At 43.7% G+C, this 72,089-nt stretch overlaps 3 protein-coding genes and 1 long non-coding RNA gene across 5 annotated transcripts; 2 read left to right on the top strand and 2 right to left on the bottom strand.

The window, feature by feature from the left end:
* Window positions 1-13,921: 13,921 nt before the first annotated feature.
* On the bottom strand, window positions 13,922-64,077 carry LOC136461569 (uncharacterized). 2 transcript variants are annotated; one of them, XM_066460853.1, is made up of 2 exons: window positions 63,643-64,077; window positions 13,922-14,416 (listed from the first exon to the last, which is right to left on the bottom strand). In XM_066460853.1, the coding sequence occupies exons 1-2, from the start codon at window positions 63,823-63,825 to the stop codon at window positions 14,072-14,074; spliced, it is 528 nt and encodes a 175-aa protein (XP_066316950.1). In that variant the 5' UTR covers window positions 63,826-64,077; the 3' UTR covers window positions 13,922-14,071. The 2 variants fall into 2 exon arrangements, with proteins under 2 accessions (XP_066316950.1, XP_066316951.1); XM_066460854.1 differs by lacking the exon at window positions 13,922-14,416 and adding an exon at window positions 61,818-62,280 and having other exon boundaries at window positions 63,643-64,069.
* Window positions 51,374-52,328, top strand: LOC136457501 (subtilisin-like protease SBT2.5). The gene is made up of 3 exons (XM_066457534.1): window positions 51,374-51,596; window positions 51,708-51,855; window positions 52,008-52,328. The coding sequence occupies exons 1-3, from the start codon at window positions 51,520-51,522 to the stop codon at window positions 52,068-52,070; spliced, it is 288 nt and encodes a 95-aa protein (XP_066313631.1). The 5' UTR covers window positions 51,374-51,519; the 3' UTR covers window positions 52,071-52,328.
* Window positions 61,089-61,705, top strand: LOC136457263 (uncharacterized). The gene has a single exon (XM_066457335.1). It carries the CDS (start codon window positions 61,089-61,091, stop codon window positions 61,554-61,556), a length of 468 nt encoding a protein of 155 aa, XP_066313432.1. The 3' UTR covers window positions 61,557-61,705.
* Window positions 64,078-65,823: 1,746 nt separating the features above from the next.
* On the bottom strand, window positions 65,824-68,975 carry LOC136457500 (uncharacterized). The gene is made up of 5 exons (XR_010759739.1): window positions 68,298-68,975; window positions 67,286-67,374; window positions 66,822-66,994; window positions 66,353-66,743; window positions 65,824-66,251 (listed from the first exon to the last, which is right to left on the bottom strand). It is a non-coding gene; the product is annotated as an uncharacterized lncRNA (long non-coding RNA).
* Between the last annotated feature and the right edge of the window lie 3,114 nt (window positions 68,976-72,089).

Below are 72,089 nucleotides of genomic sequence, written 5' to 3'. Positions count from 1 at the left end.
CTACTGCGGATACTATGTTTGCGAGTTCATCATGCCGTACGCAAAAAGAACTTCTGAAGAGACCCTCAAAGTACGTTATATAAATATATTCATATATTCACAATTTCTTTTATTGCTCATATATATAAGTAATCACGTGACCAACACACACACACACACACACACACATATATATATATATATATATATATATATATATATATATATATATATATATATATATAAATACTTTTTCTTTAACTTTTATTGAAGACTCTATGGTTGAAGGAAAAAGTCATACGACATGACCAACTGAAAGCAATTCAAGAGACTATAGCAGGATTTCTTCATGACCAGGTCTTAAACCCCGCCGACGAGTTCTACAATGACGTGAACGAAACATGAAAGCCAAACCAGATGGAGTGAATTTGTTATCCCAAAGATATGATAGAATATACAATACAAGCTTTATTTGTAATATATATACATAATATGTGTACATAAAATAACGTACAATATATGTATATGCATGTAATATATACGTTAGTTTCATACTTTAGTTTGTACAAAATGTTCGAACATTATAAGCATGTAGAATACGTATATTATTAGCAGCATAGAATGCGTATTCAAAAACCAAAACGAATCATCAATTGAAAATAGAAACAAAAAATAAAGAAAAAAAGAAAACATTTAGTCCCGGTTGGTAATACCAACCGGGACTAAAGGGCCGGCCCACGTGGCCAGGCTGGGAGGCCTCTTTAGTCCCGGTTGGTACCAACCAGAACTAAAGATAGACCTTTAGTCACGGGCGAGAAACCGGGACTAAAGGAGGGGCCCTTTAGTTCCGGATTCGTGCTCCTGGTTGGGAAACCGGAACTGAAGGGGTTTCTCAACCGGGAGTAAAGCCTGTTTTTGTACTAGTGACTCTAGACCTTGTAAACCTCCAATCACAAACAGTTGTTTACATATAGTCCTTAGCTTCAAGGGTAATTTACTTTATTTCTTCCCCATTTAATGAAAAACATGCTACGACACGGTCGCTAAAAGATATCAATGTTCGAAATTCATTAAAAAATGTATATAAAGTTTTATATAGGTTGACAACATATATAGGATACATTGGTATTAGTGGATTCAATGCAATATGAAAAGTATTCTTGATAATATATATAATATTTTTAAACATTTATTACTAGTCAAAATGCAAGTTTCATATTGATGGTATGTCGATTTATAATAGACTAAAACTTTAAATTTCTGACCAGATGAGATGAAGTAATAATAGGTTGTTTTCTCCTGGCCTCGCAACCCATTTGTGGCTAAGCAACTCAAGATTCAAGAGAAAACAGTGCGGCACTTAGCAGCCATGTTTTCGAAAAGGAATGAGAAATGAAACATGAACGTTGAACAATACTTTAAAAAAAATTATACTATGGGAACGTAAATTTACCAAAACGACATTCTAGTGAGGAACATTGTTATTATTATTCTACGTTTCCGGCTGCTAAGTGCTAACGTCTAGCATCCGTTGGGCCTTTCACGTCACTTCGTGAAGAAATTCAATTCCCTGTTCTATCATCCCTGCTGTACAGTACATCTTTATTAAGATTCTCCCTAAGGTTGCGTTCGGTTATTCCAGATTTGGCCCGGTAACTATTCTAGCCCGTCAAAAGTATATACAAATTACCGAACCAATTTCACATGAAATCGTTCCGGGCACTCAATCCACGACAAACGAACATGCCCTAAAGGGTCCGTTCGGTTGTCACAGAACCGCTCTCTGGAACTGTTCTTGGTCGGATTGTTTGCCATATTTACATAAGCTATCAGCAGCTGGAACGATTCCTGGACCAATCCTTGCCTAAACGAACGGCCCTAAGAAATTTGTAGCCCCTCTTGTTGGTATTGAATTTTCCCTCACTGCAAAGTGTCCGCTTTGCCTGTATGCGACCTTTTAAGATGCTACTTCCTACTAATAAATAACCAGCAACTCACTACTGGAAAACTGTACTTTGCCGAGTGCCTGAGACTTTGCCGAGTGCTTTTTATCGGGGCACTCGGCAAAGAAATATTTTGCCGAGTGCCACACTCGGCAAAATAAAGCACTCGACAAAGGTGGCTTTGCCGAGTGCCAGGCACTCGGCAAAGCCTGGCTCTCGGCAAATCTGGGCTTTGCCGAGTGCCGCGGCACTTGGCAAAAGGTGGCCGGCCCTTGACGACGGCCACCTGCCGTCAGATTTTGCCGAGTGCCTAACGATGACACTCGGAAAAAAAAATTTATTATTTTTAAAAACTTATTTTTGCTGAGTGTAAGCGTTGGGCATTCGGCAAAATTTTTTTTAATTTTTTAAAACTTATTTTGCCGAGTGCCAGCGTCAGGAACTCGGCAAAAAAAAATTATTTTTGAAAATCAACTTTGCCGAGTGCCCCCCATGGCACTCGGCAATTTTTTTTTATTTTGGGCCCAAATTTTTTTTTGTAGCCTTGTGACAGTATTTCAAACTCTATTTTAAAATTTGGGGCAATTTTGACTTTTTTTGATATATTTCATTAGTTTATTTCGTTTCGTCTAATTTTTTGAGATATTTCAAATTTGAACTTCAGGTACATGGAATAATGGACTTTGGTCATCCAAAAATTGATACTTATGATATTTAGGGTATGTTTAGGCCGTATCCAGGAAGTCACATGAAATCTCGAGCATCACGTTGACGTAACATGTCGAGGTACTTGCCGGAAATATGATTTTAAATTATATAAAATGCAAACGAAGTCCGAAAATCATGAAACTTGTCGAGGCGTCATGTTATCACATGTGGAGGCTGTGGTAAAAAATTGTAAAGGTTTTGAGCAAGTTGTGACGTCGGATGCCAAAAACCCAGACATCTCCACATGTGCTCAAGGCTTACATTCGGCAAAATATGTTTTTTTAAACACCGCCAGCCCAAAATCCCCCCCCCCACCCCCAGAACCCTATCCACCCGCTCTGCTCTGTCCCGACGCCCGCCGCCCATCCCCGACCGGCCAGCGCCGCCACCGTCGCTCCGCCGCGCCGGCTCGCTGACGCGCCCACGCCGGCGAGACCCCGCCACCGCGCCCCCCTGCCCCCAAGCACCCCCCCAGCCCAGCCGCGTGGCTCCCCAGCGCGCCCTCGCCCCCGAGCACCCCCCCAGCCCCGTCGCGCCATGCGGCTCCCCGGCGCGCCCACGCCGGTGAGCCCCCGCCACCGCGCACCCCCGCCTATGCATCGCCCGCCCCCGAGCATCCCCCAGCCTAGTCGTGCGGCTCCCCGACGCGCCCACACTAGTGAGCCCCCACCACCGCACGCCCCCACCCCCGAGCACCCCCCTAGCCCGGCCGCGCCGCCGCTGTCAGCATTGCACGCCGCCGTCCATGCGTGCTGCCACCCATCGGCGCGCGCGGCCATCCTCCCCTGCATGCGCCGGCCCCGTGCGCCCCTGTGCTCCCCTGCTCTTGCCGCTGGCTTGGAAGAAGGAGGAGGAAGCAGCAGTAAGAAGAAGAAGGGAGGAGAAGAAGGAAGAAGGAAGAAAAAAGAGGAGAAAGAAAGAGAAGGAAAAGGAAGAAGGAGAAGGAAAAAAGAGAAGAAAAGGAAGAAGGAGGAGGAGGAGAGGAAGGAGGAGGAGAAGGGGAGAGGGGGAGGAAGCCGAGGTGGAGGGGAGGAGGAGGTGCCTCGGCTGTCTTCTCCGCGTGCCTGTCCCGCCGACGCCCCTACCGTCACCGAACCACCTACGAGCGTGAGCAAGGTATATCCACCCTTTCTCTGTTTGTCGGCCTTCGTGCCGTTGTGATGTCGGCCTTCGTGCCGCTATTCTTATTGGCCTTCGTGCCGTTTGTGATTGTCGGCCTTCATGCCATTGTTTTTTGCAGGTTTTGGAAACCTCCCCGTGCTGGGGAGGTGCTGCCAAAATTTTGAACTTATAGTGTCGTGTTTCTTCTTTTGCAGAGCAGGACTTGTCGGAGGTGACCCGGAGGTCCCCGATCGTCTTCGTCGGCGTCGCGGGTCTGCCTGCACTGCGTCGACTCGCCACTGCCTCGCTAGCCTGACTTCACCGACACCCTAGGTATAAATCATCTCTTTTTCCACTTGTCTGTCGTCGTAGATCGGTGTAGCCTAGTTAGGCGTCTCCCGTCCGAAAGAGATATCTTTGGAGGTATGTAGATCTTTGCATATCTGTGAGCATTTCTGTTTCGGATTGTCCACGTTTTTTGGACAGCTCGCGGACACGTAGATGGGTTAGTTTCCATGGTCCGCTCCGGTCCGAGATGGTGTTTTGGCATCACCCCCTGTTGTTCTCCGGATACATACTCTCCCTTGCAGGACATGTATCGGGAGAACAGCAGGGAGGTGCTACCGAAATTCTGTCTCGGATAGGAGCGGAGCATGGAAACTAACCTCATCTATGGATCCGCGGGTGGGATTAGGACCTATCCTCACCTATTAGGGAGTAGGGACACCGCGTAGATGCAATTGATGGTGACTCATATGTGCTGATACGTCTGTTAAAGAATGGAGGACCATGAGTGGATGTACACGCTCCGGAGAGACGAGCACGATTATGACTTGCTGTTTATAGTCAAGGTCGAAGAATTCTTACAGCATGCATTTGGTGAGAGTGCTGGAGGCCATTCTCTAGTGGTTTGTCCGTGCAGCGGTTGTGACAACAGAAGAAGGAAAGATAGGTTAATCATGGGTAAACATATTGTGAAGTTTGGATTTACTCCGGGCTACCACCGGTGGATCCACCGTGGTGAAGCCGATCGTATCAGGGAGGAGGTGGTGAGACCATGGCTCGAGGCTTTCGATGATGATGTCGGGGTAGCAGACATGCTGGATGACACGCACCAAGCTCAGTTCGCTGAAGGACGTGACAAGGAGGAGATGGAGGCTACCACAGATGCCTTCTACCTGATGTTGGACTCGGCACAGAGACCCCTTCATGATCGTACTAATGTTTCTCAGCTGGATGCCATTGGTCGCGTAATGGGGTTGAAGGCTGAGTTAAACCTAAGTCGAGAAGGCTTCAACAAGATGGTGGCCATGTGGAGCGATATGCTACCGAAGACACACATTATGCCAAAGAACTTGTACGAGTCAGAGAAGCTCCTTCTTGCACTTAAGATGCCGTATGACAAGATACATGTGTGTCCGAAGGGGTGCATCCTATTTAGGAAAGAACGCGCGGATGCAAAGTACTGCCCGAAGTGTAAATCCTCCAGGTACGTGGAGGTAGACTCAGGCGATGGCCAGAAGAGGTAGCTTAAGATCCCCATGAGAGTCCTACGACACCTTCCGTTCCTATCAAGGCTCCAACGGCTATTCATGATCAAGGAATCCGCAAAACAGATGACATGGCACAAAAATGGCACACGATACAATCCTGAGAAGATGGTACATCCATCCGATGCTGATGCATGGAAGTACTTCAATTCGCGGCATCCTCTCAAAGCAGAGGAGGCTAATAATGTATGTGTCACGCTGGCAACAGATGGGTTCAATCCATATGGCATGATGGCTGCACCATACACATGTTGGCCCGTGTTCGTCATCCCCTTGAATCTCCCCCCCCCCCCGACGTCTCCTTTCAACGGCATACCATGTTCCTATCGTTGATAATCCCTGGACACCCGGGGAGTAATATGGGTGTCTTTATGGAGCCTGTGATAGATGAGTTGATCGATGCTTGGGTCAAAGGGGTGTGGACATACGACCGAGCTACGAAGACTAGCTTCAAAATCCACGTCTAGTACCACTACTCCCTGCACGACTTCCTGGCGTACGGGTTAATGTGCGCCTGGTGTGTTCAGGGGAAGTTCCCATGCCCAATATGCAAGGAAGCTGTGAGGTTCATATGGTTGAAGAAGGGTGGAAAGTATTCATCGTTCGACAAACATCATCAATTCCTCCCTCTTGACCATCCATTTAGAGAAGATGTCAAGAGCTTTATGAAAGGTGTCAAAGCGATGGACCCTAGACCGCACTTGAGGACTGGGCCAGAGGTTCATGCTCAGATAGATGCTCTTATGCCCAACGAAGATGGTGGTTTCGTGGGATATGGTGAGCAACATATGTGGACTCATAAGTCCGGCTTAACGAGGCTCCCCTATTTTGATGACCTCCTACTGCCCCATAACATTGATGTCATGCACACTAAAAAGAATATCGTCGAGGCACTTTGGGCAACGCTCATGGACACTAACAAGTCTAAGGACAACCCTAAGGCTAGAGTGGACCTGGCGACGTTGTGCGATAGGCCAAACCTAGAGATGTGACCTCCTGCAACAGGAAAGCAATGGAGAAGGCCAAGGGTCCCCTATGTCTTGAAAATCGATCAAAGGAGGGAAGTACTTCGATGGATCAAGAATTTAATGTACCCTGATGGGTATGCAGCGAATCTGAGTAGGGGAGTGAACTTAGAGACTCTGCAAGTCAACGGGATGAAGAGTCATGACTACCACATATGGATTGAGCGCATACTTCCATCAATGGTTCGAGGCTATGTCCCTGAGCATGTCTGGCTAGTGCTGGCAAAATTGAGCTACTTCTTTCGCCAGCTTTGTGCCAAGGAGCTATCTTCGACCGTCATTATAGAATTGGAAACTATGGCACCTGAGTTGGTCTGTGAGCTTGAGAAGATCTTTCCACCCAGCTTCTTCTTGCCGATGCAGCATCTGATTGTGCACCTCCCGACCGAGGCACAGTTGGGGGGGCCTGTGCAGGCCCATTGGTGCTATCCAATTGAGCGATGTCTAAAGACTCTTCGCAAGAAATATATAAATAAAGCTAGAATTGAGGCTTCCATTGCAGAGGCAAGCATTCGGGAAGAGGTTGCAAACTTCACGACATCCTACTACAAGTCGAACCTTCCTAGCAAGCATAATCCACCCCCTCGTTACAATGCTGGTGAAGTTGAATCAACCCTCAGCCTTTTCAAATGCCAACTAGGCAGCACAAGTGGATCGACCCCCAAGAGATTGGATCCAGAAGAGTGGCGTAGAATCACGCTATATGTGTTCACCAACCTTGTCGAGGTTGCGCCATTCATTAAGTAAGTTCTCAACGAACTTGTTTCAATACGATGTCACTATTCTGTATCGAACCCCATTGATTCTCTTTGGTACAGGAAATTTGTTTGTCAAGAGTGGCATCAATCAAGGGATCCTACCCCGCACGAACATGATACCCTTCTTTCAGAGGGTGCAGGAGCTGGGAGGCCTGATTTCATTTCTTGGTTCAAACAAAAGGTCGTCCGTTCATCGATATTCCTTAGTAGCTTGTACGTTCCAATAGTATAACGTTGTATCATGCTTGAGCTTGCAGGCGCAAACCAATGCATCCATGAGTGACGAGTTAAGACAGGTTGCAAACAGCTTCAAGTTAAGGGTGAAGTCATATACCGGTTATGACATGAACGGATATCGCTTCCACATGTCAAGACACGAGCAGACTCGGCCCGGTTGGAAAACCACCAACAGCCAAGTTTTTACGCCGGGCACTAATGGCATTGAATACTACGAAATAATTGAGGAGATCTATGAACTTGAATATGAGGGCCGGGTACCTCTTACTCCTGTCATATTCAAGTGCCACTGGTTTAATCCTACACGAACGAGACGGACCCCTCATCTTGGGCTAGTCGAGATTAGGCATGATTCCGTCTATAAAGGAAAAGATGTCTATATTGTGGCTCAACAGGCCGTGCAGGTGTATCATACGCCATACTCGTGCCAAGACAAAGACCATCTTAAGGGTTGGTCTATTGTGCACCAGGTATCTTCGCACGGTAAACTACCTGTTTCAAACGATGAAGATTACACCTTCGACACAAACACATATGATGGAGAGTTCTATCAAGCAGATGGGCTACAAGGGAGCTTTGAGATAGTCTTACCCGGTGTGATGACCGCCATGGAAGTAGACAATGAAACGGTTGATGACGAGGACCCTAGAGATGTAGTGCTAAATCTGAAGGACATTCAAATGCTTGAGCGATTCCATTTAGGCAAAGACAATGAAGAAGACACAGAACCTTCGAATAGTGTTGCCCATTTGGACAATTTTGACAGTGATGATGAGACCTATGACCCCAATCATGAAGATTATTCCTAAACCATGTAATACTATGTTTTTTATTAAATTTTGTTATGTTTATTCATTTTGAACTATTTGACATGTATGTACTAACGCTTGTTGTTCATTCTTTGTACATTGCAGGTGACAGAACAAAGATGGTGGGCAACCGTTCACCGAGGCAGGTGCTCTCGGTGTACCAGAGGCTACACCCTCCTGATGGAGGCGAGGGGACATCTTCACCCCCAGCGGCGCGAGCAGGCCCGGGTCGCCCCAGCACGGGGAGGGGGAGGGGCCAGGGTTGCCCTAGGAGGGACCTGCCTCCTCCCCTGGCTCTCGACTAGCTGGAGGATCTGTCTCCTACCCTGGAGGACCACATGGCGGCCATAGGCACGACCACAGACACTCCGTCAGGGGACGAGGGGACTCAGCAGACGGAGGACAGTTCTGCTTTCTCGGCTCCCTACCTGTGAGGTCCCACAAGCCTTCCTCCGGTTCCGCTTCCTGATCGACGCCCACTGGTTCGTCCTATGGGAAGAAGGTAAGTAACTATAGATGTTATCACTAGTACTTCATATGATACGTTGAAAATCAAAAGAGAAACTGATAATTTTTCGTAATCACTTATGCAGGGGCTGGCTAGTTCTGTCGGGTGCTCTTGACCCCCCACGCACCCCCACTACCATCCTGGGATGTCTATGTAGGAAACACTTCCCCAGCCTTGTGGACTTGAAAGAGGGGAGGTGGGAGCTGGCCTGGTCGTGGGACAAGTACAAGCTTGGCTCGGATGACGAGTAGGACAACAAGCAGGAGCGGGTTTTGGCGGACTTTTGGGTAAGTGTCTCACAACATAGCTCAATACATCTCCTCTATTGCTTAAGTCTTTTATTGAAATAATGAACGGATACATCGTGTTTGTATGCAGAGGTACTTCAAGGCCAAAGAAGGTAGAGAGACCCTGACGGATCAGACGGCACACAGAGCCTGTAAGAAGTACGTCGGCGACATGATTCACGAGGCGCGACTCTAGGCCCACGTCGACTACTACAGGTCCATCAAGAAAGAGCCCCTCAATAAAACCGGCGCAAAAAATGTGGCGCTGACCAAGGAGCAGTACCTTCAGGTAGGTGAATAATATTAATTTGTTTTGATATTTAGTAGGTCTAGAATTGATCTTCTTATATGTCAAACACTTGATGATGTGTAGGTGCCGGCCTCATGGTGCATGTCGCATAGGTCGGCATGGTCGAGGATTGTGGACAAGTACCTTGACCCGGCGTACATCGCAAAGCACGAGCAAGACAAGCAGAAGCGGGCACTAAGGACCACTCCAACTCACCACCAAAGCAGCCGCAACCTCCCCGCATTCAAGCGGGCACTTGTACGAGATGTCATTTATCTATTCTAACGCTCAATTTTGCCTGATTTCTAATCATCTTGCCGTCTTTCTCGCAGGAGGTGGCACACCCGGACGTGCCGGTGTCGGAGTTTGGGGCATGGGCTGTGTCCCACATGGGCCCGGTGAAATCCGGTGTCGTCTTCAACCCGGATGCCCCTGCCCAGGCTTACTCTGACCCGAGCGTCCACGCTAAGGTCAGAGACTACACGGAGGCGGTTAGGGCGCTCCGTGGCTCAGATCACAATCTGAGCACTGAGCCCCTTGGGACAGAGGTGATCGTGAGGCTGGGGCAAGGCAGGAAGCACGGGCGGTTGTGGATTGCAGACGGCACCGACTCCTCGAGCTCTGCACCCTCTCTCTCCGACGTGAGGGCACGGAGCACGGCCAGAAGCCTTCCCATACGTGCACGGCCTACTCCAACACTGTCGCGGGTCGATGAACTTTAAGTAATTCCAGTTTCACTCGTCGTACATTGAACGTTACACACATTGATCAGATTTGCAATACTGAAATATGTAATTGAAACATTGCAGGCCGAGCTGGCAAAGACAAGGGAGACGGAAGCGCACCTGACCGCAGAGCTGGAGGCCACGAAGAAGCAGATGACGGACATGTATCAGATCATGCAAACCATCGGACAAGCATCGGGTGTCCAAGTGCAGTTGTCAGCTCCAGCTCCGGTTCGACACTTCACTCATGTGAGTATGAAAGTTTAATGCGTTCATGCCATTGGGATTGTCGGCCTTCGTGCAGTTGTGATTTTTGACCTTCGTGCCATTGGGATTGTCGGCCTTCGTGCCGTTGTGATTGTCGGCCTTCGTGCCGTTGTTTCTTGCAGGTTGGAAACCTCCCCGTGCAGGGGAGGTGCTGCCGAAATTTTCAATTTTAAGTCTAACACATGCAATCTCTCCTCTTTTGTGCAGCCTCCGTCGGCGGGTTCAAACAATCCTGCTAGCATGTCAACGGCGGCTGATCACGTCAACCCTTCGTCGCAGTCCGGTCCTTCACCGCTGTCCAGGGGGGCCACACCTGCAGTTTCCGTCGCCGCAGTAGAGATGTTGAACTTGTAATAATAAACTTGTGATGTTGAACTTTGGTGCATTTGTGATGAATTTTCGATGAATTTATTAAATATGCGTGTGCTTGTGATATATAATGTGATATAGATATGATGATTGATGTGTGTGTGTATATATATATATATATTGTCTGTTACAATGGAATGTAAAAAAAATTACAATTCTCGGGGTCTTTGCCGAGTGCCATGGGCAAGGCACTCGGCAAAGTTTTTCCAAAAAAAAATCCAGAAATTCTTTGCCGAGTGCCCGGGCTGGGGCACTCGGCAAAGTATTTTAAAAAAAAAAAAAAAACTTTACCGAGTGCCTGGGCAGGGGCACTCGGCAAAGTATTTTTAAAAAAAAATAAAAAAAAACTTTGCCGAGTGCCTGGGCAGGGGCACTCGGCAAAGTATTTTTTTAAAAAAAAATCCAGAAATTCTTTGCCGAGTGCCTAAACAGGGACACTCGGCAAAGAAATTATTTAAAAAAAATAAAAAAAAAACTTTGCCAAGTGTCTGGGCTGGGGCACTCGGCAAAGTATTTTTTTTAAAAAAAATAAAAAAACTTTGCCGAGTGCCTGGACTTGGGCACTCGGCAAAGTAACCGTTAACGGCCGACGCGCAACGGCCGAAAATATTTTGTCGAGTGTCGCCCCAAGCACTCGGCAAAATTGTTTTTTATTTTGCCGAGTGCTCCGATAAAAAGCACTCGGCAAAGACCCTTTGACAAGAAAAATTTTGCCGAGTGAACTTTGCCGAATGCTACACTCGGCAAAGCCTTTGCTGAGTGCAAAGAGCTCTTTGCCGAGTGTAAAAACACTCGCCAAGCCGCGGCCTCCGGTAGTGACTTTCCTCAGAGCGAGGCGAAGTTTTGAATTATCCTATGTACAGACGACACGTTAACCACAACGAACAAGTGCTGTGTAGAGGAGTCGATGACACAAGACAAACTAATCCGAAACCAATGACAATTAGATACGTGGAACTAGCTGTTCTGGAGATACTATTAAAACAACGTCATTGACATTGCCATGTCCCCAAGCTCTGAAAGTCTGTAAGAATATGCCAAGCCCGGCCCATCTCCTACGTCTGCAACTGCAAGGACAAAGGCACGGTCGCACGGACAGTCCATTTGATCAAGCTTCAACCATTATTATTTTTATCATATTACTCCCACGGTCAAAAATAAGTGGCGTGTCTTAGAGTTACCTTAAGTCAACCATGTCAGACTTTTGCAGTGTGTTATTTTTGGTGTGTTGATTGTGGATTTGTGGGTGTTTGAATAATAATACAGACCGATCTGTCTCAAAATTTAGTTTTATAAAAAGTATACTTTTGCTATGTTTTATTATTATATAGACATTTCATACAAAAATACTAATCAAAGTGATATTTAAATACCATGTTCATGTCCAAAATATCACAGACTTGTGAACAGAGTGACTAAATTGTTGGTTAGAATTTTTTTTAAAAAAAATGTTGGTTAGCACTGAGTCGATCATAATGATAACAAATCATTTTTCACATACCCTGTTTTGAATAACCTACATATTGCAAGCCTAATTGTTAGCTAAAGATTACAAAGTCTGATTCTTGAAATGTGTGTGTGCCTTGTATAGTTAAAATGAATAATTACCAGAGAGACGACCACAAATGGTACCTACATATCAAGTAGTTCATAAATAATAAAATGTAACTACTTCACATCCATCTTACTATATGGCTAGGAAGCAGTGGTACCTATATATCAAGTAGTTGATAAATAATAAAATGCCACTACTTCATATCCATCATGTATATATCAAGTGGTTGATGAATAATAAAATGCCACTACTTCGCCTTCATCCTGTATGGCTAGGAAGCATGCTGACTCCAACACTCCTCCCTGTTTGTACATACAACTTGATGACACTAATCTATTCTCATGTTAATTTATTTGAGTTCACACTTCGTCATGTCTCGTATATACAATCACTTCACTAGATGAAGGTGTAAGAGCAATTTCCAATGTAGCATTCGAACCAAGGGAACAGGGTTCAATTTGTGTTTTGATTGTTCGGTGGCTTGCAGTATGTGTATGTTCATGGACTATTAAAGAAGTATAGCTGCAGCTGATAAGTTGGCTGATGTTGTTTTGTTGTGAGAGGAAAACATTGTATCATGGCTGATAAGTTCAAGCGAACAGGTACATATCACTTCTTTTTGGGTTTTTTCTCCTTGCAAGACCGTGTGGTCAGAAACGTGGGAAACAAATTTATCAGCAAAGAAATATATCAGCTGCAGCGTTAAGTCGAACCGAGTTTGGAATTAACAAACCGTCGATGCCTCCGGTGTTCTCGGTTCGATTTTGCTTTTCCTCGGCTCAATTTCGTCTAACACTGGATCTGCTCTAAGGGCAACCAACTCAACCGTAAAACCAACCAGTAATATAGATCGTATAGCAACCATTTGGTGCATCAAGCGATGGTGCTGTCAGCAACAGCCTAGCTTCACTTGCTCTTAGTCGTCTCCCCTCTCGTAACACGAAAACGACTAGGGAAGCTTCCTTAGCGACTAATCCAGCGTCAAATCCTCCATTAAATTAAATTTGATACTAATCTCATTCTCATGCTCGCCGGCTCCGTCCATTGCTCCCTCCCCCTCTCGTCGTCGTTGGCTCTAGTCGTCACTCCTAGCTGCTAGCTTAGCCACATGGCCCGCGCCCGCGCCGCCGTCGTGCTCGCCATCGCAGTCTGCTGCCTCCTCGTGGCCACCGCGCCGGCGCGCCGCCCCGTGGACCTTCCGGCAGCACGGGCGGCCGACGCCGTCGTCCTCGTCGACCGCGAGGCGGCCACCGAGCCCCTACCCAGGCCGGTGAGGAGGGCTGCCGCGGACAGTGCCGATGAGCAGGGCACCACCGCGCTTGCTGTGCCCGAGGAGGAGGGCGACGCCGCCCGCGTGGAGGCGACCAGTGGTGGCGCGTCAGCGTTAGAGATCCGGCCCAGCTCCGAGGAGACGACGACCGTGGAGGGGTGGGGCTGGGGCTGGCCGGCCGTGTCGGGGAAGTCGGAGGACGACGAGAGGCGGCTGTACGACTCCGATTCCGACTCGGACTCCGACGACGAGGACGAAGGCGGCATCTTCCGGTGGCTCTGGAGGCTGGCGGATCACCTCTTCTGAACTCCGAATTATGATCGATCCTCACCACACCTGCCGCCGGTAGACATATTCCGATGCTTCGATCCTTGTCTGGCGTAGATCATATATATGTAGCAGCAACACCTCTTTGTACAAAATTATATTGATGATGAAATAAATGATACACCTGTGTTGTTGTATCAATGGATCAAACATTCAAACTGCTATAGAACCTGGTAGTAACTGTCAGCAGCAGTAGAACGTTATACAGCATGCTTCCAAGAAGCAGAGCACGCCTGAAACATCTAATGACAAGCATGCTCGACAATGCAAAAGTGTGTTACATTCAAGTTGATAGGTTCTGCCTCTCATCCTATCCTACAACGTTATAAAAAGTCAAGAGATATTACAAAGACAACATTAGATTTCAAAGAAAACGCATCTGCCAATACAGATGAGACTGCAGAAACCTGGCCAAGCAGTTCTCCTTCTCCTCCTCCTCCTCGATTGCATACTCGTCATCGTCCGAGTCATCGTCGTTCCAGCGGTCATCATCGGAGTCATATTCGATATCGTAGTCATCCTTCGTATGAGCCTGCCTGAAACCGCTCAGCTCGTTCCTCCCGTCATCCTCATTGATGAACTCCAGTCCGTATACAGCGTCTCTGTGCTTCACAACCAGCCAGCGAAGCAGCCTGTCCTCCTTGTTCAGATAGTGGAGTTCTTGCGGGAACGAAGGTGGAACCATCATTGTCATTTGCATAAGCTGGCCCTGTAAGTGGGGAAGCGATCTTTAACACAACTACACAAGAGCAGGTTCTCAGGCTATACACAAGAGCAGGTCAAAAAAAATTATGTAGAGATATATCACTTTTTTGTCCTCCAGGCAATAGGTTCAAACAAAACTTGGCAATGGTTTAAGCTTCACAGTTAGCTTGGCAATGGTAACCGAAAACATCCATTATGCCCCTAACCCTATAAGCAGCTTTAGCCATTCTACTTCATCTGCTCTGCTGCTTGGCAAATCCTTGGAAGAGGAATTGATAAATCACGCCATGCAGGTAAAGCCATAGCAATGTCCAAAGTCCACCTTGAAGCAGCTAAATCATTTTTTGGCTCGTAAATCATATCATCACAAAGTACTTTCATTAATCATGATGAAGTATAAGCACTAATAAACTCTATTTAAATTAGCACCGATGATTCTTAGAAGCCTTTTGGTTACCTATTTGTTTTTTGTTTTTTTGGGGACAGTTATGCTCCTAGGCAACCCAGTTACAAATTGAGCATCCTTTGCCAAATCCAAACGCACTCGGGCCTTGCATTCTCTAAAGTTGTAACAGTGTAATTTTCATTTCTAATAACCAGTTCCAGCCTTACTATCATATATATTGTGTTTAACGAGAATGGCTCAATCATTGCAGTTAAGGTTACCAAGAGGACAACCGAGGACTGCATTATACAAATCTGACAGGGACCAAGAACAAATTCAGAATACTGACACCCAAGACCCAACAATGGCTTCTTATACTGAAACTCATCACAGATGCATACAAGCTACAAACTGGAGTTACAGCCACAGAATCTGGTGTCTAGAGGTTGATGCAGCACAGCACTTTTTCTCTAATTTTCACAAGACACTGTAAGGTAATCTCAACTACTGATCTCACAATAAATGCCTAAACTCCATGTTTTGAAACATGAAACTCTATGGTCTGTTTGCATGGCAGCGTAGAAAAGCTGCCTGCGCCAGGCATCACTCCTAGGTGTTCAATTTCAAGCGCCTGGGATTGGATGCGCCTGCCAGGCACGCGTTCCTAGGCCAGGGCTGCATCCAAGCACACCATAATAGCGCTATGGCACTGTTTGTATTAGCTTGCAGACTGGACCGCAGCGTGCAGGTTGCTAAAACAAAAACCTGCAAGCTGAAACAAACAGGTTCCAGATTGTAACAATCCGCATGCTAGATTGTTACAATCGAACAATGTGCTCCCCCAAGTATGCAGATTGTTAAAATCTGCAAGGTGCAATACAAAGCTAAAACAAACAAGGTTGTCAAAACTAAAATAATAGTGCTTACAAACAATCAGCTGATCTTGGAATGTTGATAGAAACCTACATACAGTATATGCTATAACCGATAAACAAAAATCTCGTCACAAATTGTGGAGCAATACTTAAAATTTGACAAAAAGTCGATCTAAATTAGAAAATGTTGTAGCAAAGCAATAGTCACCACAAAAAGCTCATAGCACAAAGTGGAAAGGGATACCACAACTGAAAGTGAAAAGTGTAAAGAAAATTAGTCTGCAGGACACTAGTTAAATGTGACTAGTATGCAGAATGCTGTTAAAAAAACTGTCAGCAGGGAACTAACTAGTTTCCTACATTAAAAATCCAAACCCCAAAAAAAAACAGCGTCCTACAGACAAAAATCCCAAAAGTACAACTAGTACTCTGGTCGGTTTTGGCAACCTAGCAGAAAGAGAAAATTACAAGGAAAGTGCAATATCATAAACATTTGTTAAAGAAATAGATAACTAAACTGTACCTAACTCAAAGCAATATACAATTTTGGTATATGGCACTGAAGGGTAGCACTAGAGGATTGAAATGAAACTCCTCTGCCGTTTAGTTGAACCATAGTTGAAATGATATATTGTCCTGTGGGACAATGCTTTTGGGTACTGTTATGAGCTTCATAAGACCTAATCTGGTGCCTGCAACACTAATTTTGTTAGCTTCCAGTTCAAGGCTTCAAGCAGGTCCAAGTTTAGGCCTTTAGTCTGAAAAAAGACCTACTGGCTGAGAAGTGTAGCTCTTAATGCAAAGTAAAAACATAAACACGCTTGGAACTGATGAATTGTTTGTCATGTTCAATATTGCACTTTGCGCTAACGAGAAAACTTCTATCCAGGCAAGTAAAAGATTGGAATGCCGTTGCATAATAACTTTCTTGTGATACCAAGATGTGAACAATTTATTCTAGAAACAAGACTACCAAGCATGACCAAAGGTAAAAACAAAGATCTTCCTCCACATGTAATATGGCTTCAAGAACACAATTTTATGTTTCATTCAGGTAGTCATAGTTCCATACAATGTGTACTAGAGGAAAAAAACTGTAGAGTCGCATAATGTCATCTGAGCCACTCCAATCAGTGCGATCATATGATTTCAGACTTGCAAACACTAGCTCCATGCAAACGAACAATCACAAGAGCACTATCATATATACTGTTAGATAATTAGGCATTTTCGTGGTCAATTTAATCCAGAAATATAACATCAGCAGGTTTGTGATGACATATATGTGCATATGTATATCACTAGCGAACGCTACAACATGCAGACATGACATACAGATCGATACAGTAAGAACGCAAAATGCGGTAATTACAAAGGTAAGAATGTACCCAGCGGAGGGTCCCATGTCGAGGGCATCAGAGGCTCCATTCGCACTAGTCGACATAGTGCGTTTCTCGAAGTCGTGGACCGCAGTCGATGCAGGAAGATGTACGCAGTGCAGTCCCACGAACGGTCACCAGGAAGAAGACGCCTTGCTGTTCCGCAAGCAATCACCGGGAAGAAGACGGGTTCTGAGAGCGATCACCAGGAAGAAGACGTACGTGGACGAGCAGTCACGGATCGCTCCCCAAAAACCTAATCGCCGCTCACCCCGTGCAAGGTTCTCAGGCGGACGAGGGTTCCGGAGGCACCTGCTCTCCCGCTACTCCGTGCGCGCAGAAGTACGGGACGGAGAAGCCAGATGGCTGCTGAGATGTGGTTTCTCTCGGGAGCGGTAGCGGGAGGGGGGAGGACTGACGGAGGACGTTCTGTTTTATGCCTATGACGGGGAGGAAGAGAGCCAGCGGAGGAATCCAAGAGACGGAGACACGAAGAGACAGGAAATGGAAACGGCGTAATCATCTCGCCTCCACCATAAAGGAGAGAAAACTCTCGTAATTATGTGGATTAAGTGGCAAAAGACTGGCCACGCCCGCTCGCCCGCTCGCCGCCTGCCTCGCCACGCCCTCGGCCTCGGCCCAGCCGGCGGCGCGTGCGCGTGTGGCACGCCTATGTTATTTTCTTAACTTCTCAATTAAGATGAATAATTTTCAACCATATAAGCTGAGTCAACGTTTAGTCAAAATTCCGTATGGTATTAAACCATACAACGCTTAATGTTACGTACCATAGAGTGTTATTTGATTTATTAAATATTATACGGGCCAAGCCCATAATATATCCAACAATCCCCAACAAACTATAGGGTTTGTAACAAAGTAGTCTCAGAACCACATTTCTTTTATATACCAGTGTTTCGATGGAGACTATTAAGTTGAACATCTATCTAGAGCAACAGTTTCACTCAATCACAACTGAACAATGGACTAAGCCTTGAATTGATAGTTTTGTGTGAGGTGAATGTCACTAAAGTCCTTAGCTGATACTTGGTTGCAAAAGACATCCCCTCTATTTGAAGCATATAAGTCATACTCCAGTGCCTTTCATGAGTATTTAGAGATCACCCAAATCTCAAAGACTATGACCAGCAGTCTGACTCAGATAGGTGTGTTCCTCAAAAGATATTCTATATGACAACATCTTTGTTTTAGCAAGCCACCTGGAACATATTAAGGTAAAAACCAACCTGTCTTACAGAAAGGAAAGATATACATCAGAAATGAGTCTTACTAAGGATCTTTCCTCATAATTTACTACTAGCTTGTTTCACCGTCCTACTTCACGGGATCTCCGATCACATAAACAGGTTACCACTATAGTAAATTTCATGTGGGTCTCAAACCCATCTCCCTCGATACACTTTCTATCACATTACGTGACAGACCCTTAGTGAACTGATCTGCCAGATTGTTAGATGTGTGAACATAGTCCAACACTATTACTCTGGAGTTTCTCAATTTTTTGACAGATTTTAGTCGTCTCTTAACATGCCTTGTGGACTTCATGTTGTCCTTAGATCTGTTAACCTTAGTAATCATAGTCTGGTTATCGCAGTTCATAGAAATAGTCGGTATGGGTTTTTCAACAACCGGTAAATCCATAACGAGATCACGAAGCCACTCGGCCTCAGAGCCAGCGGTGTCTAATGCTGTAAGTTCTGCTTCCATTGTAGACTTCGTTAAGATAGTCTGCTTGCAAGACTTCAAGAAAACAACACCTCCTCCAAGCGAAAACATATATCCACTTGTAGCATAAAGTTCATCAGTATCAGAGATCCAGTTGGCATCACAATAGCCTTCTAGCACTTTCGGATGTCCGGTATAATGAATACCATAGCTGATGATGCCATTTAGATAGCGCATCACTCTCTTAAGAGCACGCCAGTGATCATCTCCCGGGTTTGACACAAACTGGCTCAGCTTGCACACAACAAATGAGATGTCAGGCCCTGTTGCACTAGCAAGATACATGAGCGAACCAATAATCTGGGAATATCTCAATTGATCCCTTGCTATTCTCTGATTTTTCCTCAATAGCACACTAGGGTCATAAGGTGTAGGAGCAGATGCACAATCACTAAACCCAAAGCGACTCAGCACCTTTTTCACATAGTGGGATTGTAACAGAGTTACCCCACCATCACCTTCTCTCAGAAGCTTGATATTAAGAATAACATTAGGCTCTCCCAAATCTTTCATCTCAAAATTTTTAGATAAAAATTTCTTTACCTCCTCGATCACTTTGAGGCTGGATCCAAAGATCAGTATGTCATCAACATATAAGCACAAAATGACTCCTTCACCCCCACCATACCGATAGTACACACATTTGTCAGCTTTATTCACAACAAAGCCAGCAGATATTAAAGTTCTGTCAAACTTCTCATGCCACTGCTTAGGAGCTTGTTTTAGGCCATATAATGACTTTAATAATTTATACACCTTGCCTTCTTGACCATTTGCTACAAATCCATCCGGCTGATCCATATAGATCTTCTCCTCCAACTCTCCATTTAGGAAAGCTGTTTTAACGTCCATTTGATGAACGATAAGACCATAAGAGGCAGCTAGAGAAAGCAAAACTCGAATTGTGGTCAATCAGGCCACTGGTGAATAAGTATCAAAGAAATCTTCACCTTCCTTTTGAGTATAACCCTTGGCCATAAGTCTTGCCTTGTACCTCTCGATAGTACCATCAGGCCCAAGCTTTTTCTTGAACACCCATTTGCACCCTATAGGCTTGCACCCATAAGGACAATCAACAATTTCCTAAGTTTCATTAGACATAACAGAATACATCTCGCTCCGTACTGCTTCCTTCCATAAGTCAGCATCAGGAGAGGAATATGCCTCTTCAATGGTCGTTGGTGTGTCATCCACAAGGTACACAATATAGTTATCACCAAAAGACTTTGCAGTCCTCTGTCGCTTACTTTTTCTAGTGACTATAGTGTCATCCTCCTCAGGATTTTGCATATAGGGTTCCTCAATTTATTCTATTGGAGTAAAATTTGCATGCTCATGGGGAATTATAAATTCATGACCAGTCGTGCTAGGTGCATTTTTATGGGAAACTCATTCTCAAAAAATGTAGCATCTCTAGATTCCATGATTGTATCAACAACCATCTCAGGAACACTAGAATTTATAATTAAAAATCTATAACCCACACTGTGAATAGCATAACCAAGAAAAACACAATCAACAGTCTTTGGTCCAAGCTTTCGCTTTTTGTTTATTTACACATTCACCTTTGCCAAACAACCTCAAGTTTGTAGGTAAGAAAGATTTAATATCTTCTTCTCTCATTTCTCGAATGGTGTAATTTCTTTGTTCTTTATGGGCACTCTAATCAGGACATGACATGTTGTCAATATAGCCTCACCCCACCATTCCTTAGATAGTCCCGCAGTCTCTAACATGGCATTAACCAAATCAGTTAGAGTGCGGTTCTTTCTCTCTGCAATCCCATTGGACTGTGGTGAGTATGGTGGCGTCCTCTCATGAATAATTCCATGCACCGCACAAAACTCAGAAAATTCATTTGAGAAATATTCTCCCCCGCGATCGGAACGCAAATGCTTGATTTTCTTCTCAAGTTGATTTTCTACCTTAGCTTTATAGACTTTAAAATAATGCAACGCTTCATCTTTAGTTTTCAATAAATACACGTAGCAAAATCTAGTATAATCATCTATAAATGTCATGAAGTATCGTCTACCGTCTTTAGTCAATTCGTCATTCATTTTGCATAAATCAGAATGAACGAGTTCTAATGGTGCCAAGTTCCTCGCCTTAGCAGCCTTGTGAGGCTTGCGCAGTTGCTTCAATTCCACACACACACCTGGCACTTAGAATCTTTGACTAAGTTAAATTTTGGGATTAAATTCAGATTTACAAGCCACATGAGATAGCCAAAATTAATGTGACAAAGTCGTGAATGCCATATATTCGACTCATCCAAAATATTAATATTGTTCGCTACTTTATTACACACATCATCAAGCAAAGATAAGCGGAACAAGCCTCCGCAATCATAACCTTTTCCAACAAATGTTCCATGTCTCGACACAACACACTTATTGGACTCAAGCACAATTTTAAAGCCATCGCAACACATCTGAGAACCGCTAACAAGATTCTTCTTGATGGAGGGGATATGCTGCACGTTCTTTAATAGCACCGTCTTTCCCAAAGTAAACTTCAGAACGACCGTACCAGCACCAAGAACATGCACATGCGAACCGTTTCCCATCAGCAAGGCTCCAATCCTGCCAGCTGATAGAAAGTAAACAAAGAAACATCAGCACGCACATGAATATTAACACCACTGTCCATCCACCACTTAGGTGAAAGACAAACTAAAAAAACAAAAGGTAAAGAATTATCATACCCAGATGCTCCTACTCTAGTCTCACTAATCACCACGTTTGCTTATTTCTTTTTTCGTTTATATTTGCGGTTTGGGCACGCACTTGTCCAATGCTCATCACTCCCGCAAACAAAGCAACCTCCACCTTTCTTGTTGTTTTTCTTCTTAAACTGTGCAGTTTGCTTAGCCTTGTATTGTTGTTCTCTTGTATGTTCTTCTTCTTTTTTATTACGGGATGCAAATGAGTTTTTCTTTTGTACCATATTGGCAGCGGAAGACTCAACTCCTTTTTCTACGGTTGTCTTTTGCTCTCACCCTCTCTTCAACATCGAGAGATCCAATAAGTTCGACCACTCTAAACTCTTGTCTCTTGTATTTTAGAGAAGTAGGAAAATCCCTCCAAAAAGATGGCAGCTTAGCGATTATACCGCCGGCCACAAACTTGTCGGGCAACAAATATGGGAAATATTCTAGTTCCTTTGCTAGCGCCCGTATCTCATGAGCCTGTTCGACTACAGAACGGTTTTCAACCATTTTATAGTCATATAGCTGCTCCATAAGGTACAGCTCACTACCAGCATCAGAAATTCCAAACTTTGCCTCAAGAGCATCCCATAACTCTTTGCCTGATGTGCAAGATATGTAATTTTTCTCATACTTAGGATAAAGTGCACTAATCATGGCGCCTCGAAACAGGTTATCGGCAGCCAAGAACTTTTGCTCCTCCTTAGGAGTAAACTGTTCAGGTTTCCCCTGTGCGGCGTGATAGCAGTTCATCGCAGTCAACCATAATACTATCTTGGCACGCCATATCATGAAATTCTTGCCATCAAAATTATTTGGCTTCAAAGCAGCAGCAAAACCACTGACAGAAAATTACCTAAGATTAGGTTTTTGGATTGTTAGATAATTAGACATTTTCATGGTCAATTTAATCCAGAAATATAACATCAGCAGGTTTGTGATGACATATATGTGCATATGTATATCACTAACGAACGCTACAACATGTAGACATGACATACAGATCGATACAGTAAGAACGCAAAATGTGGTAATTACAAAGATAAGAATGTACCCAGTGGAGGGTCTCATGTCGAGGGCATCGGAGGCTCCATTCGCACTAGTCGACATAGTGCGTTGCTCGAAGTCATGGACCGCAGTCGATGCAGGAAGATATACGCAGTGCAGTCCCACGAACGGTCACCAGGAAGAAGACGCCTTGTTGTTCCTCAAGCAATCACCGGGAAGAAGACGGGTTCCGAGAGCGATCACCAAGAAGAAGATGTACGTGCACGAGCAGTCACGGATCGCTCCCCAAAAACCTAATCGCCGCTCACCCCATGCAAGGTTCTTAGGCGGACGAGGGTTCTGGAGGCACCTGCTCTCCCGCTACTCCGTGCGCGCAGAAGTACGGGACAGAGAAGCCAGAGGGCTGCTGAGATGTGGTTTCTCTCGGGAGCGGTAGCGGGAGGGGGGAGGACTGACGGAGGATGTTCTGTTTTATGCCTACGACGGGGAGGAAGAGAGCCGGTGGAGGAATCTAGGAGACGGAGACACGAAGAGATGGAAACAGCGCAATCATCTCGCCTCCACCATAAAGGAGAGAAAAACTCCCGTAATTATGTGGATTTAGTGGCAAAAGACTGACCACGCCCGCCCGCTCGCCGCCTGCCTGCCTGCCTGCCTCGCCTCGCCATGCCCACGCCCTCGGTCCGGCCGCCGGCGGCGGCGGCATGCGCGCCCGCGTGTGGCACACCAATGTCATTTTCTCAGCTTTTCAATTAAGTTGAATAATTTTCAACCATATAAGCTGAGTCAACGTTCATTCAAAATCTCATATGGTATTAAATTATACAACGCTTAATGTTACGTACCATAGAGTTTTATTTAATTTAATAAATATTATACAGGCCAAGCCCTTAATATATCCAACATATACAATGTCATCTGAGCCACTCCAATCAGTGCGATCATATATATACAATCCATATAAAAACACACACTTGTTTGTGAAGCGGCAAATAATGCCAAATATGCAAAGCTATCAATGATCCTCCTATTGGAATAAAAGAATCATCTTGCGGTCACACTATCTACACGGTCCCCAACAATACCTTTATTTTGAATGGTTAACGTAACATCAATGCCACAAAATAAATAGAAAATGGAGTTCAACAAAAATAAAAGAAAAATGATTATTTCTGGGCCAAACACTAAACAGTACTACTTATTTGTGGTCTAATAAATGACTCATTTTAGGGCGTGTTCGGCTGGCCGGCTTCGGCTAGCTGGCTGGCTTTTTTTCCCAGCCGGAGCAGTGTTTTTCTCTCATAAAATTCTAGCATGAACAATATTTTCTAGCTGCTACAGTAGAAATTTAATACCAACCGAACGCTCTCTATTGTCAAAGTTCGTCTCAATAAATGAAAAAGCAACATCACCCACGTAGGGTCCTACGGCCGCCACCAGTGTCGGGCTCGCCCACGTGGGGTCCATGGCGTCCGGCGCTCCTGCGCTTCCGCAGGACCCTCGGACGCCCACACCGCCGCCGACGCCGGAAGCCGCCGCCGTGACTGCCACCATCTGCAGCAGCAGTCCCGTGGCCGTCCCCATGGGATCCAGAGCTATAGCCCCTCTGCGGCCATCAACGCCACAGCCAACACTGAGGCCGGGCTCTACCACCGCCCCGTCCCCGCCGACAACGTCGCCGGCCCTCACTGCCACGGCCAACACCAGTGTCGACCCCGCCCATGTGGGAGCATCTCCACAGACCCCCTCCCCATCCCCAACGCCGCCGACGTCGGGATCCACGCTCTCACCAACCACGGCTCTGTTCTACCCACCTTCGGGAGGCATACGAAGCACTGTCGGAGGGCGGACGATGACGGTGAGGAGTCTGATGACGATCATCCCACAACCTAGCTCGATGATGTCAGTCGTCCAATTGCTTCCCCGCCGCGCACCCAACTGGCCGCTCGTCGTCCGGTGAAGCCGGCTACTGCCTCCCCCATGCGTGCCCATACTCGTTCGGTTGTGTATCTGGGGCGCGGCGGAACGGACGCTGGACGCCTACCCATGCAAAGGCAGAGGAAGTGCACGTGGCGGCGCCCCTAGCTGGTGCACGGCTTGCCTGCTTGGCCAGTGGATGGTCAGGTCCCTACTTGCCAACGCCTCGGCGGACGTAGGTGGGTCTCCGCCCCCAATGCTGATGGGTGACGGTAGATCCTACCCTAGTAGGAAGTGGGACCTGTAGCTACCTCAGTTGAGCCTCACCGCGACCCATGTCTGCGCGCACAGGCTCGGAAGATACACACGCAGCTTCGCGACAGATGCTTCAACTGCCTCTCCTACTCGCACCGAGTAGCAACCTGCTGGTTGCCACAACGTTGTCTGTGTTGCCGCGGATTCTGCCACCTCGCTAGGGACTGCAAGCAGCCCTAGTCAGCACTGAAGGGCGGTGGCCTGCCTCGCCACTCAGCTCGTGCCGAGAACCCGCTATCGGCCTCCACGCACGCACCTCTCGACAGTCCACCGACCTCGGATGGGACCGTGCTGGGTGCCGTGGGGAGCGCCGGAGGCATCCGTCAGAGCCGGAGACGACGCCGATGACACCGGCGGCGCCAGGGTGAGCCAACGCCGGACATCAGCGTGGGCACGCCTGCCGACTACACCGATGATTCCACTGCTTCGACTACCGCACGCTGCTTCCTCGAGCCAAATCTGCTGGCGAAGGCAATGCGCGAGGGCGCAGGGCCTCCTGCTTGGACTGTCTCGGTCGATCCGATGCTGGACGAGCTTGTTGCCCACAGCGGTCCCCGCGGCGCAACAACCCCACCCTCCGGTGTCCCAGGTAACGGCAAGGATGGCCGTCCGTCCTAGGGGCATGAGGCAGCCAGTGATGCAGCGTCAACCATGGCGGGATAGGCCGATCATGCGGGCACAACTGGCGACCAGGAGGGGATAGAGGTCCCACCATCCTCACCATCGAAGGCACACACCACAGCTGTGCCTTCGGCCCAGTGCATGGATGTCGGACCGCAAGGTGAGGCGGCTGACGTCACGGCAACGAGCGTCATTTAGGCAACCGATGAGCTGACCGTTGAGGGCACGCCAACACCAAGGGAGGCCACCAAGCGACTAGCTAGGTTCATCGAGGAGGTCCAGGTAATGAGGCAGCCACCTCTCATCAACTCCCCGCCCAAGCAGAAGCCGGCACCAAAGCGGACCACTCTGCCCATTAGGAGCAGACGGATTGCTGCTCAGCAGATGGACCACATCCCGGCTTCCAAACGCAGCGAAGTACCGCTCATGAAGAGGATTGGGATCCTGGCACCTTCAGCGCCGATTTCCTCTACAGACAAGCGTTTGTACGATTCGTACTTCCAGGTCACCCTGTCCGAAGCAAGCATCGAGGCGCTTGATGAGCTATTCCCAGCATCCAGGGCGATGACTGGTGGAGCAGCACGGTCTGGTACCTCAGCTAGATCGTAGTCTAGGTTGATCCCAATGGATCCCAAGGTTGTCATAATTAAAAATGTAGTCTTTTTGAGGTAACCGTCAGGCTGGGAATGGCCTCTCTTGTATTTCAAACTTCTATCTTCTTAATACAATGATATGTAATGCTCTTGCGTATTCGAGAGAAAAAAAAACAGCGCTTAAAAAACCAAGTGTGATACAGGTCAACCATAAGTTTTGTGGTTCGCCAATTTTTTTGAAAAAAAAAAGGATTATTAATTCAAAATCATTATATCGAGTTTATATAACAGTCTTGAACTCACTTCCAAACCTGAAGCACACATCCTGAAAAAAAAAGGACACTTGAGATTTCTTTGCATGCTGATCTAGAAGAAGATAACATAATGCACGTATATATGTCCCTGCTGCATGCATGGCCACTCAGATTTTGTTGGGTTGGACGCATGCATAATACATGGAGCTAAGAGCCGAAGAAAGAAGAGCCATGCAACCCTATCTTGTCGTTGGGACCCTGGAAATGACCCTAAAGTTTGGAACGGGGGAGGCCAGCCAAATGGAAGGTGTAGCAGCAAGCATGTGTGATTCCCCGGGAGGAAACCAGGCCCCCACATCTCCGACGACGCTCTCACATTGCATGGCTGCTGTGGTGTCCAACATGCATGTGACCCTGGTCTCAGCCTCCGGGACGGCCCCCCATACTTTTAATTTGAGCCTAAAAAACGGCCAAAAGGAACCTATAGCTACACAAAATAAAGCAAACTAATCCTGCTTTGAAAAAGAAAAGAAAACATAATCAGTTCGTTTATTTGCTTGCTTCTTTTGTACGTGTACGCAGTTTATGTCATGCGTTATTAGAACACATTACAACACATATGTTCATCACATAAGATCATTATACACTAAACTCACTCTAGGTGACAAGCGCACGCACTCCTACAACTATGCATGACCACCTCCAAGCAGCGGAGGAAGGATTAACATATCTTCAGATTGAAGTAATCACCAAAGAAGCGAGCATCATATCGTTGTTGTTGTCAAGCATCACTACGCCAGATTTGCACATCACTGTCGGCCTCGAGGTTGAGAAAATCCACGCGTGTTCCAATGATTGTATATTGTACCATGGAGAAAAATACAAAGACTTGGACAAGTGCCCCAAGTGTGAAGCTCCATGGTACAAGGAAGGACCGTTAGATGAGGGTACCAAGACCAGAGGAGGTCCCATAAAAGTCGTTTGGTATTTCCCTATAGCTCCCTGGGTGCATAGGTTGTTTGCATGTGCAAAGTCAGCCAAGCTGTTGCGCTGGCATGGCGAAGAGCGTAAGAAAGAAACAATGATGAGGCACCCCGCCGATGGGCATGACTGGAGGACTGTCAATACTATGTTCTATAAGGACATCGGTGGAGAGGTAAGGCTCCTTTGGTTTGCTTTGAGCACAGATGGGATGAATCCTTTCGACCAGGTTAGAAGCAATCATAACACCTGGCCAGTGACGCTCTGTATATACAACCTTCCACCTTGGGTCTGTATGAAGCGGTTGTACATCCAGATGTCACTACTGATCCAAGGGCCAAGACAACCTGGGAATGACATCGATGTGTTTCTAGAACCAGTGATCGATGAACTAGTGGAGATGTTTAAAAAGGGTGTGCCAGATGTTTGGGACGAGTACAAAAAGAAACATGTCACGATCGAGAAAGTACTTATCGCTACAATCATCGACCTGCCAGGTCGAGGTTCGTTGTCCGAAGAGAAGACAAAAGGCTATATTGAATGTGTCGAGTACTTAGACGACACCGATGCGGTAAATTTGCCAAATAACTCAAAGATAGTTTATATGGGACACCGTAGGTTCCTACCTAAGGATCACCCTTATCGCAGGAATAGAAAAGAATTCAATGGTACTATTGAGAAACGCTTAGCTCCAAAATATTGAGACGAGACAGCGATACTTCGAGAACTCAACAAACTGGAGGTTGTCCTTGGGAAGGGGGACAATGCAGTAGCAGCGCCTGATGGGAGCATTTGGAAGAAAAAATTGGTTTTCTGGAAACTACCTTACTAGCTATTTCTGAGTGTATGCCACTGTCTTGATCCCATGCACATCACCAAAACATGTGCGCTAACACTCTTAACACCTTGATGGACACCGGGGGACATCAAAGGATTCACTAGCCACATGCCTGGACATGCAACACTTGGGAATCAGGAAGGAGATGCATCTCGTGGAGCTAGAGAATGGTCAGTTTGAACTTCCAGTTGCGTCATGGACATTGAAGAAGGAAGAAAAGCGTGCGCTTATTTCTTTCTTCAATGAACTCAAAGTCCTGATAGGCTACTGTGCGAACCTGAAGAGGCTAGTGAACATGAGAGAACTTAAGTTCAACTTTGGCCCTATGAAGGCCCATGACTGTCATGTCATTATGACTCAGCTGCTCCCTGTTGCCCTGCATGGTATCCTCCCCCCAAAGGTCCATGCCCCAATCATAAAGCTTTGCTCGTTCTTCAACGCGATCTCAAAAAAGGTCATTGATGTGTCCACGCTAGAGCTGCTACAGCGGGACATAACCGAAACTCTCGTTAGGCTTGAGATGCATTTCCCGCCAACTTACTATGATATCTCATTGCATCTGCTCATTCATCTTGTTGACCAAATTAGAGCCCTTGGCCCAATGTACCTGCATTAGATGTTCCCTTTCGAAAGATTAATGAAAATTTTTAGGAGGTATGTTAGGAACAGATTCATGTCAGAAGGGGGCATGGTTGAAGGATGGTCAATGGAGGAGGCCATTGAGTTCTGCACATATTATCTGCACATCAAAAGGGTCAGAGTTGTAGAATCTCGTCATGAGGGAAGACTACGTGGCAAAGGAACGATCGGGGAGAAATTCGTTACAATAGATGACCCTGTTTCTTTTAGACAGGCACAGTTCACTGTTCTCCAGCAAGCCAAGGGTGTGATGCCATACATTGATGAGTATAGGCAATCACTGCAAACTATGTATCCAAGCAGGTCACAGGCTTGGCTGTATAAAAAACATAAGGAGGAATTTGTCAGCTGGCTGCGACATCGCTTGCTTGGAATAAAGTTGAGTAATCAATTGGATGCCTTAGCTAAGGAACCTTCGTGTACATATCTTAAGTACCAAGGGTATGAGATCAATGGATTCATATTTTACACAAAAAAGCAAGATGGAAAGAGCACATGCCAAAATTGTGGTGTTCATTTTGATGCTCACGACGAAAATGGCAACATGCAGGCGACATACTATGGTTTCATAGAGGAGATATGGGAGCTAGCCTACGGTCTGTTGAAGGAAGCTCTTTTTCTTTGCCAGTGGGTCCGGCTCGAGGAAATCAACACTGGCAGCGAAGGGTTGACTACGGTTGATCTCACTAAGACTGTATATAGAGACGACCCCTTTGTCCTTGCAAGAGATGTTATGTAAGTCTTCTATGCAAGGGACAACAAGACAAAAGGAAGGCTAAAAGTAGTCCTAGAAGGGAAAATGAAGATTGTCAGTGTCGATGGAGTGACGGACGAAGAAGACTGCAGGGGCTATCAGGAAATGCCTCCATTTGGGGCGAACGTGCCCCTATCTATCCTTCAAGAGGATGACAAACCTGCTTACATATGAATTGATCACAATGAGGCCCTCATTGTTGATGCACCTAAAGATAGTTAGATTATTGTTAACTATGTAATCATTATGCAGACGTTGTATCAGTAATTCACACTGAATATTTAATTTATATTTTATGCGTATCTCTACAATTTAATTATTGACTATGTAATCAAATATTAAGATGATGTTCATAAACAATATTATTTGATAATTATAGACCATATACTAATTATCATAGAATTAAATAATCAAGACATAATTTTTTGTGTTATTTTAGAATATAACTAACTGCATTATTTATATTAATAAATAAATAAAGAAAAGCAAACTAAGCGAACTCCCTATCCTAGCTCAGCGATTGAGGCCACGCACTCTGTACTTTGAGACCCGCTCTCGAATCCTAGGCGGGCCAAACTTTTTTGATTTTGCATTTATTATTTAGTAGTGCATTATAATGAGATAAAAGAAAAAATAAAACCATTCTAACCGAACTCTCTATCCTAACTCAGTGGTTAAGGCCACGCACTCTCGACCCCGTGACTTGCGCTCGAATCTTAAGCGGGCCAAACTTTTTTATATTTTTTACAAAAATGCTACAATGGTAGGCTCCAAACCGACATTGTTTTTTATATATATTTTTACTAAAAGATGGCAGTAGGGCCCTTCACTGCTGGTTTTAGTTTTAAAACCGGCAGTGATAGCTTCTATCACAGTTGGTTGCTCAAACCGACATAGAAGGCCCAATTCACTGTCAGTTTTTAAACTAAAACCGATAGTAATGTGTAGATGCTCCTCACATGCCAACAGTGCTCCTATGACCACAATAGTGGAAACACTGCTCTCACCTACCCCGACAACTTTAGTTCAAAAATAAAAATGTACCACGACTGCTAAACCCTATAAAATGGCCCTCGGCCAAGAGCTGCCTCTCCATGCCCTCTCCATGCATGTTGATTTCAGCCAGGCCTTATGAAAGCTCTAGTTTGGTTTTGGTGAATTGATGAAACCCTAAGTGCTAACCTAGTTTATCAAGTGATCATGAGATAGGTAGCACACCTTCAAGTGGAGAAGCTAATGAAGATCATAACATGACAATGGTGATGGCATGGCGATGATCAAGGGCTTAAACTTGAAAAGAAGAAAGAGAAAAACAAAAAGCTCAAGGCAAAGGTATAATTTGTAGGAGCTATTTTGTTTTGGTGATCAAGACACTTAGAGAGTGTGATCACATTTAGGTTTGATAGCCGTACTATTAAGAGGGGTGAAACTCGTATCGGAATACGGTTATCAAAGTGCCACTAGATGCTCTAACTCATTGCATATGCATTTAGGATCTAGTGGAGTGCTAACACCCTTAAAATGTTTGTAAAAATATGCTAACACATATGCACAAGGTGATACACTTGGTGGTTGCACATTGGAGCAAGGGTTGAAGAAGTTAGAAGTGAAAATGAGTTGGTCGTGAAGACGCTGGCGTCGGTCAATGGACCGGACGCTGGGTCTGAAAGCACCGGACGCTGGCAGCTTGCGTCCGGTCGAACTGGTCAGTTGGCACAGTACCTAGGGTATTGCACCGGATGCTGGTCTGTGTCGGTCAAGGTGGACCAGACGCGTCCGGTCAAAGAAATACGCCTCGGAGAGCTTACTGGAAATGACCGGATGCTGGGGCTTCAGCGTCGGTCAGTTTTGCCAGAGCGTCCAGTCAGCTTCGTAGCCGTTGAAATCTGACGAACAGCGTTTGAAGCTGGTGACACGTGGCGTCCATCAGTGGACCAGACGCTGAGTCCAGGGTCTAGTCAGTTGGACCGGAGCGTCCGGTCAGAGCGCAGTGTGCCCAGTGAAGGGGGACAACGGCTCTATTTCATGGGGGCTTCTATTTAAGCCCCATGGTTAGGCTGTCTCATATCTTTGGCCATTTTCATTGACATAGCAACCTTGTGAGCCTAGCCAAAGTCCTCCCACTCATCTCCATCATTGATTCATCATCATAGTGAGATTGGAGTGAATCCAAGTGCATTGCTTGAGTGATTGCATCTAGAGGCACTTGGTGTTTAGTGTTTTGCTATGGATTTCATTTGTTACTCTTGGTGGTTGCCACCACCTAGATGGCTTGGAGCAGCAAGGATCGTTGAGCGGAGGGTGGTGATTGTCTCTGGCTCGATCGTAGGTGATTGTGAGGGGTTCTTGACCTTTCCTCGATGGAGCGCCAAAAGGTACTCTAGTGGATTGCTCGTGGCTTATGTGATCCTCATCTTGTGTTGGTTGTGTGGCACCCTATTGAGGGTTTGGCGTGTGAAGCTAATTAGCACGTGAACCTCCAAGTGAGTGAATCGCCACAACGAGGAGTAGCTTGCCGGCAAGCAAGTGAACCTCGGTAAAAATCATTGTGTTCATCCTTTGATTCTGAGGTGATTGGTCTTCATTGTTATTCATCCTTGTGATTGATTGGTTCACTCCTCTACACGACGGTATAACTATCTTGATCACTCTCTTTACATTATCGTAAACTAGTTGACAAGCTCTTTAGTGTAACTAGTTGTGAGAGCTTGCTTGCTTGGTTGGTGTGGCTCTTTAGTTAGCCTTTGAGAGCACACTAACATAGGGTAGTGTCATACCTCTTGTGTGAATCGACACTATCTAAACTAGAATTGTGGTAGGTGGCTTGCATTTTGAGTAGGCTAGCGCAACACTTGCTTTCGCCTCATAATTGTCTAACCTATTTTGTTAAGTGTTGTTGTAGAAATTTTTATTAGGCTATTCACCCCCCCCTCTAGCCTATTAGGACCTTTCAAGTGGTATCAGAGCCGAGGTCACCAGTTATTTGAGGCTTAACAACCTTCGGTGTTAAAATGGCTCAAATCAACAACACCAAGAAGCCACCCTAATTTGATGGCTCTAACTATCCCTATTGGAAGGCCAAGATGACAACTTATATCAAGTCAATCAATAGGAAGGTTTGGAAGGTGGTAGAAACAAAAATTGAGATGAAGATCCAGAGAATCCCACCACGGCCGAAGAAGTACTTCTCCAAAACAATGACATTGCTCTAAGTGCTATTCATGATGCAATTGATGAAAGAACATTTGAGCAAGTCAAAAATATTGAGATGGCACATGAGGCATGGAAGAAGTTGGAAGAATCATTTGAGGGCACTCAAGCCATGAAGGGATGCAAAGGCATACATTCTCAAAGAGAAGTTTGCAAGCTTCAAGATGAAGGATGATGAGAGTGTGCCGGAGATGTTCCATAGGCTTCAAGTGCTTATCAATGATCTCAAAGCACTTGGAGAAGAGGTGAAGGACAAGGACTTCTCCCACAAGTTCTTGAGATGCTTGCCTTCAAGATTTGGTACATTGGTCACCATTCTAGTGAGAAGCGGTTTGGACTACCATGACACCAAACCAAGTATTGGGAGATATAATGACCGATGATACCTATAGAGATGATGATGAGAAGGAAGAAAAGAAGGAGAAGAAAGATGAGAAGAAGATAAGAAGAAGAAGAGCATGGCATTCAAAGCCACATCATCCAAGGGCAAAGCAAAGCAAGAAACATCAAGTGAAGAAGATGAATCATGGATGATGATGATGATGAGAAGATGGCTCTATTTGTCAAGAGATTTGGCAAGTTCATGGTGAAGAAGGGCTACCATGCTAGAAGAAAGAAGTCTTCATCCAAGAACAAAGAAGAGTCAAGAAGGTGCTTCAAGTGTGGAAGCAAAGATCATCTTGTTGCTCAATGCCCATACAATAGTGACAATGATGATGACAACAAGAAGAACAAGAAGAAGGACAAGAAGGAAAAGAAAGAGAAGAAGGACAAGATGGCCTTCAAGAAGAAGAAGGGTGGTTCATATGTAGTCACTTGGGATAGTGATGCTTCCTCAAGTGATGATGATGATGATGATAGTGATGATCACAAGACCACCAAGAAGAAGGTTCTTGCAAGCATTGCCATCAATGAGAAGCCTTCTCTCTTCGAATCTTCATCATGCTTCATGGCTAAGGCCACTAAGGTACAATCTTGTGATGATAAAGTGATGAAGAACAGTTGATGATAATGAACATGAAAATGAAAATGATAGTGATAGTGATGATGATGAACCTACTAAGGATGAATTAATTGACATGCTAGAAGATGCTAGAGAACACTTTGATATCAAGAGAAGGGAATGCAAAAGCTTGCGTAAGGAACTAAAAGCCCTTAAGCAAGCCTTTGATGAGCTCAATGCATCTCATGAGAGGCTAGAGGAAGCCAATGAGAAGCTTGGCAAAGCTCACAAAAAGCTTGAAAAGGCTCATTCCACTTTGCTTGATGAGCAAAATAAAAGGAAGCATGTTGAAACTTGCAATGTAGGTTTAACTTGTGACATAATTGATGAATCACTATCTATGCCTATCATTGTTGCTCCTACTAACCCTTCTTGTAGCACTTCCACTTCTACCTCATTCTAGTAGTGATGGTCTCACTTGTGATGCCTCACTAGTGGTTGAGAATGAGAACCTCAAGAAGGAGGTCACTAAGCTCACTCACACCTTAGCTAAGGCTTATGGTGGTGAGGACCGCTTGCTTATGGCCTTGGGTAGCCAAAGAGCTTCTCTCTACAAAGAGGGATTAGGGCTATACCCCCAAGAAAGGCAAGGCGGCCTTTGCTCCTCACAAGACTAGTTTTGTGAAGAACAATGGTCGGTTTTGCACTAGTTGCAAGCAAGTTGGTCATAAAGAGCAAGAATGCAAAAACAAGAGCAAAAATGCTAATGTATCCTTCATAAAGCTTGATTTATGCTATATGCTCACTAAGGGTACAAATGGTGTAAGGCCTAAGTTCATTGGCAAACCATGGATGGGCTCAAAGAAGAAAGCTATTTGGGTGCCAAAGAGCTTGGTTACTAACCTTCAAGGACCCAAGCAAGTTTGGGTACCTAAAAAGAATTGATCTTCTTTTGTAGGTCAATTACAAAGCCGAAGGAAGGTATTGGGTTCTTGATAGTGGGTGCACTCAACACATGACCAGAGATGCAAGAATGTTCAACTCAATCAACACCAATGGTAATGATGGTTATGATAGTATCACATTTGGTGACAATGGCAAAGGCAATGTCAAAGGGCTTGGTAAGATTGCAATATCCAATGACTTGAGCATATCCAATGTGTTGCTAGTAGAGAGCTTGAACTTCAACTTTGCTATCCAGTGGCTCAATTATGTGATCTTGGATTCAAATGCATATTTGGGGTAGATGATGTAGAAATCATAAGTGTAGATGGCTCTAACTTGATCTTCAAAGGTTTTAGATATGAGAATCTATACTTGGTTGATTTCAATGCTAGTGAAGCTAGATTATCTACATGCTTGTTCACTAAGTCTAGCATGGGTTGGTTATGGCATAGAAGGCTTGGTCATGTTGGAATGAAACAATTGAATAGATTGGTTAAGCATGACTTAGTTAAAGGCTTGAAAGATGTTGTGTTTGAAAAGGATAAGCTTTGTAGCTCTTGTTAAGCTGGCAAACAAGTTGGAAACACCCATCCTAAGAAAAGCATGATGAGCACTAGCAAAGCATTTGAGTTATTGCACATAGATTTGTTTGGGCCAACATAATACACTAGTATCGGTGGTAACAAGTATAGGATTTGTAATAGTGGATGACTACACTAGATACACATGGGTATTCTTTCTAGTGGACAAAAGTGATGTATTTGCAACATTCAAATCATTTGTCAAGGGCATTCACAATGAGTTTAAAACAACCATCAAGAGAGTTAGAAGTGACAATGGTAGTGAGTTCAAAAATACTAGAATTGATGAGTTATGTGATGAATTTGGAATTAGACATCAATTCTCGGCCAAGTACACACCCCAATCAAATGGCCTTGTTGAGAGGAAGAATAAAACACTTATTGATATGGCAAGGTCTATGCTTAGTGAGTACAATGTGAGTCAATCTTTTTGGGCCAAAGCTATCAACACGGCTTGCTATTATAGCAACCACCTCTATTGTCACCGATTGAAAGAAAAGACATCCTATGAGCTCTTGAATGGTAGAAAGCCCAACATTGCATATTTTCGGGTCTTTGGTTGCAAATGCTATATCTTGAAGAAAGGCACTAGATTGGGCAAGTTTGATAAGAAATGTGATGAAGGATTCCTACTTGGTTATTCCACTACAAGCAAAGCATATAGAGTTTGGAATTTGGATAGTGGTACTCTTGAGGAAGTTCATGATGTTGAATTTGATGAAACCAAGGGTTCACAAGTAGAGAATGAGAACTTGGAAGATGTTAGAGGCATTCAACTTTCAAATGCCATGAAGAACATGGATATTGGTGAATTGAGGCCTAGGTAAGTGATTGATGATGAAGATGATCAAGTGCAAGTGCTCTCTAACTCAAATATACAAGATGATACAAATCAAGTTAGTGCAAGTGACTCTCATGACTATGAACAAGATCAAGTGGCTAGTACATCATCTCAACCAAATGATCAAACAAGTGCAAGCAATCAAGTTCCAATACTCCAACCAACAAGTATTGTAAGAGATCATCCTTTGGATACAATCATTGGTGATATTTCAAGAGGTGTACAAACAAGATCAAGATTGGCATCATTTTGTGAACACTTCTCATTTGTGTCATCCATTGAACCAAAGAAGATAGATGAAGCTTTGAAGGATGTTGATTGGGTGAATGCTATGCATGAAGAATTGAATAACTTCACAAGAAATCAAGTATGGGAGTTGGTAGAAAGACCAAAGGGACACAATGTGATTGGAACTAAATGGGTCTTTAGAAACAAGGAAGGTCAAGATGGGATAGTAATAAGAAACAAAGCAAGATTGGTAGCACAAGGCTATACACAAGTTGAAGGTCTTGACTTTGGATAAACATATGCCTCTCGGTTGCTAGATTGGAAGCAATAAGAATCTTGCTAGCCTATGCTTATGCCCACAACATTAAACTTTATCAAATGGATGTCAAGAGTGCATTTCTCAATGGCTACATCAATGAAGAAGTATATGTTGAGCAACCTCTCGGTTTTGAAGATGACAAGAAGCCCAACCATGTGTACAAGTTGAAGAAGGCATTGTATGGCTTGAAGCAAGCACCTAGAGCATGGTATGAGAGATTGAGGGACTTCCTCCTCTCTAAAGGGTTCACAATGGGGAAAGTTGACACCAGTCTTTTCATCAAGAAGATTGGAAAAGATTTATTTGTTTTGCAAATCTATGTTGATGATATCATATTTGGATCAACCAATCAAGAATTTTGTGATGAGTTTGGAAAGATAATGGCAAATGAGTTTGAAATGTCTATGATTGGAGAATTGAGTTACTTCCTTGGTCTTCAAATCAAGCAATTAAAGAATGGTACATTTGTGAGTCAAGGCAAGTACATCAAGGATATGATCAAGAAGTTTGGAATGATTGATAGCAAAGTCATTAGCACACCAATGGGAACCAATGGCAACTTTGATAGTGATGCAAGTGGAAATATGGTGGATCAAAAGTTGTATCGGTCTATGATTGGCAGCCTACTCTATGTGACCGCATCAAGGCTGGATGTCATGTTTAGTGTATGCATGTGTGCAAGATTTCAAGCCTCACCAAGAGAAAGTCATTTGAAGGCTACAAAGAGAATTTGAGGTACTTAAAGCATACACCAAATGTTGGTTTGTGGTATCCCAAAGGAGCAAAGTTTGAGCTAGTTGGTTACTCCGACTTGGATTATGCAGGATGCAAGGTTGAAAGGAAGAGCACCTCGAGCACATGTCAATTGTTGGGAAGATCACTTGTTTCATGGTCATCAAAGAAGCAAAATAGTGTTGCATTATCAACCGCTGAAGCCGAATACATATCCGTTGGTATTTATTGTGCACAAATACTTTGGATGAAGGCCACTTTGTGTGACTTTGGAATCAAGTTCAAGAAAGTGCCATTGCTATGTGACAATGAGAGTGCAATCAAGCTAACCAACAATCTGGTGCAACATGCAAGAACAAAGCACATTGATGTCCGCCACCATTTCATAAGAGATCACCAACAAAAAGGGGACATTTGCATTGAGAGTGTAGGCACCGAAGATCAACTTGCCGATATATTCACCAAGCCATTGGATGAGAAAAGGTTTTGCAAGCTAAGGAATGAGTTGAACATATTAGATTTCTCAAATATGTGTTGATGCACCTCCCCACTCATATGACATGCCTCTCCTTCGAGCAATCCAAGGTAAAAGTTGATTAGCATGACATACATCTTTGCTAAGGACATGTTTAGTGCATCTAGTCATATTTTCAATCTAATTAGGACCTTTCAAGTGGTTCTATTTTATTAGGCTAATTCATGAAAATCAAATGATTTTGATGTTTATATGATATCACTATTGCTTCTATGCTTGACTTGATCTAGTGATAGCATATGACATGTTTATGGGCTTGTAAACCTAGTGTTTAATCTAGAAAATGAGCTATAAGTGTTTAACTCAACATGGTACAAGATAACCCTTATTTGGAGGTGTGAAGAAGCTTGTCCTTGGATCAAACCGAGTTAAATATCTTTAGTAAATGATCTAGACTAGACTAAATTTGGAAAAATGATCATCACCCCATTGATTGACATTGATAATCTCGACCCTACAAGTAATACTATCTATATTTCAAACCTTTGTGGTCATTGATGACAAAGGGGGAGAAAAACAAAGATAAGGGGGAGAGAAACAAAGAGTAGAGAAACAAAGATAGTGAAAAAGGGAAAGAAACATAAAGATATCTTGACATATGACATAGGGGGAGAGATATGAAAAAGGAAAGGGATCAACTAAAATTTTGAACACACAAGTAGGGGGAGCAAGCTCATGAACTTGTATGGTGCATTTGAATGTGCATTTCATATGTTTGCTTGCATGGCACAAGTATTAAATTTACACATACATGCTTGTGTGATGAATGTTAGTTGTAAGATTGAATGATGAAATGACATCACTAGATAATTTTCATGTTTTCAAGTAAGCCTTTACAAGTGGTATCCTTCTAAAGTATGTTTCCAAATGGTATTGAGCTAACCATGGTGCTAAGGATGGTATATTGGTGCACTCCGATTGGTATCACGCTTCAAAGGTCCATCTTTTATACCTTAGCATCATGTAGTAGACATTGACTCCTATATTTCCTATCAAAGCATATGTGCAAGCTACAATCCAAACTCTTAGCACATATGTAGGGGGAGCAATTGCTACCAATTGGGGTTCATGAAACTTGTCCATATTCTTTTACACATGGTAAATATGCTTGGGCATGCAACATGGATTCAATTGAATTTTAATTCATATCTTTGTATAAGGGTTGTCATCAATTACCAAAAAGGGGGAGATTGAAAGCTCTAGTTTGGTTTTGGTGAATTGATGAAACCCTAAGTGCTAACCTAGTTTATCAAGTGATCATGAGATAGGTAGCACACCTGAAGTGGAGAAGCTAATGAAGATCATAACATGACAATGGTGATGGCATGGCGGTGATCAAGGGCTTAAACTTGAAAAGAAGAAAGAGAAAAACAAAAAGCTCAAGGTAAAGGTATAATTTGTAGAAGCTATTTTGTTTTGGTGATCAAGACACTTAGAGAGTGTGATCACATTTAGGTTTGATAGCCATACTATTAAGAGGGGTGAAACTCGTATCGGAATACGGTTATCAAAGTGCCACTAGATGCTCTAACTCATTGCATATGCATTTAGGATCTAGTGGAGTGCTAACACCCTTGAAAATGTTTGTGAAAATATGCTAACATATGTGCACAAGGTGATATACTTGGTGGTTGGCACATTGGAGCAAGGGTGAAGAAGTTCGAAGTGAAAACGAGTTGGTCGCGAAGACGCTGGCGTCGGTCAACTGACCGAACGCTGGGTCTGAAAGCACCGGACGCTGGCAGCTTTTGTCTGGTCGAACTGGTTGGTCAGCACAGTACCTAGGGTATTGCACTGGACACTGGTCTGTGTCTAGTCAAGGTGGACCGGATGTGTCCAGTCGAAGAAATACGCCTCAGGGAGCTTACTAGAAACAACCAGACGCTAGGGCTTCAGCGTCCGGTCAGTTTTGCCGGAGCGTCCGGCCAGCTTCATAGCCATTAAAATCTGATGAACAGCATTTGGAGCCAATGACACGTGGCATCCATCAGTGGACCGAACACTGAGTCCAGGGTCCAATCAGTTGGACCGAAGCGTCCGGTCAGAGCGCAGTGTGCCCAGTGAAGGGGGACAATGACTCTATTTTGTGGGGGCTTCTATTTAAGCCCCATGGCCGGCTGTGGCTCATATATTTGGCCATTTTCATTGACATAGCAATCTTGTGAGCCTAGCCAAAGTCCTCCCACTCATCTCCATCATTGATTCATCATCATTGTGAGATTGGGAGTGAATCCAAGTGCATTGCTTGAGTGATTGCATCTAGAGGCACTTAGTGTTCATGTTTTGCTGTGGATTTCGCTTGTTACTCTTGGTGGTTGCCGCCACCTAGATGGCTTGGAGCAGCAAGGATCGTTGAGTGGAGGGTGGTGATTGTCTCCGGCTCCGATCGTGGTGATTGTGAGGGGTTCTTGACCTTTCCTCGGCAGAGCGCCAAAAGGTACTCTAGTGGATTGCTCATGGCTTGTGTGATCCTCATCTTGTGTTGGTTGTGCGGCACCCTATTGAGGGTTTGGCGTGTGAAGCCAATTAGCGCGTGAACCTCCAAGTAAGTGAATCGCCACAACGAGAAGTAGCTTGCCGGCAAGCAAGTGAACCTCGGTAAAAATCATTGTATTCATCTTTTGATTCCGAGGTGATTGGTCTTTATTGTTATTCATCCTTGTGATTGATTGGTTCACTCCTCTATATGGCGGTATAACTATCTTGATCACTCTCTTTACATTATCGTAAACTAGTTGACAAGCTCTTTAGTGTAACTAGTTGTGAGAGCTTGCTTGCTTGGTTGGTGTGGCTCTTTAGTTAGCCATTGAGAGCACACTAACATAGGGTAGTGTCATACCTCTTGTGTGAATTGACACTATCTAAACTAGAATTGTGGTAGGTGGCTTGCACTTTGAGTAGGCTAGCGCAACACTTGCTTCGCCTCATAATTGTCTAACTATTTTGTTAAGTGTTGTTGTCGAAATTTTATTAGGCTATTCACCCCCCTCTAGCCATTAGGACCTTTCACCTTATTAGCCATGATACAATGTTTTCCTCTCACAATAAACCGGCAGTGATGTCCATGCCCTCCTATATAAAACAAACTACCGGCCACATACATCGATCCTACCCACCCACGAACTCTCTCAGTCTCATTTCTCATGTTTCACTCTCACTTCTCAAGACATCCAGTCTCTCTTTACGCGATTTGGTCTTGGCTCCTGTATTTTTCAATGGTATTGATATGTTGTCTTCTTCAATATTCTATCTATATTCATTTGATCTTTATTTATATTCATGTTTCTTTGCATTCTACATTTATATATATTCTTATTCCTTGCATTTGATCTATATTTAATTATGTTGCCACATTTTTCCTTAGAAGAATTTTTTTGTGCATATATTTTATGTTCATATTTTTTTGCATTTTATCGATCAGGTGGTATGAACAACGGACCTCTCCCACCACAAGAACAAGGTTTCCACCCTGGCGATGAGCTATTCGCTCCTAATGTGGCCATTCCATGGTTCCCTGTTCCAGCTATTGTATGAAATATTTTCCAACATCTTTTGTTTTTTTATGCTAACAAATAAGTGTAATTAGTTTAATATCATTGTTGCATGCATATATGTCACAGACTATATCCCCAATAGATTTGCTACGAACAACACTTAGCTAGTTCTTTATCTTGGACATCGGCAAGAACACGGCATCTAATGCAAGTGGTCGGCTATGGACTTGTGAACTCAGTTTTTTCAACCCTGTGATGGGTTCAAATCATCGGAACCATATCCATGGGATGGGAATACAGAGCCCGGACGTGATAAGTGCCCAATTTAGTGTTGTGCGCATCTATTTAGAAGCACATCGATGTATTTGCTATGATGTGCCTGATTTCTCGCACTTCAAGGCACTTGCTTCGAATGTTGGTGATATCCCCGTTCCACAAGTAAGCGAATGGTTTGCGAGCTACAACCATGTAGATGTGGTAAAATGGTCACTTATACCAGAGTCATGGTTATTTGTTGTTTATTATTGTAATAATATTCTCTAATTTTTTTCTTTTTCTTCGCATGCAGATTGCGCTACAGGACCTTACCTATGCTGCATGTGGCTTGTGGGTCGTTCTAGACTAAGCTACGGAGCAACTCGGGTATGATTGGGACTTCTATAATGGAAACCTCGGCCAGCTTACTATAAAAGGACGCTAGTACTGCATAAGGATTACTAATAGGGGCAGCGGTCGTTTAGTAGGTTACATCTATGGCCGACCATTCTTTCAGTATTGTGAGGCACGAGAGAGTGCACTCATACGGGCATTGGACTTCGATACAAGCGGATACATAATATGTGACATCAATTACCATATATGGCTATAGAGGCATGTTAGTGTGCGTGGTCCGATCGATCCCGGTAGTGATTCCGATAGTAATTAATGTTTATTTAGCTAGGTTTTCAAGGTCGTAGTTTAATTGGGTTCTAATTTTAATATGTATGGCTTTGTGTGTTTAATTATTGTCATGCATGTAATTCGTGTAATATTTGTCGGGCAACTAGAAATATACATTCCGGTGTCGTATTGGTCTTAAAATTATTCTCAGGCTTGCATGTGCCACGTGTGAAGGAAACTTTAAGTTTGGGATTTTCCAGAGATGGTTTGCTACTTTCTGAGGTTTAATTGAATTTCCACACGACGACAACTATTAATTATAGGTTGAACTGAGTCTACCCACGAAAAGATCCGGAATGGTGCCAAATCTTTACACAGGCTCTAATGTGTCCTAGGAATAAGAATTTTGTGATGGTGGATGAAAAAAATCTATTGGGTCCAAGATGAAATTCACCCTCTTTTGTCTCATTTGGCACAGAGAAAAATGTAATAAATAAAAAATGATCAGAAAAACCTAAGATCCTGTGTGGGGTCTTAATTTGGGTGTACATGCTTGCCAAAAAAAAATTTAAGCCATTTTGACATAGGCGGAATATACATGCTTCACAGAGGTATATTTGTCTTTTCATCAAACCATGACTATACACTTCGGTTATCAAGGTTTCTATGGTTCATAGGCATTCCGGTGTCGTATTGGTCTCAAAATTATTTTCAGGCTTGCACATGCCACGTGTAAAGGAAACACCAAGTTTGGGATTTTTTGGAGATGGTTTGCTACTTTCTGAGGTTTAATTGAATTTCCACGCGACGACACATATTAATTATAGGTTGAACTGAGTCTACCCACGAAAAGATCTGAAATAGTGCCAAACTTTTACACAGACTCTAATGTGCCCTAGGGATAAGAATTTTGTGGAGGTGGATGAAAAAAATCTATTAGGTCCAAGATAAAATTCACCCTCTTTTATCTCATTCAACACATAGAAAAATATAATAAATAAAAAATGATTAGAAAAACCTAAGATCCTGTGTGGGATCTTAATTTGGATGTACAAGCTTTCTAAAAAATTTTCAAACCATTTCGACATAGAAATACATATGCTTCTATTTATTTAGTATATAAAAGAATTTTTTAATATATATAAACATCACTGTCGGTTTCAAAAAACCGGCAATGATGAGAAGAAACTGACAGTGATGCTGGTTATCACTGTCGGTTTTTTGTAAACCGGCAGTGATATATAAAAAATTAAAAAAAATTGTGCCAATCCTCGGGTTTGAGCTCAGGTCTCGGGCTACAGAGTTCAGAGACTTAACCATTGCGCTAGTATAGGATGTGTGTCAAGGTTTATTTATTTTTTCTTTTTGACCGTTAGACCGCTTAATAAATTATAAAATTAAACAAAAAAATTGGGCCGCCCGGGATTCGAACACGGGCATCGAGGGCCAAGTTGCAGGGTCTTAACCATTGAGCTAGTAGGAGGTATTCGAAAGAAGTGGAAAAGATATCTTGCTTATGCTGTAACCGCTACACGGCAATCACTGCCAGTTTAAAGAATGACCCGATAGTGATATTTCTACATCACTGTTGGTTTAGACTTACAACCGGCAGTGATGTACCACCATCACTATCGGTTTATAATTAGAACCAGTAGTGATGAGGTCTGGTATAAAAGCCCAGCGTGGGTTGAAATTATCCAAATTTCAACCCCGCGCTCCTCTTCTTCGACGCCGACGCCCGTGCACCGCCCCACATCGAAGAACCCGTCCACCGCCCTCGCACCACCGTTCCCAGCCCTACGCTCCTCTTCTTCGACACCGACGCCCATGCACCACCCCATGCCGAAGCACTCACAATGTCATCCACCACCCCACGCCGGAGCACCGCCGAGGCCTTCAGGAGCGCGCGGACAGCTGCTTTTCCACCCCCACGGTGAGTGCGTGGCTCACTGCCCGCTAAGTGTTTGATGAAATGCTCCACGGTTGTTGTCTTCCCAATAGCAGCCAATTCCTATTCGATTAAGTTATATGCTGTTACTCCTGGGTTTGGCTATCCTTGTATATATATGTTGTTACATAAAGCAGTTAGTTTTTCCCTAAAGAGATTATGCTACCTACTGATTTGTTGAGGACCTAGTAATCATGGCCATAAACTATTTAAGAACCATTGGTGTTATTTGCATGTTGTCGCAACAAGTTATTCCCTCGAGTCATAGCTAAGTGACCTTTTGCGTTGTGTGCAGTCTAAGTATTTAAACATTGATCATCAACACCTCTTGACATAGTTAGATTGAATATGTGACAATGATATGAGCATATCTGTCTCGAATAGTAGTTGCATAATGTTATGATATCTCTGTACTTTGTAATTATTGCAAGCAATGGAAAGTAGCAGTCAAAGGTACACATTAATGACTGTGGACGTCTTATTTATGACGGTAGGGAGTGTTCTGTTTGTGTAAGAGTTAGATAAGAATTTCTGCTCTTGCTTAAGCAATGATGGATTCTTGTCAAATGTGTACAGGTATAATTGCTATAGGTAGAGTGTCAATTGATTTTGATGGAATGTATAGCATGCTTAAAAAAGGCATCTATAGATGTTTGTTCCAGAAAAAAAAAAGTTAAAAACAACTTTTAAAATTGGCTCGGCAGCAGCAGCAAGTATGATTACTAAACCACATTGATCTTTGAATAATAAATAGTCCAATTATTGAGGTATTTTTTTATGATGTCAAGGATAAAGAACATTAAATAGATTTAGTTTGGCCATATAACTTGAATAATAACTCTTGTTCAGTGAGTTACCATTACCACTTACCACATGGCTAATTTACTTAAATGTATAGGCAACCATGGCATGGTATGTAGTGCATGTTGGTCACATGCCTGGGATTTATTGAACCTAGGAAGATTGCTATGCTCAAGTCAATCGCTACCCTAGTAATTTGCACAAAAAATACAACACAGAAGCTGAAGCTTTGAGGGCCTGCTATAGTCATCCTACCTACCTTGTAAACCATGGGCAACCGGCCTACTATGGTCCAATGAATGCAAACCATGGCCATCCGCTGGCACTGGAGATCGAAGAGAAGCCACCCGCCAGAGATGTGAAAATTAGGAGAATTGCTCCTTGGTCTTGGAAAGATGTCATGCTTTTATTTATGGCTATGGTCATCATTTTTCTTATTTGGAAGTTGATGTAGGCTTAGTTTCGTAGAACAGTAGGTGGACTTTGTTGTATGTGGTCAATCAAACAACAAATTTGTTCTAGGTGAACATATGTTATTATTTGACTTTGTTGTATGTGGACTTATTATTAGACTTTGCATTAAACATATTATATATATATATATATATGAACATATGCTATTAGTAGTTGTCCACGGCCAAAACTAACCACGATCGTGTCACAGCCATGACTCATCGTCGCCTGTTACCCCATCACTGAAGAACAGATCGGCAACAAGAAGCGGCTGATATCGCTGGGATGGGAGAGTAGCATAATCCGACAAACGGTGACGATGTCAATCAGGTCGGTGAGAACGAGCAGCCATGGACCCCGTCTGGCCTACTCGATATGGGTCAAAATGACCAAGATGGCTAGGTAACTTTGGTATCATATGACTATGTAGCCACACACGCTAATCAATTGAGAGGGTCATAGCTTACTTGGTATCTCTAGTAGGAGCCTCCATCGGTCGAGGAGCCAGAGGGTTCGGGTAGCAGGAAGGCTAGATCCAAGCGAGGCGTGTCAAAGATTTCTATTGGTAGGAATGCACACTAGCACATTACTGAGTTTGATGAATTCGGGGATCCACTCTCACCGCCTATAGCTTTAACCAAATACAAGACTATCATCGGATTACTTGTTAGGGACTTCATCCCGATTAAGTATAGGAAGTGGATTGGGAAAGATGATGACCGGTGGAGGGTTCCCGAAAGCGAGAAGGATTACATATGGGATATCAAGATCCCAGAGTATTTTACTTTCCCAGCCGAGTATGACAGGAAGTTAGTCAAGAAAAAAGCAAAAGAAATTTTGGGGACATGCTTCAAGAATTTCAAGGGGACATTGTACAAGAATTTTGTCCTCCAAAATAAAGAGCCAGATTTCGCAAGCATAAGGAGAGTTCGCAAGCAGAAGGACTTCTGGCAGGATTTCAAGGAATACAGGTTATCTAAGGAGTACTTAGAACTGAGCAAAAAGAATAAGGAGAGTTCGCAGAAAGTGACGAATCCTCATCATCTTGGCTCTCGTGGCTACGCCAAAAAGATGCCAGAATTTGAAGCAGAACTTCAAAAGATGGATCGCCTTGCTGAGGAAGGCATTCAAGTTGAGACCGCCGATTGGGAGCCTAGATCAGTATTATACTGTATGGGGAGAAATGTACGGCACACCGAGGACGAGAGCTTTAGCTCCTCAAATCAACCCATGAGCGAACTCATCCAGAGGATCTCCCAGGTAATTGAGGAGGTGAGGCAAGGGACTTGCACTTCTAATAGGGAGAAAGCCGTGCTCACCCAAGCACTCGGAACCAAGGAGCACCCTGGTCGCACTAGAGGAACTGGTGTTGTTCCTTGAAAACTAGCATTCCCTCAAGAATCTAACACTTACCGGAGCCGCTCGAGAGGTAGAGCAAAATAGGAGGCAGAGTATTTGAGGAGACTAAAAGAGATGGAAGACAGAACGGAAGCACGGATTGAGGCGATCGTTGAAGCATGAGTCGAGCAAATTTTGCTGTCTAAGGGATCAGTAGTACCACAAAACCCTACTCCTACTGCCTTTAGCCCACAGTTTAGGGGTCACAGCAGCTGCGGATCGACCCCACTCGATGAAGAAGAGGCGAATGTGCCTCATACAGTGGACGACATCACTGAACCATCAATGTCAGGTTGTACATCCATCAGGAATGGACAAAGGACAAGGTGGCGCTCGGCCAGGCCTGGCCTACGGGAGACGGGATAATTAATGGCCACCCAATTCCACTGGGGTACGCTCGCATCATCATTGATAGAATACTTGATAAGAAGTATAACAAGATACCCATTGAGTACCCCGTAGCGGAAGACAGGCTGAAACTTGGTCAAAATAAGGGCTCTCAAGTGGCCTGGCGCAAGCGCTTCATTAAGCTTGACCATCAATTGTCCTCTGATGATGAGGACGACTGCGAGTCTTCGCCCACCCGCGATGATCACTCGCCATCTCCCAACAGAGATCACTCCCCTCCTCATCTGGAGCCATCACCCCTGAGAAGACAAAGGTCTCCTTCTATTCCTCCTCGTCCGACTCCATCTTCATCAGCCCTGAGAAAAGAGACTCCTCCTCCTCCTCCATCTTATCAGCGCTAGGAAAACAGAATTCTCGTCGTCATCCTCCTCCACCACCTCAGCCCAAAATAAGATCAAGGACATCCTTGAAGTCGCAGAAAAGGTCCTTGGATTCGGTCGCTAATGCTCCCAAAGTGGACCAACAGAAAAGAAAAAGGTCGTTCAGTGGCAGCGTTACCACCTTGATGAAAGAAAAATTTACAGCACACATCTCGAAGGAAGATTGTGTTAGTTTCTTCAATCTCTGTGCCTCACTGCCTTCATTTTTGTTGAAGTCCAAATTCGAAAGGCAAACACAAAATAAATACGCTACAACCAGAGACGAAGAAATACACAATAAAGATTTAAGGAACGTACAGAAGTACGTCAAAGACAACCTAGGATTAACCATGGAAGAGGCCGCAACCATCTATTATGATGTACAAGGGACGGCAACACCGGCAATAAAGTATGAAAGGGGCAATCTTTTGGTTCCCGATCATGAGTATAACAATCTAACAACATATATGCGCCAATTACATGAATATTACATGGCTCAAGCAACAGAGATGGACGACTTTGGTTTTGAAGTTATTATCTGTTCATCACATGTTTTCCATTATCCTGAAGAAGAGAAGTTCGATGTCGACTAGGAGTGCTTATTCCAGCTATACCAGAAACACACTCTCGGTGTTCAAATGTTGACGCTGTGGACTATGTAAGTACCCTACAAGCACGATATTATAATTAACTACTCTCTCGAGACACAAATTATTAACTTTTGAGCACTTCCTATGATTTTATGTAGGTGTATAGCAAAATTTTGCATTCTAAAAAGCAAATGGGATTACATAGGCTTCTTTGGACCCATGCGAGTCAATGAGAGGACATGTATAGGCCTCTATAGATGTGATGTGGAAGACCTGAAATAGAGATTGATTGTTGTTTTCGATGAATTCACGATAAAGAAGAAAACACACATACTTCTAGCCTACAACTGCGAGTATGTGTTCTCGGCTTTTAATTTTATGTTTTCTTTTTCGTTATGATTATTCGATAATTAGGATTCTGTGATTGCAGCAACCATTTCGTCTTTATTTGTGTTAATCTTGTCAAAAATCTGCTCGAGGTGTGGGACTCGAAGAAAAAACTATTTCATCATCTGGATGCACTAGTGGCAGTGCTGAATTAGTAAGCGATCCTAATAACATATTATTTTCTAATCACACATACCGCTTTCTAATGTTTCTCCTTTTAATGTTGCTCAGTGTCCGAAGAAGACATATCGGTGGGACGCCGGTCACATTCAAGATTGTCGAAATAGAGGGGAAGTACCTATCACAGCCGACGGGAAACAATGAATGCGGGTTTTATGTAATGTAGGCAATGCTTTGCTACATCGGCGGGAAATCGGAAGAAGCCGATAAGTTGGTGTGTATAATCTCCATTTTATTTATGTCTATTAATAATTCAACAAAATGATTTACTGTTCCTCTTTGGATATCATCTTTTTTGAACGACAGCGCAAGAAATATAAGCACGAAAGGCTGCTAGACATGGAGATCGTCGCACTACAATCGGAGCTAGAAAAATTCATCTTAGCCGAGGTATTGGAAAAAGATGGAGTATTTTTCATTGCACAATCCGTGAAGTACAAGGACCAGTATGGCCCAGAGCAGCTCGCCAGATTATTGTAAGAAGTCCGAGAAGCATTGCACAATCTGTGAAGTCCAAGAACATTTCTTTTTTGTTTTGAGTTATCGAGATCTTGATAAGAACATTTGAACCGTAACCGTGATATTTGTAATGTTTAATATTGATGAACCTGTCGTCTACGTAGCGTATATAAACTAAAACCCAATTCCATGAAAAAATATAAATTAAAATAAATTATAAAATAATAAAATACGAACGGGCACTGCCGGTTAGCAACAAACCGGCAGTGTTGTCGTAACCATCACTGCCGGTTAGAAACAAACCAACAATGTTGGCTTGCTCAACACTACCGGCTTGAACCATGAACCGACACTGATGATTACGACAACACTGCCGGTTTGATCCATGAACCAACACTGATATTTACTACAACATTGTCGGTTTGATCTATGAACCGACAGTGTAGGCTTGCTCAACACTGCTGGCTTGAGCCAAGAATCGACACTCTTGAAGCAACCGTCACTGTCGGTTGGCACTATAAACCGGCAGTGTTGTTCAACTAGACACTGCCGGGTGGAGCCAGGAACCGACACTGTTTCCTGTAGATCAGTGTCGGTTTTTAAGGACCGACAGTGATGTCAACCCCCATCACTGCCGGTATGCCACTGTCGGCTCAAAATCCGGCAGTGAAGTGGGTTTTTGAACCGGCAGTGATGTCCAGATCTAGGGTAGTGCATCAATATCATCTATCAGTGAAAGAATAATTATGTAGCTATAAAAGATTTGAACTTATGCGGGTAAATTTCATCAAAAAAATCTAAACATGTTTTCTTAAACATATATGTAAGCATGTTTAATTTCTTAAACATGTATGTAGTTTTTTTTTTTGCGACGATTATCCATAATGAATTGATTCACCGCTCATGTATGAATCTACAGCTGTGCTTGTATCCATATCTATCCTCATTTTGGCTCCACAATAATCAGCGTCAAGAACAGTTACAAGTGTCACATCACAAATACTAATTTGATTGCATATGTCTCCGTCTAGCACGCTATACAACAAAAGAAGGAATTAAAAAATAGCACGCAACGCTTGCTGCACTTGCATTGTGCTGGTAAAATACGTGCAGGCACAGACTGATTATGTTTAATTTTTCACCATATATGCATCCGCACTATAAAATTCTATATACCCAGGAGGCTAGCGGACCCCTTAATTTTGCTCTGGCTCCGCCACTGAACACGGCAGGTAACAAAGAGACAAGCAACACGCTACGTAAGTTCCAGAGTCGTTTATCGCTAGCTACTCATATATATTAGTAAAGATATGTATCAATGCATGCATGGAGAGACACAGTGGCATTCATGCATAATACACGTCTATCCACTCGGCCGGTCTACACGCGCGTACATCCAAAACCTCTCCAGAAGGCAGAAGCGGAAGCGGAAGCGGAAGCGGAAGCAGAGCCAGAGAGGCATGCATGCATGGCTGGCGTCGTGACATGCATATATGCGCAGTGTTTTGGTTCTCTACTATAGTCCCGTCTCAGAAAACCGTGCATTCAGTTAACTGTGCGCGGTCACAACACTTTGTACCGTGTGGCAGCACATGCATGCTGTGAATATTCACATGTCGCACACAGCACTAGCACATATATATACTACTGAATGCACATGGAATCGTACGTTACCGCGCTAGAGAAGAAGGTAAGGACACATGCTGCAGTCATGCATGCATGCATGGAATGGAGTGAAATGATCCAAGGAGAGCAAGTACTCTCGCGCAGGTACACACAGTGTAGCGGAGGGACGGATGTGATGAAGGCCGCCGCGCCGCATGCACGCACGCACGACACGGCATATCGGTCGCAGAGAGACGCAGAGATCCCCGTGTCGTTCCTTGCGCCGGATCGCATGCGTGCGTCCGGGCCCTGCTGGCATGATGCAGCCAGGGCCAGGGGCCAGGGGCCAGCTGCTGCGTCTGCCTGATGCCGTTGCCGGCACAAGTGATCGATAGAGATGACGACTGGGGACACATGTGCTAGTGTGCTTATTCTGTGCGAGATGCCCTCCTTCCCGCGCGGCGCGTCCTTGACCAAATCAGTTGCTTTTGTTGTGTTGTGCTTATTAGTTAACTCATCACTCTAGCTTAGCTAGATCTAGGCTAATCTGGGTACAGTTAACAAACCTCAGCTCTCACACACTTCCACTGCCGGCAGCCCGCTATAAATAGCGGCCCATTGCAATGATATGGAACCAAGCGAGCAATACAAGCACAACTAGTTGCGAGCTCTCCATCCCTAGGAGTACCAGCAACTGGCTAGCTAGCTCTCTCCACTATAACTGCAGTAGCTAGCTAGTATAAGCTGCAGAGACAAGGTAGAAGAAGGCCACATTTCGAGCTAGCTCGAGAGCAGCAATGGCGAAGCAGCAGCAGGAGGTTTACTTCGTGTTCATGAACTTTGACCCCGTGTACGAACGCCTCAGAGCTGATCGGTAACTAGTCTACTTTCTTTCGTTGTTTTTGTTTCTTCACACACTGCTGCATATATACACTGTTATATATATGTGTGTGTGTGTGTATATATATGCTGGTTCATCTTCAAGGTCCAAGGAGGGGTCGGCCACGCTGTATGCATACCTGAGTCAGAAGCACGACAAGCTGCTCGCCAAGATCCTCCAGCCCGACTCCTACCACAAGAGGTCGTCCCTCGCCATCGTCGACGGCTTCGCAGTCGAGATAACTGAGGATCAGGTGATGGCCGCTCCTTTAATACTCTTGGAGGATGTATGGGTGTATCAAAACTAGCCCTTATATTACAAAGCATTATGGATCCTCTTCACCTTCATTCTGTGATCAGCCATGTGTGTGTTTGTGAACTTATTATTACGTCATGATGACGACAGGCAAGCGTTCTGAGATCGGCCAAGGAGGTGAGGGTGGTGGAGAAGAACCAGGAGCTCGCATGACATGATCTCTCTGCTAGCTATCTCAGTCAAACGACCGGACGGGACTAGTTTTATGTATAGATGCTCTGGAGCGCATCATATATATATATATAAGCGTACGTTGTGCGTGAGTGTGAACTCTCATGCATGCATATGGCTTTGTTGACTCCCCTAGTCCAACTTAGCTGCTGCTAGTAGTACTAAGTACTGTACTACCCTAATATATAATATAGTTCTTCGCTAGCTAGGGCCTAATGATCATCATCAGAGCATCAACGACTTCCAGACGATTATATTCAACTCTATGATCGATCTATAACTGTAATGGCTGTGATTTGTTCAAAAGCTATATATATGTACTGTATTAAGTAAACTTATAACTGTGTAACTATCTTCAGTCATGCATGTGGCTTCAGCAATCACTATCCACAAATTAATGTGCATCAATGTGAACTCACGTACTGTGTGATTTTGGGTGTTACTTCTCTGTACATATGTATATAATGTATAATATGCATGTGTATTAACTATATGGATACTTTGGGTGCCTATCTACACATATATGTAGGTACATATGCATGGCAGAATGTGATGGCGTGTCCTTTATTTGAGGCATTGCATCGGTTGACCTGATGTTGTTGAAACGAGACAAGAATTGAAGAGCGAACCTTTTGAGAAGATCACAGATATGATAATTGGCGGTTGCAAGGCTTTCGAGGTCTTGATATATGCATGCATGGCGCCATTAAGCGTCAACACTCAACACAACTCGATGCCGGCCTTTGCATTGGACTGATGAGCTAGAAGCCTAGAACGAAAAACCTAGCTAGCTAGCTAGCGTGCATGGAAAAGCACATCTCTTCGTCATGCATGCAAAGTTGTGTGTCTGTCTGGGGAGGATATAAGATGGAGCTAGACGATGATGATGGAACTAGTACGTATGACACCTGCTTTACAAACTGTCACCCGTGTATAATACATATACTGACCTGCTACATACCTATACAGCTACAAACAAGACATAGTCGATCAAAAAATTACTTTGAATGCGTGTAGATAGGCCCTAGATCACAATACGCCAATAATGTACAATGTCCGATTAGGAAACAGTAGTATAATGTAGATGCATGGACATATGTGATATGCCAACTGCCGGAGCTGTAGCCGACACAGGGTTCCTGGATGAATAGAGACCAAGCACAGTCCATCACACTACTAATGATCGACACGTTAGGCGCCTAGACGGTGACAAGGCAATCAACACGATATATGCTTATTTTCTCACTTCTCCTAGCTATATACTCCCTCCGTTTCAAATTATAAGTCGATTTGGTTTGTATGGTATATAGTTTTTGCTATGTATCTAAGTGTATAATAAAAGCTATATATCTTACAAAGCTAAAACAATTTATAATTTGAAACAAAGGGAGTACTCTGTAGGGGTGCAAACCCCTCCAGTTTCCCTAAAAAACAAAGGGAGTACTCTATATCTCAGGTGTTTGATTTTTTTTATTGTTGTTCAGACAACATATATATAATTTTATTATTGTTTGTCTATAGAAAAATTGTAAATTGTCTCTTGTGAGTTGTTTTTAGTTGTACTATTAGTTGTCTACGTAAGATTGTTGCCTGGAAATTCAAGCACCTGAAATATAGCAACTCTTCTTTTATTTTTTGTTACCTTCTGCTGGACTCTAATTGATGTCAACATAATAAATGCATATTAGGCCCATTGGCATTTCAGAATTAGATCATTTTTTAAAAAAGTTGGGGCGGTGGGAGAGGGAGAGCTTCCCCACCTGATTTTCAGAATTTGATCATCAGTATCAATTACCTCACTTCCGATCACAAATATAAGTACATCTGAATTTGGATTCTAATTGATGCCAATATCTAACTCCTGGCTGCTTGGATGTTGTGGAAAGAAAGAAACAATAGAGTCCTCCAACGTCGTGCGACTAAATGGTTCATATATTCCCTGGTCCTCACTTCCCACTTGGTCAGGAAGATTTTGATGAGGCTATATAATGGGAGACAAACATCTTGAGACCTGATTGCTAGTTTGATTAGGGATCAAGGAGTTGCAAGAGTTCACACTCACTAGTAGAGAAATGACCTTTGATCCACTTTGAAATTTGGCTTTAGTTCCGGTATTTTTCGCGCCCGGGACTAGAGGAACCTTTAGTCCCGGTTGGTAGCTCCAACCAGGACTAAAGGTCCCTGCCCAACGGCTACTGCGGCAGTCTTTTGCTGTAGGGGACCTTTAGTCCCGGTTGGAGCTACCAACTGGGACTAAAGGTTAACTTTTACTCTCGGTTCGTACCTACAACCAGGAGTAAAAGTCTACTCCTGACTGGAGGCTTTGTCCGGAACTAGAAAGGGACCTTTAGTCCCGGTTGCTGTATCCAACCGGGACTAAAGGTCCCCTTCTATATACCCCTTCTTCCTCCCCGAGCCCGAGCCACTTCAAGCTCAGTGTTCTTGCTTCATCGCCGGCCTCTCTTCTTTCCTCATCGCCGGTAATCACAAGATTTCTTCGATTCCACCATCGATTCTTCGGTTCTAAAGGTTACCAACTTTATACTCTCATGTTTCATCAGTAGCATATCTCATTTTATGGACTAGATATATGTGGTTTTTTATGGTGGATTTTTTTTATTTATAAGCCATTTAAGATCAAAATCACTTTAAAGTTTGCATATTTGGATGAAGGAAGGTTAAAGTAGTTATTCAAAACTAGTATTCAACTTTCATTTCTAGCATGCATAACACACTTCATGGTTTAGAGATATAGAGAATTTTAGAGTTTTTTTAATTTTATTTGTTTATAAAATGAGAAATTTATATTATATTAAAAATGAGTATAGAGAGTAGATGGCAACTGCTTCCGGGTCCTCAGAGCGACTGAGGCCGGACCTCCCTCTCATTGCATGCAGCAAGTGTGAGGAGAAGATTGTGATGGAGTACCGGGTGAGGAAGGAGTGTTCCAACAAGGGCCGTATCTTCTATAAGTGTCCGGATCGCAATGTGAGTTATTTTATCGCATTTGATGATTATGGTTAATTTATACTTATTTTCATGATGATTGTGATTAGAGTTCTAATTTTTTGTTTTAATTTCAGTGGGATGGCACTGGATGTTCAGGCTGGTACTGGGAGGAAGAGTATGTTGAACACGTGCAAAACTCTCTTGCACAGGTGGCTACGGCGGCTGATGAGGCAGTGATCCTACGGAAGAAGCCCATAGATGTTGAACAAACGCATGATCTATTTGTTTTAGTTGGGATTGGTCATGAAATCCTTATGTTGCTGAAGTGTATTTTAGCTTTAGTTTTTTTAGTGGTAGTTGGGATTGTCTACATTGTAGCGAGACTTTCATAAATTAATACCTTGTGTGGTGGCATGCATATCGTATAATTAACTAATTATGTTCTAGGTTTTAATATGGTATGTATGTCATGTAATGCAGATGAGCCGGCATTAGATGTACAATGCCGATCGCCGCTCCTAAGAGTTCATTGAAGGCATGCATTCTTTCTTATATGTGGCCGAGGCAAACAAACGCGATTGTTTCATGTGCTGCCCATGTGCCATATGTAAGAATTTGAAGAAATATGCTAGCTCAAGGAGTCTTCATTCATGCTTGTTGAAGTCGGGTTTCATGCTAAACTATATTTGTTGGACGAAGCACGGAGAAACCGGGGTTATAATAGAAGAAGGTGAAGAAGAATAATGGGACGATGATGACATTATTGCTGAATATGGTCCCTTCAATGATACTGCAATGGGGGAAGCTAAAGAAGAGGTAGGGGCAGAAGATGTGCCCGCTGATGATCTTGGTCAGGCCATTCGTGACGCACAAAGAGAATGCGAAAGTGAAAAGGAGAAGATTAAGTTCGAGTGCATGCTAGAGGATCACAAGAAATTGTTATACCCAACTTGTGATGCGGGGCAGAAAAAGTTGGGTACCACACTGGAATTGCTGTAATGGAAGGCAAAGAATGGAAGGCAAAGAGTGGTACATGGCAGCGTGTGAACGGGGAGAGAACATTGTTTTTGTCAGAGTTAGAAACCAACATTACTTCCGTGGCGATAACGTTATATATGTCGAGTTTTTAGAATTACACCAACTATGCCACTTGGACTCTCTCGATAAAAGTCTCAATAGCTGCTATTGTCTATAAGTGTGATTATTTTCTACTATTAAAGTGTATATATATAAAACTGCATGTATATATATAAATTATATATCCTCACACTATATTTTTATATATGCAGATATGAGATGACAGAACTCAGAAAGAGAAAGGATAATGATGTTGGTTTCGTTGATCCAAATGTCGTATTCAAACACCCTAATCCCCCGCCTCAATGGAAAGATGAACTCAAAAAAAATCTCATGAGGTTCTTAGTGAACTAACAAAACAAGGACATACTCTTCCCCTACAACTTCAAGTGAGTGTTAAATAATTAATGTCGATCATATGAACATTTGTTCAATTATTTGCTTACTAGCTAAGCTATCTCCCATATATATATATGTTGACTCTAGTTAATGTCGATCATATTTGTGTATAAAAATATATGCAGCAATCACTAGATATTGATGGTCATCGATATGGCCAATAGTCGGTTGAGCATCTTAGACTTGTTAAGAAAAGAGCAAACAGAGTACCAAGACATGATAGATATTATCCAAGGGTAATTTTGTCTCTCTAGCAACTATATATACCCTGATCTCTTAACTGCAACAATTATTAAAGGCCAAATTAATTTTTTATTTTATTGGGCGCAGTGTTTGAAAAAGTTTCATTGAGAAACACCACATGAAACATTACAAAGCGCCACTGGATGTAATCGCACACAAAGTAAGTACTATCTGTATTTATATATATAGAACTACTATCCTGTAGCTGGCTACAGAATAACTTATTCTGTAGCCACTTTGAGTTACGATAATTACTATGTTATTTTACGAGATTATAGTAACTCCTTACTAAGTGGTTTAATATAACGTTATGGTAAATATCCCCATGTGTTATAGTAACCCAACTATCGTAAATATGTATTTATATTATGGTAAATTAGTATATAAAATTATAGTAAATGGAGGTGGCTACAGAATAACTTATTTTGTAGCCGGCTACTGAATAGCCTCTCCCTATATATATATATATATATATATATATATATATATATATATATATATATATATATATATATATATATAATTCAATTAACACCATACATGCTTTCAATTCACCAGATCTTTTTTCTAGTAAAAGTGGGTTCTGAGGTAAGAACAGGGGAATATCTACTGCAGATACTATGTTTGCGAGTTCATCATGGCGTACGCAAAAAGAACTTCTGAAGAGACCCTCAAAGTACGTTATATAAATATATTCATATATTCATAATTTCTTTTATTGCTCATATATATAAGTAATCACGTGACCAACCCCACACACACACACACACACACACACACACATATATATATATATATATATATATATATATATATATATATATATATATTAATATTTTTTCTTTAACTTTTATTGAAGACTCTATGGTTGAAGGAAAAAGTCATACGACGTGACCAATTGAAAGCAATTCAAGAGACCATAGCAGGATTTCTTAATGACCAAGTCTTAAACCCCACCGGTGAGTTCTACAATGACGTGAACGAAACATGGAAGCCAAACCAGATGGAGTGAATTTGTTATCCCAAGGATATGATAGAATATACAATACAAGCTTTATTTGTAATATATATACATAATATGTGTACATAAAATAACGTACAATATATGTATATGCATGTAATATATACGTTAGTTTCATACTTTAGTTTGTACAAAATGTTCGAACATTATAAGCATGTAGAATACGTATATTATTAGCAGCATAGAATGCGTATTCAAAAACCTATTCAAAAACCAAAACGAATCATCAATTGAAAATAGAAACAAAAAATAAAGAAAAAAGAAAACATTTAGTCCCGGTTGGTAATACCAACCGGGACTAAAGGGCCGGCCCACGTGGCCAGGCTGGGAGGCCTCTTTAGTCCCGGTTGGTACCAACCAGAACTAAAGATAGACCTTTAGTCACGGGCGAGAAACCGGGACTAAAGGAGGGGCCCTTTAGTTCCGGATTCGTGCTCCTGGTTGGGAAACCGGAACTGAAGGGGTTTCTCAACCGGGAGTAAAGCCTGTTTTTGTACTAGTGACTCTAGACCTTGTAAACCTCCAATCACAAACAGTTGTTTACATATAGTCCTTAGCTTCAAGGGTAATTTACTTTATTTCTTCCCCATTTAATGAAAAACATGCTACGACACGGTCGCTAAAAGATATCAATGTTCGAAATTCATTAAAAAATGTATATAAAGTTTTATATAGGTTGACAACATATATAGGATACATTGGTATTAGTGGATTCAATGCAATATGAAAAGTATTCTTGATAATATATATAATATTTTTAAACATTTATTACTAGTCAAAATGCAAGTTTCATATTGATGGTATGTCGATTTATAATAGACTAAAACTTTAAATTTCTGACCAGATGAGATGAAGTAATAATAGGTTGTTTTCTCCTGGCCTCGCAACCCATTTGTGGCTAAGCAACTCAAGATTCAAGAGAAAACAGTGCAGCACTTAGCAGCCATGTTTTCGAAAAGGAATGAGAAATGAAACATGAACGTTGAGCAATACTTTAAAAAAAAATTATACTATGGGAACGTAAATTTACCAAAACGACATTCTAGTGAGGAAGGCTGCTAAGTGCTAACGTCTAGCATCCGTTGGGCCTTTCACGTCACCTCGTGAAGAAATTCAATTCCCTGTTCTATCATCCCTGCTGTACAGTACATCTTTATTAAGATTCTCCCTAAGGTTGAGTTCGGTTATTCCGGATTTGGCCCGGGAACTATTCTAGACCGTCAAAAGTATATACAAATTACTGAACCAATTTCACATGAAATCGTTCTAGGCACTCAATCCACGACAAACGAACATGCCCTAAAGGGTCCGTTCGGTTGTCACAGAACTGCTCTCTGGAACTGTTCTTGGTCGGATTGTTTGCCATATTTACATAAGCTATCAGCAGCTGGAACGATTCCTGGACCAATCCTTGCCTAAACGAATGGCCCTAAGAAATTTGTAGCCCCTCATGTTGGTATTGAATTTTCCCTCATTGCTAAGTGTCCGCTTTGCCTGTATGCGACCTTTTAAGATGCTACTTCCTACTAATAAATAACCAGCAACTTTCCTCAGAGCGAGGCGAAGTTTTGAATTATCATATGTACAGACTACACGTTAACCACAACGAACGAGTGCTGTGTAGAGGAGTCGATGACACAAGACAAACTAATCCGAAACCAATGACAATTAGATACGTGGAACTAGCTGTTCTAGAGATACTATTAAAACAACGTCATTGACATTGCCATGTCCCCAAGCTCTGAAAGTCTGTAAGAATATGCCAAGCCCGGCCCATCTCCTACGTCTGCAACTGCAAGGACAAAGGCACGGTCGCACGGACAGTCCATTTGATCAAGCTTCAACCATTATTATTTTTATCATATTACTCCCACGGTCACAAATAAGTGGCGTGTCTTAGAGTTACCTTAAGTCAACCATGTCAGACTTTTGCAGTGTGTTATTTTTGGTGTGTTGATTGTGGATTTGTGGGTGTTTGAATAATAATACAGACCGATCTGTCTCAAAATTTAGTTTTATAAAAAGTATACTTTTGCTATGTTTTATTATTATATAGACATTTCATACAAAAATACTAATCAAAGTGATATTTAAATACCATGTTCATGTCCAAAATATCACAGACTTGTGAACAGAGTGACTAAATTGTTGGTTAGAATTTTTTTTTTAAAAAAATGTTGGTTAGCACTGAGTCAATCATAATGATAACAAATCATTTTTCACATACCCTGTTTTGAATAACCTACATATTGCAAGCCTAATTGTTAGCTAAAGATTACAAAGTCTGATTCTTGAAATGTGTGTGTGCCTTGTATAGTTAAAATGAATAATTACCAGAGAGACGACCACAAATGGTACCTACATATCAAGTAGTTCATAAATAATAAAATGTAACTACTTCACATCCATCTTACTATATGGCTAGGAAGCAGTGGTACCTATATATCAAGTAGTTGATAAATAATAAAATGCCACTACTTCATATCCATCATGTATATATCAAGTGGTTGATGAATAATAAAATGCCACTACTTCGCCTTCATCCTGTATGGCTAGGAAGCATGCTGACTCCAACACTCCTCCCTGTTTGTACATACAACTTGATGACACTATTCTATTGTCATGTTAATTTATTTGAGTTCACAATTCGTCATGTCTCGTATATACAATCACTTCACTAGATGAAGGTGTAAGAGCAATTTCCAATGTAGCATTCGAACCAAGGGAACAGGGTTCAATTTGTGTTTTGATTGTTCGGTGGCTTGCAGTATGTGTATGTTCATAGACTATTAAAGAAGTATAGCTGTTCGGCTGATGGTTTCTGCAGCTGATAAGCCGGCTGATGTTGTTTTGTTGTAAGAGAAAATACTGTATCATGGCCGATAAGTTCAAGTGAACAGGTACATATCACTTCTTTTTGGTTTTTTTCTCCTTGCAAGACCGTGTGGTCAGAAACGTGGGAAACAAATTTGTCAGCTAGGAAAGAAATATATCAGCTGCAGCGTTCAAGTCGAACCGAGTTTGGAATGAACAAACCGTCGATGCCTCCAGTGTTCTCGGTTCAATTTTGCTTTTCCTCGGCTCAATTTCGTCTAACACTGGATCTGCTCTAAGGGTAACCAACTCAACCGTAAAACCAACCATTAATATAGATCGTATAGCAACCTTAGCGACTAATCCAGCGTCAAATCCTCCATTAAATTAAATTTGATACTAATCTCATTCTCATGCTCGCCGGCTCCGTCCATTGCTCCCTCCCCCTCTCGTCGTCGTTGGCTCTAGTCGTCACTCCTAGCTGCTAGCTTAGCCACATGGCCCGCGCAGTCGTGCTCGCCATCGCAGTCTGCTGCCTCCTCGTGGCCACCGCGCCGGCGCGCCGCCCCGTGGACCTTCCGGCAGCACGGGCGGCCGACGCCGTCGTCCTCGTCGACCGCGAGGCGGCCGCCGAGCCCCTGCCCAGGCCGGTGAGGGCTGCCGCCGACTGTGCCGAGGCAGAAGCCGATGAGCAGTTCACCACCGCGCTTGCTGTGCCCGAGGAGGATGGCGACGCCGCCCGCGTGGAGGCGACCAGTGGTGGCGCGTCAGCGTTAGAGGTCCGGCCCAGCTCCGAGGAGACGACGACCGTGGAGGGGTGGGGCTGGGGCTGGCCGGCCGTGTCGGGGAAGGCGGAGGACGACGAGAGGCGGCTGTACGACTCCGATTCCGACTCGGACTCCGACGACGAGGACGAAGGCGGCATCTTCCGGTGGCTCTGGAGGCTGGCGGATCACCTCTTCTGAACTCCGAATTATGATCGATCCTCACCACACCTGCCGCCAGTAGACATATTCCGATGCTTCGATCCTTGTCTGGCGCAGATCATATATATGTAGCAGCAACACCTCTTTGTACAAAATTATATTGATGATGAAATAAATGATACACCTGTGTTGTATGAATGGATCAAACATTCAAACTGCTATAGAACCTGGTAGTAACTGTCAGCAGCAGAAGAACGTTATACAGCATGCTTCCTAGAAGCAGAGCACGCCTGAAACATCTAATGACAAGCATGCTCGACAATGCAAAAGTGTGTTACAATCAAGTTGATAGGTTCTGCCTCTCATCCTATCCTACAACGTTATAAAAAGTCAAGAGATGTTACAAAGACAACATCTGATTTCAAAGAAAACGCATCTACCAATACAGATGAGACTGCAGAAACCTGGCCAAGCAGTTCTACTTCTCCTCCTCCTCGATTGCATACTCGTCATCGTCCGAGTCACTGTCGTCCCAGCGGTCATCATCGGAGTCATATTCGATATCGTAGTCATCCTTCGTATGAGCCTGGCTGAAACCGCTCAGCTCATTCCTCCCGTCATCCTCATTGATGAACTCCAGTCCATATACAGCGTCTCTGTGCTTCACAACCAGCCAGCGAAGCAGCCTGTCCTCCTTGTTCAGATAGTGGAGTTCTTGCTGGAACGAAGGTGGAACCATCATTGTCATTTGCATAAGCTGGCCCTGTAAGTGGGGAAGCGATCTTTAAGACAACTACACAAGAGCAGGTTCTCAAGCTATACACAAGAGCAGGTCAAAAAAAATTATGTAGAGATATATCACTTTTTTGTCCTCCAGGCAATAGGTTCAAACAAAACTTGGCAATGGTTTAAGCTTCACAGTTAGCTTGGCAATGGTAACCGAAAACATCCATTATGCCCCTAACCCTATAAGCAGCTTTAGCCATTCTACTTCATCTGCTCTGCTGCTTGGCAAATCCTTAGAAGAGGAATTGATAAATCACGCCATGTAGGTAAAGCCATAGCAATGTCCAAAGTCCACCTTGAAGCAGCTAAATCATTTTTTGGCTCGTAAATCATATCATCACAAAGTACTTTCATTAATCATGATGAAGTATAAGCACTAATAAACTCTATTTACATGTCAACTCTGCGTAAATTAGCACCGATGATTCTTAGAAGCCTTTTGGTTACCTATTTGTTTTTTGTTTTTTGTTTTTTTGGGACAGTTATGCTCCTAGGCAACCCAGTTACAAATTGAGCATCCTTTGCCAAATCCAAACGCACTCGGGCCTTGCATTCTCTAAAGTTATAACAGTGTAATTTTCATTTCTAATAACCAGTTCCAGCCTTACTATCATATATATTGTGTTTAACGAGAATGGCTCAATCGTTGCAGTTAAGGTTACCAAGAGGACAACCGAGGATTGCATTATACAAATCTGACAGGGACCAAGAATAAATTCAGAATACTGACACCCAAGACCCAACAATGGCTTCTTATACTGAAACTCATCACAGATGCATACAAGCTACAAACTGGAGTTACAGCCACAGAATCTGGTGTCTAGAGGTTGATGTAGCACAGCACTTTTTTCTCTAATTTTCACAAGACACTGTAAGGTAATCTCAACTACTGATCTCACAATAAATGCCTAAACTCCATGTTTTGAAACATGAAACTCTATGGTCTGTTTGCATGGCAGCGTAGAAAAGCTGCCTGCGCCAGGCATCACTTCTAGGTGTTCAATTTCAAGCGCCTGGGATTGGATGCGCCTGCCAGGCACGCGTTCCTAGGCCAGGGCCGCATCTAAACACACCATAATAGCGCTATGGCCAATCCTACGGAAAAATCTACTTGGGCATTTCGTCAAGCACGCCGCAGGCACCATCCACAGCCAAGTCACAAGTCCGGACCCCCGAACTCACGGTTCCTTCAGGCATTTCCATCGAACACCATTCAATTAAAACATGCACCTAGCCAGGAACACGAGCACGCGGACGCGGGGCCGCTCCCCGACGGCGGCGAATCGGACAAGCGGAGCGGCAGAGCAAAAGGGAGGACGAGTCGAGCGGGCGGGCGGACCTGGTAGTGGCGGCCGTCGAGCTTCTTGACGCCGTAGCCGAGGTTGACCTTGCCGAAGGACTTGACATCGGTGACGACCCCGTTGCGCTGGCAGGCGCGGCGCGCCACCCGCGTCACCAGGTCCGCTATGACCTCCCTGGTCACCGTCGGCTTCACCAGCAGCATGCAGTCGTACAGCGGCATCTCGCTTCGCTTGTCGGAAAGGGGTGGAGGAGGCGTTGGGGAGGAGCCGAGGTGTTCTCCCTCCTCCCGCTCTATGCTGCCCGGCGCCTCGCGATCGCTCCGCTCTGCCGCCGCCGCACAGCTTGTGTCTGTGTCCGACGATCCCGAACTGGTGGGGGCTGGGCTGCGGAGGCGTCGGGGAACGGACGGAGGTTTGATTGGGGGTTTGCCTGTCGGCCCTTGGGGCGTTGATGGGCCTAACTGGACTGGGGTGTGCCTGTCGACCGATCTGGGATTCTATGAGAAAAAAAAAGTCCACTTTACCTCCTCAATTTTTTTGTAAAAGTTTTTTTTTCCTCTCTTAACTTCAAAACCAGGCAAAACACCTCCCTCAACTTTTAAAACAGTTCATCTTACCTCCCTAGCCCGGTTATAAACGGTTTTGAAGACAGTTTTATCTTTTTCTTTTTTATTTATTTTGTTTGAATCTTTGAAAAATCATAGTAAATCATAGAAAAATTGTAAAATAGAAAATTCAATTTTGTTGGACTCCACATAAGTAGATCTACACAATGAACATATAATATAGTATGCTTTAGTACAAACTTTATGTTGTAGCTTTAGATTTATGATTTTTCGTAATTAAATGGAATAATTCATAGCTGCAGTTCTATGGTCCAATTATGGTGAATTTTTTATGGTTGGCTAATTATTGTATGCTTAAACTGTAGTAAAAATTTTATACTCATTAGATCATGTATAACTTAGTTATAGATTTTATTTAGGTTTATGCTTATTAAATATAAATAAATCTATAACTAAGCTATACATGATCCAATGAGTATGAAATTTTTACTAAAGTTCAATCATACAATAAGTAGCCCACCATGAAACTTTCATCATAATTGTACCATAGAAATTGCAGTTATGAATTATTCCAATTAATTACAGAAAAGAATAGATCTAAATCCACAACAAAAACTTTATACTAAAGCATACCATATTATATATTCACTGTGTAGATCTACTCATGTGGAGTCCAACAAAAATGGATTTTCTATTTTATGATTTTTCTATGATTTACTATGATTTTTCAAAGATTTAGCCGAAATAAATAAAAAAGAAAAAGACAAAACTGCCTTCAAAACTACTTATAACTGGGCCAATGAGGTAAGATGAACGGTTTTAAATGTTGAGAGAGGTGTTTTGCCCGGTTTTAAAGTTCAGGAAGGAAAAACGGACATTCGCAAAAGTTGAGTAAGGTAACGTGGATTTTTTCCGAAAGACTGAAGGATTGAGATTGTTTCTTGGGTTGGCTGCCTGGGCTGTGTGTGTCCAGTTAATCCCAGATAGGTCCAGCCGTCCTGGTGAATGTTTGTGGTTTTGTCTTCTTTCAAATTCAAAAAACACAATACGGCTCATGTATGGGCACGTACATTCACCCGTGTAATAAACGTTAAAACGCATACGCCTCGCTTACCGTTGAAAGAACGATCAGCTATAGATAGTGTTGTTTGCAGGCTCTAGATGTGCTAACCTTGCTTGTGTGTTGTGTGATCCGGGAACAACGTGGAGTCGTTAAGCGCATTAGAAAAACTAGGCAGGTAGGCGCGCTTCGCCGCGCCTGTATAGGGTGAGCTGGTGGCCTATGCGCAGTGGCGGATGTGGGATGCGGGATAAGGGGGGGCTAAAACAACAGAGATGTTGATTTGCACGAAGATTTAACGGTGAAATCAAGTTTTTGCTACAGTAATTAACATTGAAATCAAGAAATTAGGGGGGGGCTGGAGCCCCCCCAGCCCCCCCTTTGGATCCGCCACTGCCTATGCGGTTTAGATATAGTAAAATGTTGGCTATAGTATTTTATTAACTTACATATGAACAACAGAGTGAAGTGCTGTTTTATATTAACTCAAAATTACATTAGTTATTGATACAAAAAAAAATTGCATTAGTTATAAGTCAGATATTGCCACACAAATGTACAGGCTCTTAGAGGAAGGGAAAATAGTTGTAAATGAGGTAGCATCATATTATTGTCACACAAACAATCCAAACACGTATACGGCCGTGTTCGGCTGGCTGGCTGGCTGATTGCCGGCTGGCCAGCCACCTCACAAAATCACTATTCACATTCTGCCATAACAGTATTTTTCTCTCACAACAATCAACCGAAACAGTATTTTTCAGTCCTGCCGAACAGGCCCTACAAAAGTACAACTGCTCATGCTGCTTATTGGAACCTCATGTTAGAATTAATTAGTTAGCTAGTGCAGAAACTATTGCATTTCTTTGTTGTTGTCCCAATGTTCTCTCTGCAACATTCTTTTTTCCATCGGCAAATTCAGGTACACTTGAGAACATGCAGATTTTTTAAACAACCAAACATTCATGGTCATACAGAGTTCAGATGAGCAGCTCAAGATCTTTGACAATAATTTCGGTACCTGTAGGGTTCATGATAAGAGCAGAGCAACTATCAATATCAATAGGGCTAAAAACTGTTACATGAAACATTTTAGCAAATAAGAATAAATGAATGTATCACCTATTGGAGGAGATTAACTATCTGCTTATTCTGTACCGAGTATATTTATTGCCTAAACAAAAAAAATATCTTAAGAGAACTTTGTCAGTAGTTAGTTATTTCAGCTTATGATGAGTAGCAGGAGTGCAGGACAATGGATTCATGTTAGAACCTCACATGACACTTTTCAGCAAAGATGAATAAATCAATGTATCTGTTCATATTTTCACAAATTGTAGAAGGAAAATTATATCCCAGTTAAATTCACTTTCAGTTTCTGTCCCACTTTCTACTCATCTAACTCACTTAAGATCTTGTGAGTTTTTTAAAAAATATATATATATATACTGCGGTTTGATCAGTTTGCAAAATGTGTACCTCCCAGCTGTAAGATCGTTCCTTAACTTGTACGCTTCAAAAAAAATGTTAGAGAAGAATTAGCACCACAAACGTATACCCCAAGCAAAACAGCCGGTCTCTATTGGCGTACCTTCAATCTGCGAACTGCATTCTTATGTAGACAGGGATTTGCCAGATCATTTTAGGACAGGTACACTGGAAACAATGATATATGGACTGAAGCACAAAGCAGGCCAAGGCAGGAGTGACGTGAAACAGAAGGCATCAATTTTATTGGACCTAATCCCCGCTCGATTGCACCCCCTGCAAGTCCGAAGACCGGTGAAAAAAAAATGGATATGATGAATTTTGTACATGGTTCAGTTCCGTGCATAGCATGAAGCAGCGTGAGCGGTGTCAAATCTATTTGTATTGGCCAAATCAGGCAAATGGCTAGATCAGGCATGATTCAAGGCGATGAACGGAAGAATTATATGAAATAACCTGCAATCTGCTCACCTAACCACATTAGGTTGTCCCAACCCCAGCATTTAAAAGGTCTAAGAAGCATACTGATTGGTCGCTCAAAGAAAGAGATGCAATTGGTGTACTGACCAGATCTGGGAGTCCCGGTAACAGGTGATGTAGTGAAGCGAGCTGCAGGAGCATTGGCTGGTCTGCGGCTGTGGCAGTTGTGATAGGATCTTGGCATAAGAAACAAACTATCTCAGTTAAAGAAAGAAACACATTTTTTAGGTTTGACATAACAAATCATATAAAATAATTTATGCAAATGTCAGGTACGGTGCAGGCCATTGCTAGCTGTTGCTGATCATTATGAATGGCCAAGAAAATACAGGTTCAGCATAGCATATGGCAAACCTGGTGACCAACACATGCATAATATATGACACTTTATATCAGTCATGACTCATCACATTGAGAAAGCTTATAATCAAGCTAGATTTAATGGTTTTGAATACTAAAGATCACAAAAGAAAACATCATGCCTTGCATTAAATACAAATAAAATGTAGAAAATTTTATAGCATGGCCCTGAAAGGAACCAATGAGCGTGAAAGGTCTGTGCATATGTAATAGATAGAGAAAATTGTGAAGTCGTAACTAACAGTATGAGAAATTCAGGTATGATGTTCACACTGCAAACCTTTACTGCTCATTTAAGATTAAATCCATAACAACCAAAACTGAAGTATGCATTAGATAAAAGTGTCATATTCTATTTACTTCCTATACACCATGGCAACAAAAATGTTTTGCAGCTTTGAATCTAGTTTAAACAATTGCTACTAAAGCAGAATTGAAACGCATTGGAAAAAGAGGAGCAGGAATTTCATAATAGATCAATTCAGCATAGTAAATCATATATGATTGTAACGAAACTAAAAAAAACTAAAAACCAGAAGAAATTGCTGTAATTGTTATCTAAATCATGCCAACCATAAATCAAAATGCTCACTTCCTTGTTTCAAATGCTGACTTGTACAAATTGTGATCAATTATCAAATCAGTGTTCCAGAATCATAATCCCAGTAGTACATGTACATGCCTTCAGCTATGAGCAAAAGCAAACAACCACAAGAGAGGAGAGAGAAAAAACACTCACCACTGTACCCGCCTCCAGTTTCATCATTGCGGATGAGCCCCGGTCACGTCATGGTGTAGTCTACAGCGTCGGCGGTGTATACGCGCACTGGAGCCTATCCGTCGTGCGCGCGTATAAGACTGCGGGCCGCGCCGCTCGCTGGGCCGGCACGCACACCCCGGCGCTGCTCGCGCTGCCGATCCGCTGTGCGCACGTGTACGGTCACGGGCACGGCTCGCACACCCAACCGAAGAACATAAGACCACGACGCCGTGGCCACCGGTGTAGGGCTGTGCCGTGCGCGTATGGAGGCGAGACTCCGGGAGCTGGGAGCGCCCGGGAGACGGGCTGCGGCGGAGTCACAGCAGGCGAGGCTGAGACCGAGGCGTGGGAGGCGACCGGCCACGCCGCCACGAGCCCACGAGATCCTAGGGCCGAGGCGAGCGACCGCGGCTTGAAATAGCGGCGACGGGACGACGACGGCCTCCGTAGCAGGCGCGGCCTACGCGGCGCGAGAGCCGGCACCGGCCGCCACGTCGCCCCCCATCACCTCTGCCTCCCTCAGCCGATCCCTCCTCCTTCCGAGAAGGCCGCCAGGCACCCGGCGGGGGAACGGGAGGAGGTGAAGCGGATCTGTGGAAGGAAGGCAACAGAGAGGCAGCTGGCGGCATCCGGGAGCGCGGCGGCCGATGGAGGCGTCGAGGCGTGAGGCGTTTTTCTTTGAGACTTTTCCCTGTGTGCCATTATAAAAGATCGTAATCCCCTGTGTGCCCCTGAAAAAATTCAGCGGTCTTTAGCGCCACTACTCCAACTTTTTCGTGTCATCTATGCCACTTCCGTCAGTTTTGGCTCTAACGCCGTTAAACTGCAGGTATGAAAAGACGAAAATGCCCTTAAGTTCAAATATGTTATTAATTTTTTTTGAGCATCTTAACGACTTCAAATGAAAAAACTCAAAACTAGAAAGTTGTAGATCTCATCGAGATCTATAATTTTCATATAAATTTTTTTTTCATTTAATTTCGCAAAAAAAAATGATTTGATATGATTAATATATCTTAGAAAAATCATATTATTATTTTTGCGAAATTAAATGAAAAAAAAAATTTATATGAAAATTATAGATCTCGACGAGATCTACAACTTTCTAGTTTTGAGTTTTTTCATTTGAAGTCGTTAAGATGCTCAAAAAATTAATAACATATTTGAACTTAAGGGCATTTTCGTCTTTTCACCCTTGCAGTTTAACGGCGTTAGAACCAAAACTGACGGAAGTGGCATAGATGACACGAAAAAGTTGGAGTAGTGGCGCTGAAGACCGCTGAATTTTTTCAGGGGCACACAGGGGATTACGATCTTTTATAATGGCACACAGGGAAAAGTCTCTTTTTCTTTTGACGGGTGCTGAGGGAGGGGAAGAGGGACGAAGCGGAGGCGTCGAGGCGTGAGGCGTTTTTCTTTTGACGGGTGCTGAGGGAGGGGAAGAGGGACAAAGCGGAGGCATCGAGGCGTAAGGTTTTTTTTTTTTTGGCCAGAGGCGCCCGCGGAGCGTTGAATGGACTGGGAGACAGGAAAAGGAGGCGGACACACGCACGAGGCACGTGGATGCGTCCGATTTGTGAACAGTAACTGTACGGTGCTGAGGGAGGGGAAGAGGGACAAAGCGGAGGCGTCGAGGCATGAGGGTTTTTTTTTTTTTTGCCAGAGGCGCCCGCGGAGCGTTGAATGGACTGGGAGACAGGAAAAGGAGGCGGACACATGCACGAGGCACGTGGATGCGTCCGATTTGTGAACAGTAACTGTAAAGTACTGAAGCGCTCTCGTCGCGTGGATGCTAGGAGCTTTATGGAGTTTCATATGTTGCGTAACAGAGGCAGAACAATGTGTACACGCAGACGCAGCATCCCTTCCTCCCTCCCTGCCATAAAAAGAACTTGTTTGGACTGTAGCCTCCCTCTGAGACACATAAACTCTCAGGCCAGGCGAGTATTTTTTGTCTGGCGCTGGAAACCGAACGTCGGGGATTCGGAGCGCGGCAGACGAGTCTGGGCAGAGATGAACAATCAAACAGTCCCTGTAAACGCTAAACAACGATTGTATGCGTCATCGTCCATGGATCAGCACTTGAGCAGAGGCCAGAGTAAGAATGGACGGGTGACGCCGGCAAAATCGATGCCGACAAGAGCATCTCTTTCTGGCACCGCGCGGGACGGCCGGATGCATGCATGATTGATATCTCCGGGACGGGGACCCCCACCCGCCGGAGGCCGGCGGATCCGTGCGGTCTGGTACCCGGACAAGTGGCGCCCGTGGTGGCCACGATCCGTCGCCGGCGACCCGGCCGCGTGTAGTGTACGTCGCTGTGCCGCCTTGGCGCCTTGTTGTCCCCCTGCCGCCCGCCTGCTCTGGCTGTACTGACCACCAGGTAGCTAGCATCTCCGGTCAAGGCCGTCGCCGTCCGATCCTCTTGCTTGGACTCAGACGACGCGCGCGACGCTGCAGAATTCGCTGGAGGCGACGCCGGCCGAATGATACTTGCACTAGTCGTCCTTGCTAGTACCGAATTTTTTACTTTTTTATCCTTTTTTTTAAAGTTTCTCTCAAATAGACCTCTGGCGGAATTCCAGAAATGGACCATTGGCTCGGCGCCAGAGTGAGTGGCGCCGAGCTCGGCGCCACGGTGACTGGCGCCGAGCTCCTGGCCACGGGCAAACGGCCTGCAAGGGGCTCGGCGCCAGAGTGGATGGCGCCGAGCTCGGCGCCGTAGATCTTGGCGCCGAGCTCGGCGCCACTCACTCTGGCGCCGAGCTACCTGCATTTAACCTTCGCCCAGCCTTCTTCCCTGAGCGTTCTTCCTCTTCTTTCTCCTTGGGTTTTTTTCTCGCCACTTCATCCTACCTCACGAATCGACATATTGGACCTTGAAAACCTTGATTTGATCCGTAGATCTTCGAGAGCAAGGTATACTCGCTCACCTCCTTGTTTTTCTCGTATAGATTCGATACATATTAGTCGGATTTTTGAACCTAAGAATCGTCATCACTTAGGGTTTCATTGTATTCCTCAATATATGTATTATACAACTGTAGGTTCATTTTAAGGCATGAAAAATGCTAGCAAACCAAGCCGCATGTAGTTATGTTATGGGTTTATTGTTGTGGATGAAATAAGAAACCCTAGGTTTAGGGTATAATGTTAACTGCTTTTGGTTCTTATAACGAAATTGATTGTATTGTAGTTATGGTTCTCATTGATATTTTTTTGTGATGTTTTTATTTATGTTTGCTAAATTACATCCTATTTGTTAGATGCAAGAAATGTTTTGGGAGGAGTTTTGGTGAAAACGGGATCGTCCTCGCGAATTATACCTCGACGCATCTAGCAAAGATGCCTCTGTTCCCCCTGACCTTCCTGTCCCTAACTGTGATTGTGGTTTCCCGGCCCATGTTTTTCAATCGAAACATCCGGACATAGCCGCGCGTTACTTCTACACATGTAGTCGGTTTAATGTAAGAAATTATTTGTACTATCCTTTTTCTTTATTTGTTTAAGTATGGTACTAATATATTATTGGAATCTCGTTGTGTAGGACCATAAGAGGTGCTTTTTCTTTCAGTGAATCGATGGTGCAGAAAAGTTTGATCCTAGGTACCTCTTTTTTGACGATTGGTTTAGAGGGAGACATCCACGTGAGCACTTCAAGCGGTGGGTTCCACCCCCCCCCCTAACCCTCCGGTAATGACGGCTAAGGAGAAGCACCTAGCCGCCGTTAGACGACTCGAGGAATCTCCTCTGTGCGATTGCGGAGATCGA

Source organism: Miscanthus floridulus, chromosome 6, assembly GCF_019320115.1.
Source record: "Miscanthus floridulus cultivar M001 chromosome 6, ASM1932011v1, whole genome shotgun sequence".
NCBI classification, from domain to species: domain Eukaryota; kingdom Viridiplantae; phylum Streptophyta; class Magnoliopsida; order Poales; family Poaceae; genus Miscanthus; species Miscanthus floridulus.
Note: the sequence above shows the minus strand (reverse complement) of the source record. Positions and strands in the feature narration are given on the sequence as shown.

What these genes read in the sequence shown, in the direction of transcription:
- LOC136457263 (XM_066457335.1), top strand. Translation starts at nt 61,089, where the DNA reads ATGGCCCGCGCAGTCGTGCTCGCCATCGCAGTCTGCTGCCTCCTCGTG.
- LOC136461569 (XM_066460853.1), bottom strand. Translation starts at nt 63,825, where the DNA reads ATGCCGCTGTACGACTGCATGCTGCTGGTGAAGCCGACGGTGACCAGG. An exon ending in TCGACGGCCGCCACTACCAG is followed by an intron (nt 14,417 to 63,642) that starts GTCCGCCCGCCC and finishes CCCCACTTACAG; the next exon opens with GGCCAGCTTATGCAAATGAC.
- LOC136457501 (XM_066457534.1), top strand. Translation starts at nt 51,520, where the DNA reads ATGGCGAAGCAGCAGCAGGAGGTTTACTTCGTGTTCATGAACTTTGAC. An exon ending in GAACGCCTCAGAGCTGATCG is followed by an intron (nt 51,597 to 51,707) that starts GTAACTAGTCTA and finishes TTCATCTTCAAG; the next exon opens with GTCCAAGGAGGGGTCGGCCA. An exon ending in TCGAGATAACTGAGGATCAG is followed by an intron (nt 51,856 to 52,007) that starts GTGATGGCCGCT and finishes TGATGACGACAG; the next exon opens with GCAAGCGTTCTGAGATCGGC.